This window comes from Pogona vitticeps, chromosome 3 (genome assembly GCF_051106095.1).
Source record: "Pogona vitticeps strain Pit_001003342236 chromosome 3, PviZW2.1, whole genome shotgun sequence".
NCBI classification, from domain to species: domain Eukaryota; kingdom Metazoa; phylum Chordata; class Lepidosauria; order Squamata; family Agamidae; genus Pogona; species Pogona vitticeps.
In genome coordinates, this window is record NC_135785.1 from 9254959 (window position 1) to 9317952 (window position 62994).

A 62994-nucleotide genomic window follows, 5' to 3' on the forward strand; every position below is an offset into this window, starting at 1 on the left:
AAAGGGGCTTTTGTGGGGTAAGCTTTATTTTATTTCCTTCTTCTGTGGAATGAAGGGAGGCTGATTGATTTTGAAATCTCTGCTGCAGATCCTACAATGTTTGCATCATTATTTCCAAGAGCCCGTCACTTTCAAATCTGCAGTGGAGCGGCTCCAGTCATAATAAGAAACACTGCAGAAGTCTTAGTGCCTCTTCAGTCAAGAGAGTCAAGACTTATTTTCCTCTCCTTGAAGCCCATAAGACGCCACCACACAAACACCACCCAAAATGGACTGTAGACCAGATCAGCTGTTACTTGTGGTGTGCTGCTACACCATGGGTGAATGACCAATTTCGTACACCTGTGTGCATGACATGCAAAGGCATACCAGATTGCTATTCTTTTGGGAAGAAACCTTGACTAGAGCCAACATAGTCTGTCTCTACCCTTATGCTCCACAAAAATGAAGACTTAAGTCCTTATTTATTTTGAAGCCTCTGTGTTCCAGTCAAACGAATCAAACCGCAGTTGTGCAAAACATACATTTGCATCAAAGATCACACCATTTTCCTCCCAGTGGACTCATGTGTAAACACAGCCACCCTTTGTACCATCCTGTCGCCCCCCAGTTATTTCACTCTGCTTGCGTGTTATTCTTTTTCTAAACCCCCTCACTCTTTTCGTACTCTTTCCCTAACTGTTTGCTCCGTGAATCATTCATTTTTTGTTTACCTTTATTAACCAAAGATCAAGGCAAACTGGCTTTAATTACACTGATACTGTATTTATAAAAAAAAACATTGCCCTATTCAGCATTAACCTCGGCGTCTCTGGAAAGGCTCTCCACAGACGACAGAAAGGGGGGAAGTGGGAAAGCGCAGAGCCTCCTGCAGCCCAAAATGGAGCTGCTGGCAGCTACTGTGTTTCTTACAGTGTTCCTCTGTTCTAGCGCCCAAAGCCCGCCTGTTGTGGCTTCTGCGGACTGCAAGGATGCAGAAATAGAAAAGGACGCAGGGACGGCCCTCGACTTGATCAATAAGCATCGCAGGGAAGGCTACATTTTCACTCTGTTGCGTGTTGCCGATGCTCATGTACAACATGTGGTAAGTACTATAGGTGCGAGGGGCTCCTTCCGAGGTAAAGGTAAAGGTTCCCCTTGACATTTAGTCCAGTCGTGTCTGACTCTAGGGCGCGGTGCTCATCCCCGTCTCCAAGCCGTAGAGCCAGCATTTCTCCGTAGACAGTTTCCGTGTTCACATGGCCAGCGCGACTAGACACGGAACACCGTTACCTTCCCACCGAGGTGGTCCCTATTTATCGACTCGCATTTTTGCATGCTTTAGAACTGCTAGATTGGCAGGTCTTCCTTTCAAGACCACATGTCAAAAACGATTTATTTTTCATTTCACAGAGTTAACAATAGCTCCACATTGGAATACATACTCCCACAGAACTGAAATTTATTTATTTCTTATTTATTTATGTAACTTATATGCCGCCCACACTACCCGAAGGTCTCTGGGTGGCTTACAGCATTTAAAATACAATAAAATGGCAAAATAAAATGGCAAAATAATTAAAATGCAATTAAAATATATATTCTAAAAATTGCCATCAGACCCACATTTGATATTATTTCAGTTAAAAGCCATTTGGAACAGGAAGGTTTTGACCTGGCGCCAAAATGTCATCAGCGTCAGCACCAGACGAATCTCAGTCGGGAGGGCATTCCATAGTCTAGGGGCAGCTGCCGAAAAGGCCTTTTCTCTACAAGCCCTCCCTCTTATCTCCTTAAGGGACGGCTCTTTCAAAAGGGCCCCCTGGTTAGATCTTAACTGTCGGGTAGGTTCATATGGAAGGTATCCAGGGCCCAGGCCAAATTGATTTGGTGCAGAGATCTAGTCTCAGATGCCTAAATGTTTCTTGTCACAATTACATCATATCTCCCCTTAAGAGCCTGCTTGGATGTTAAGATCATCAGGAGAAGCCTTTCTCTGAGTCCCACCAACCCTCACAGGAGCGCTTGGTGGGACTACAGGAAACTTCTCGGTGGCGGCTCCCAGACTCTGGAACTTCTTGCCAAAGGAGGCCAGCCTGACCCCATCTCTGCTGTCCTTCCATAAGGAGATGAAGATCTTTCCTTTCAGGCAGACTTTTTATTTAAATAGCTGCCTGACCAAGGGGATATTTTAAAAGGAGCATTTGATTCTGTGTTTGTCTTGTGCTTTTAATATTATTTTTATTGTGAATTCTAAAATCTATGATCGTTGTTTAACTTTTTAAAAAAATATTGTAATAATGTATTATTTGGCTTTGATCTTTGTTTCTTATAAATGCTGTGAGCCATCTTTGATCCTTTGGGAGAATGGCAGCATAGAAATATTTAAAATAAACCACAGAAGGCAGTGCAATGAACCTATGCCTCTCAAAATGTTACAGGAGTACATTTCCCATCCTTACAGTTGTCCAGGCTGTTCAGAACTAAGGAAGAACTGGAGTCTAACAACACTGGAAAGGCCACAGGTTTCATACTGCAGGAGAAATGTTTTAACCCCAAAGGAAATCAATACGTTTATTTAAGACGTCTTTAAATCACTTAACTGTAGGCTTCCAGTGGAATTGGCTCAGCTTAATATGCCCTCAGTTATTAAACCCTTCTGATGAATTTCAGAGGAATAAGGCTAATTGTTGGCTTGCAAAATTCAATACTAATTTGTTTCTTTTCCTAATAATCAACAGCAACTCTAGTGGTCACAGGGGTTATAGACAGGAGTTTGCCTTTAGTGGTGCTGTATCTCTGGACCCAAGTACCCCAGGTAGAGATGTTCTCCATGGAACATTTAAAAATAAAGAATGCTTTGTAGGTCAAGTTACCGTATTTTTAGAGTGGTCACAAGACCAGATGGGCGGGGTATAAATAAAATAAAATAAAATAAATAATAAAAATAAGACTATACTTTTGTCTAAAATCTTTAAGCTAAAAATTGAGGGTCGTCTTATACACGGGAGTAAGCTGAGGAGAGAACAAAAACAAATGGAGGGGAAAGCATGGATCAAAGCGATCCTGAAGCGTTTTGATCCCTTTCCCCCTCACCCTTGCTAAGCCCCACTTAGATGTCTTAATTTTGGATTAGAAAAGTGGGGGGGCATCTTATACATGGGGGCATCTTATACGTGGAAAAATACGGTAATTTCATTTTTATTTTGTGTTTCTCTTTATTCCTGCTTTCATCTGTATTTATTAATCCCTCTACTTTCACTGTCCAGGCTATTGAGTACCGCCATAGTTACTTTGCAGTCAAAACTGCATCAACCAACCATCTACAGTAAGTGAGGAAAGTATCAGCAAGCTTGGGTATCTCAGCATTTCCACAAGCAGAAGGAGACTCCACACACATCTATAAGAACAAATCAGTGAAAAAATGAAGATGTCCAGCATCCACAAAAGAACTCAATGGATGTTGTCAGGGGGAATGCATGGCCAAGGGATGGGAGGGTGAATGAAATGGAATGAATGATGTGGCTGGAAGACTGAACAGTCTCATTCCACACTGCAACAATTTGACGTAGTTTCCAGTTTTTCTATCATAAATCCCTTTGAGCATTCTTAACACAAAAAAAGATGATCAGTGCATATGATAAAGAAACAAATACATGTTTGAGTTGATGGGAATGGGATTTTTGTTCAATCAATATTGAAAGAAGGGAATATCTGCACCTTTTCTCCTCTCTGAATTCCTTCCATTTCCTAGACCAGTGGTTCCCAACCTTGGTTCCTCATACATTCTTACACCAGAAATTCTGGCCACACAGCAAAGGTTGAAGCTTCTGGGAGTTTTAGTCCAAGAACATCTTGGGGACTCATGTTTGGGAACCACTGTCCTAGAGGATTGTGAAGAACTACTAGAGACTTAACTTCATGGGAGATACTTTTCCAAGTCCATTTTGTCTCATGAATAGTATTGGCAGGTGAGTCCACCCCCAGAAATGGCCATGAGTCTGTTTTGTTCATGGTGAGCAGCTGCCAGCAAAGCACAAATCGATGCTACTCCAATGTGACTTGCAAAAATATTAATTTGTTAGAAACCTGAAGACAAGTAGTTGGTTCGCTGGTTCAGATCCAAAGCTAGAACATACCTTTCCAAACCCCTTTCACCTTCCCCACCTCTTTAACAGGACCAACTCTACGGAAACCAGTTTAGAGAAGAAACAGACTGGTCAACATCACATTATGATTAAGAGGGCAAGCATTCTGATGTTCACATAAAATAATGGTGTAGATCAGTGGTTCCCAACCTTTGCATCCTCAAGATTATTGGACTAAAATTCCCATAAGCTTTCACCACTAACCGCCCTGGCCATGGTTTCTGGGAGTTGTAGTCCAAGAACATCTGGGAACCCAAGGTAGGGAAGCACTGGTGTAGATAATGGGAGTAGATTAAGCTATTGATAATTTATTTCATTTTCTAATGAGACTAATGTGTCTGTTGTTTGGAGAACCAATAAAACTAGAACTATTATTACCTTTTTCCCCCTCTCCCAATTGGCAATAACAGCTACATGGAAGCATTCTGGTTTCTCAAAAACTCAATAATGATCAGTGATTATATATATTATTATATATATATAATAAGAATGGTCGACCAGTCCAGATGGGCGGGATATAAATAAAATAAATAAATGAAATAAATAAAATAAATAAATATATCGTGCCTTCTAATACTGAACTTTGCTGGTGAGTGTCAACAGGATTAACAGCTAAATGGGGTCATTTGGAACAAAGAGGATGGGCATCAGAATGTCTGAGAAATCCTTAGGGTTGAAGAACCACAACATATTTGCAGCGAAATGAGCTGTCTTGTTCACCATGCAAAATTCAGTGTCAGCTGGTAGTCTGAAACAGAAGAGAGGGAGAATCACAGCGCAGAATCAATGGAATATCCAAATGATGGCATCGTTTACTCTCTCAACATTTACTTGCTCTGGTCTGTTGTACCTCAAAGTTTCATTGCCATTCTTAACTGTCCAATATTAATCACAGAATAACCAAGAAGAGTAACCTATTCTATATTAACTTACCCGAAACTTGTAATCACTATTTTAGATTGGTACCAATGGATGTTTCTCTTTTTATTTGTTCAACTTTGTTGAGGTCATTTTAAAGGGAAAACCATATGAAATAAGATTTAAGCTTCTCTGATCCTTATCCCAATTCCTATTTAAAGTACTGAACTGATCCTCAGCTGGATAGTACATGAATATAGCATAAGTCCCTTGAACGTAACCTTTCCCAACTGGTCCCTTATTGGATTACAGCTCCTATCACTGGTCATGTTGTGTCTGGGGCTCACGAGGGACAAAGTACAGAGGATCTGGAGGGCACCTAATCTGCAAAGAAAGGAATAGGTAATGAGTGAAGGGGACTCATCTTTGTCCTCTGCTTTCTCCTTGAAAAGAAGAGTGGTTAGATAAGGTCAGCGTGTGTAACAGGAAGTCAATTCCTTCTGGAAATGGGTCTGAAAAGCAGGAAAGGGGTTGACATTGAGGGTGGCTACATAAGCATTTAGCCTGTTGTTTAGTCCTCTGCTAGCATCCAATAGTTCAGTCCTAAAGTGCTGACATATTTGATGGAGTGAATCATCCCCTTCCCAAAGGATTCCTATCAGCACTTTTTTGGCCCCTGCCAGGGGTTTCTACCTTTTTCGGTGCAGTGAGCTCGCTCTGTTTTGTTTCATTCCCAGCATCCGGAAACGAACCAAAGCAAGCCTTTCCTTTTGAATTTGCCAATATTGGGAAAAGTGGCATAAGAAGAGAGCCACGTCAGGATCCTGACAAATTAAACACTTCCTCAGGAGTGTGAAGGGGCCAATGATATTTTTTTTAAAAAAAATTAAACGTACTAGAACAGCACAGATGCACAGCATCACTTTGAAAAATAAAAGTGAGATGAAATTGTGATGAGACAGGCAGGGGAATATTTATTTGCTTTTTCACTTAACGGTGGGATTGAGAGCTCGCCTGCTGCCGAATCATTCTAATATGGTGAATGCTTACATGCTATGTGTGCAGAAAAACTTTGCACCATAAAAATGCCATCAGTCTCCCGTCTCCTGCAACTGTCTCCTAAGCAAATGGAACCTTGGGCAAGTGCTTGGAGCCTGTGAAATGTCTCATTGATTGGAAGGGTGCACATTTAACGTTATCAATTAACTAAATCTGCCTATTCCTTCACCACCATTCCCCCACCCCGAAACATGATTAAACCTACTGTATTTCCTTCTGCCTTCACCCCTTCCAGGGCAATGCCTCCATCCTGTACTTCACTCTAGACGTGTTGGACACAGAATGTCCTGTATTATCCAGGAAAAACTGGTCATCTTGCGGGCACAGGATTTTCTACCCAAGCACGGTAAGTGGGAGCATCCTGAGGCTTTCCAGTCACAGGTACTGCTGGCATTTTCCTCCTCTGTTCAGGATGTCAAGTGTTCCTTTCCATCTTTAGCCTCAATTTGGGATCTCCCATCAAAACAAAAGACAAGTTTCAGAACAGAACTTGGACGAGTTGCTTGTCTAGACTGCCATTCCCAGAATATGGCATCTAACATGGTTGGATACAAAAAATCACCCTTAATGCAATTAATGTGATATGTATCTTGACCCTTAGGATGAAGCAGCAGTTAGTAGAGGTTATTGTTTATCTGCAGGATGCTCTTCTCATATTGTCTGAGTGCTCATAAAATCATAGAATAATGAACCTTAAAGGGGTCTATAAGACCACTGAGTCCAACCCCGTGCTCAAGGCAGGAGTACAAATTAAAGGATATCTGCCAGGGGGTTGTCTAGGTTTCTCTTCAATGTCTCCAGTGTTGGAGCACTCACCGCCTCTCGAGGTCATTGATTCCATTGCTGTACTGCTCTAACAGTTAGGAAGTTTTTCCTGATATTCAACCGAAATCTGTCTTCCTATAACTTGAGCCCATTGTTGTGTGTCCTGTACTCCAGGATGATTGGAAACAGATCCTGCCCCTCCTCTGTATGACAGCCTTTCAAATATTTGAAAAGTGCTGTCTATCTCCTCTTAGTCTTTTTTTTCTCAAGGCTAAACATGCCCAGTTCTTTCAGTCCTTCCTCATAGGGCTTCGTTTCCAGCTCCCTGATCATCCTTGTTGCCCTCCTCTGAACTTGTTCCAATTAGTCAGCATCCTTCTTGAGGTACGGTATCCAGAACTGGACACAATACTCAAGGTGAGGCCTAACCAGTGCCGAATAGAGGGGGACTACTATCTCACAAGATTTGGAAACTATACTTCTGTTAATGCAGACTAAAATAGCACTTGCCTTTTTTTGTAGCCACATCACATTTTTCATATTACAGCATCTAACAGCTGGCTACAAAATACACCTGGTTTGGGTTTTGTTTTATTTTTAAAGCAGATTTTACAACCGCTCCAGTGTCCAGTCAAGTCCTTTTCAGGCTGAGTGATTGCTTTAGTGTCTCTTACACTGTGGTCAACAGGGCCTGCAGACCTTCGGTACTGATCAAGGGGACAAAGAGCAGGGTTTGGTCAAAAAGAAGAAGTTGTTTTTTATCTGGTTTGGGCTGTTTGCTATGGTTCAAGCACCGCCTGACTTGTGTATAAATTGTGTTACATGACAGTTTTTAGTAAACAGCTATATATAACCTGTGTAGCTTTTTCTCTAAGAGCAGATATATCTGTTTCCAAATGCATGGGTGTCTTTTCTCCTAACTATACATTTTGTGTCTAGCTGTCCACTTAAAAAAAAGACATGGCTGACCTGGTCTATAGCAATATCCTGATCCAGGGATCTGGGAACAAACGTTGCCTTACTCAGGGTTAGAGATCTCCGCAAAGTGTTGCTTTCCTTATTCATCGGTCTCTTTTTGACCATATTTCCTCCATAAAGCATAACGGATGGGCTGTCACCACTGGCTAATTCTAGTCTAAACACCTTAGTTTGTCCCACTAGGTACTCTTAAGGTCTTATACCAAGAACTGCTCTCCTCAGTTTAATCCAGGGGCGGGGGGGGGGAGATATAAAGAAAAGCGTCTTGAGAATTGTTTGTCTAAAGCACAGGAAGTACAGAATTAAGACAAGCTTGAGAAGTACCCTAAGAATACATGAGGTAGGTTTGTAATGGCCCTAAGCATAAGGAAGGGCTTAGTGAAAAATTACTGTATCCTCTAAAACAATGCAAGAAGATGTCAGATACAGAAAGGGCTATATGAAGGAGAGGAGGAAAAGGAATAGATGAAGAACAAGGAAAGGCCACAGCCGTACACAATACTAAGTAAAATCTATCTAAACATGCTGGTTAAATATTAACCCCTTGGGTAGAACTCTGGGTAACAGAATAAACACAAAAATCACTGTAGAGCAGAGGTACACAGCCCCCGTTCCGTGGCCCGGTGCCATTCCATGGCCTGAGCCGGACTGCGGAGACAGAACGCCCACCCGCCCACCCTTCACGCACTCACCCCTGCACACCTGATTTGCACATGCGCGTGTGCTCCAGCTTGCCCGTGTGAGCACCACACATGCACACGAGCATACATGTGCCTGCACAAACACCATGCCACCGTTTGCACATGTGCACAAGCATGCATGCCTACACAAGCGTCGCGCTGCCGTTTGCGCGTGCACAAATGTGCATGCTCATTTGTGCATGAGAGAGAGTGAGTGCTCATTTGTGCATGCACATGAGCGTGGGGGTGCCCCGCCTTCCCCAGCCAGTCAACGGGGTGAAAAAGGTTGGGGATCCCTGCTGTAAAGGACAGGACCTCTTGATTATTTGTTGCTAGAAAGAGCCAAACTGAGAGCAAAGCCACGCATTTATGGGAAATCTCAGAGCAATGAAAAAGTGTTCTGCTTATACAGTGGTGCCTCGCTTAACGGGCGCCCCGTTTAACGACGAATCCGCATAGCAATGGCTTTTTTGCTATTGCTTTTGCGATTGCATTGCAATGTTGCCTATGGGGAAAATCGCTTTGCCATTTTTCCCCATAGCCCCATTTTCCCCCAGCTGACCGGCGGTGGCTTCGGAAGGACTATGGGAGAGGGTTCCCCCGCAGTCCTTCAGAAGCTCCCGCCGCTCAGCTGGGCGAAAATGCCGGTGGGGGCTTCGGAAGGACCGCGGGGGAGCCCTCCCCCGTGGTCCTTCCAAAGGCCCCATTTTCATACAGCTGATTGGTGGTTCAAAAATGGCCGCCTGCTGTGTTGCCTCTCTTTAGAGGCACCGAAAATGGCCGCCCCTATGGAGGATCTTCGCATAACGGTGAGTTTTCCCCCCATAGGAACACATTAAACAGGGTTTAATGCGTTCCTATGGGGTTTTTTGCCCCGTATAGTGACGAATCCGGATAGCGACGATTTATCCGAAACGGATTATCGCCGCTATGCGGGGCACCACTGTATACTGCCCCATAGTACTTAAAGCACTCTCTGGGTGGTTTGCGATTTAATTATGCAAGCTACACATTGGTACAGTGCCCCACCCCATGACCTCAGGACTCGATTGACTGACGTTGAAAGGATGTAAGGATGAGTCAACCTTGAGCAGGCTTACCTGAACCCATCTGGATCAAATTCAGGTTGTGAGCAGAATCTTGACTGCAGTCCTGCAGTTCAACCCCTGTGCCAGGAGGCTTTTATTGGAAGCTGATGTCGGTGATCTCATGTCTCAATGGTCTAACCAAGAAATTAGCTGGTGCTATCGTCTTAACAACTTTAGATTGATATCTAAAACATTTAGCTGGTTTCAAACAGATGGGCTAGTCTGGGGGGAAAATGTTTGAGCATATTCTGGATGCATATTCAGAGACAAAGCAAAGAGTTTTTCCTGTTTCAGGTTCCTGACAGGGTTCTGAATTACCATAACCTCCAGGGGGCTCTGTTGAGCTAAATCGGAATACAGGGCCTGACCATCATTCCTGCCCGGCTCACCAAACTGAAGCACAACTGAAAGAGTGGTGCCTTTCCCTCCACTTAGCCCGCATGTGGAATTTGGCTTAGTTATATACCTTTATAGGGTTAGGTTATGCAGCCAAAGCGAGTATAAATTAGAAAAAGCTTCTGGCTGACGGAAAGAAATTGTCTTTCTGACTTTTTTATTGTTTATTTCTGAGCAGTCTCTCTTCCCTCCCCCCCCCCAAAATAGCTGTGGGTGAGGGTCGCTTTGTTTGCACCAACCATATTTTCCTGGGAATGTGGCTTAGGGTCCAATAAGACACAGTCACACATTGTTGGCAAAAGAAAACATATTTGGTTTTCAGCCGCACGATCCTCTCCCAGCATTTTGCCTGAAAAATCAACCACCTGAGGCCATGTTTAACTCCAAATATTAAAGCAAAAAACAAAGCTCTTATCTGCAATCTGTGGGTGATTCGAAGATATTGAGATTACAGTCAGAGAGATTTTTAATACTTAAGGAATTGTCCTGCTCTCAGGTAGCAGGACAATTCCTTAAGTATTAAAACTAACTATTAGTTAAATACTTAGTTAAAACTAAGTATTAACTCCACCTTTAGAGTAAGAGCCAGAAGTATTACTTCCCCTTGAACAGGGCCCTCCAGGTGCATTGTCCTGATCACAGAATGTGATGACTGCAGACATATTTGAGCTTCCCAATGCTGCTAGTTTTTGTGGTGGGTTTTTTGTTGTTGTTGTTGCTTTTTTTTCTATGACAAGACCTGGATTGGATCCAGTGTACAGTGATGCCTCTCTTGACGACGTTAATTTGTTCCAGCAAAATCGCTGTAGAGCGAAAATGTCATAAAGCGAAATAAAAAGCCCATTGAAATGCATTGGAAACCGGTCAATGCATTCCAGTGGGCTGAATAACTCACCATCCAGTGAAGATCCTCCATAGGGGCGGCCATTTTCGGTGCCTGTAAAGCGAGGAATCCATCCAAAAACACAGCAGGGCGCCATCTTGAGCAGCCAGTGGCCGTTTTGAAAACCTGACGATCAGCTGTTTTGATCACTGTAATGCGAAGAATCGGTTCCTGAAGCAGGGAACTGATCGTCGCAAAGCAAAAAAAACCCCATAAAAACATCATTTTGCGATCGCAATTGCAATCGCGAAAACATCGTCGTGAAGCGGATTCATCGTTATACGGGGTAATCGTTAAGCGGGGCACGACTGTATGTAGTTTCAAGCAAACCCTTTGCTGCCCTTCCTACAGCTCTTTTAGAAACCAAGCATACTATACGTCCTGGTCTATAGAAACCCAGATTAGGTTAGAAAGTGCAATGTACTTTATTTAAATACTTGAAAACATTTCCCTTATTAAATCTACCTAAATTATCTTTCTTCCAATCCCTCAAAAATAATTTTTTTTAGCGTCAGGGAAGCAAAACATTGGTTTTAACTTCTGCAATCAAATTTCAAATTCTCGCCATATTTTGAATTTATATGAAAATATGTCCTGGGGTATTCAAATCTTAGTTATGTTATCAGTGTTATACTGCTAGTTTCCTTTTGGAAAAGCTTCAACATTGTGGTATTAGGATGCAACATTCACTTTGCCATTAGGCATACGATATGCAAGTTGCTTTTATTTGTGCTATCAGGTTGGAACCAACACGAAGCCACCCTAATAGGGCTTTCAGGGTAAGTAAGATATTTAATGAGTGCCTTTACCAGTTCCACCGCCGTCACCCAGGTGAGGTTCCACCGCCAAAATTGATCACTCTGTCTCTATACTACACTGAATATCGGTATTTAAGCAAAAGGAGAATCATGGGAAGATTAACTTAGATCCATATTGGATTGATTGAATGTTTTAATAAGATTTGGAGACGGTCATAAAGGTGATCATTTGGATGTGATCCTTTGGAGATCATGGAGAATCTGGTAGTGCTTTGTTCTAACACTCGGGTTTAGTCAGGAGAAGATTAATGAAATCAGTAAGACTTCTGGCAATTGTCTTGAAATCTCCCTGGGATATTTTGAAATTTAATGACTAAGACATAATAAATTCACAGTCAAGATCACTGCACACAATAGACTAGCTAACAACACCCATCAGTCACACTGACAGATCATCTCCCCCTTATCACAGCAATACACCCATAATTAAAAAAAAACACCCTGATCACCATAATCACCCAATCTCCTGAAAAGGACAAAAAGCTGATCCCACAGCTACAAATACTCCACTGTCCCACACACTACAGCAGAACACAGAGCTCTAGCTCCTGTCCTCTGAAGAGGCTGGCCACAGAGACTGGCAAAGCCTCCAGAACACGGCCAAACAGCCCAAAAAACCTACAACAACCCTCAGATCCCAGCCGTGAAAGCCTTTGAGAATACACATAACAAATTCTTTCTACGTTCTAAGAATTGCACCTTTGGAATTCTCACCACTTGGAGCAGGGGGACAGATGTTCGTAACAATGTGTTGTTTTGTAATCAACAATATTACCCAAAAGCACCTTTCTGATTTGCCTGTTGAAGCTTTTTTTGAAGAACAGCTAGGAACAGATAAGACACCTCTTTTTGTTTTTCTCTTGTCTTTTCCAGGAATTTGGGCAATGCAAAGCTGTTTTGTACAAAAACCTATTATTCAAAAAAGAGGAACTGTTTGGATACAACTGCACCATAAGCCCAGGTATTTTACACACCTTGTAAATGAAGCCATTATATACTCCAGAAAAGTATAAATACTTTCAAAGACACACTGGAAGCTCACCCACTGCACTGTCATTAGATGTAAAATGTTCTCTCCCAGATCAATCAGGGGAGGGAGAGGGCAGAAATCTCCTAGTGTTCACCAGATGATAAAGACTTCTCAACTAGGTGCCCTACAGATATTTTGATTTACAATTCCCCCTGCAAATTTGCATTATACTCAGCTACCATACGAGATATGTCATAATACAGTAATGGTCTTACTCCGTCTAGAACCAGGAAACACCCTTAGCCCCAGCCTGTGGCTTCCATCCTCATAGATGTTATTTTAACCTTAATTGTAGACCTAGTTGCTTTTCAGAGGAGTAGCCACGTTTGCTGTAGCAAAAACCTGTGGCAGCTCAAAATCTAACAAGATTACTTGGGGATAAGATTTCATGGACTGTAGCTCATTTCTGCAGATGCACCACTTCATGTAGCCCTTGAAAACTTGTTAGCTTTCTACGCCTCTGCAAGACTGCTTGTAATTCTAGCTTTTTCCCTCTCTGCTCCTTTTTTGTCCAAGATTAGTTCTTGCACTGGGATTATACCATGTTTTTCCCCCCAAAAAGACAGGGTCTTTTCTAATTTTCTAATTTTTTATTAGAAAAATAGAGTGTCATAGAATCAGATTATATTGCTCAAGCTTTAGCATAAAGAACATATTCAAAGATCATTATAGTTAAATAAAATAAGTAATCCCAATTAAAATAATAACCACTATTAAGCTGGGCTAAGGCAGGCTAGTCCCAACTCCTTCTTTTTCTCCACTTACATTCTTTCTCCTTCAAGTCACATACTCAAACCATCAAGTTCTTTTTCTCTCCCATCATCATGGAATCTAACTTCTGAACTTCTTCCACAAAACCCATCATCCATTTTCTACATTCTCTAACTCCTCCCTTCTTCTTGACACTTTTTGGTTGTTAACCAATTAGCCTCGAGGGGCTATAACATCCTCCTCCTTCAATTCCTATGAAAATCCAGGTGTTTTATCTCTTCTCCAATTAGCTTGGAATGTTGAGTCTTCCACGGGTCCTTTGTTCCGACTTCCTGCTTTAAAAGAGCGTGTCCCAGGACCGCGTGCCTACTAATGGCACGTGAAATTCTCAAATTGTATCTCTGGCCTTAATACGGTAAATAGGAAAGCCAATTAGATTTGCAAAAGCCTGGGAGTTAGGAAAGTTTTAAGGATCAGATCATACTTTTGCACTATTAAAGAGCCGGCTGGGTAGGTGGGGCTCGTCAGCCCTGGAAGGCAGCCCATCTAGGAGAAGGAAAACTCCGATTTCAAACCTCCACTGCCTTGTGGCTATATCCACTCATGGAAAAGGATTCAGGAGTTAACCTCGAGGCAAAATCCGGAGCTGGAGTCCCGAAGGCAGCATGTGTCGTTCTGCCAACTCCTGCGACGTTGCTGGAACCAGTTGTATTGGCTCTTGCCTTTCCATTGGACCATTTCAGCAATGTGGAGAGGGGGGATCTGCTGCTTGGGTAACAGCCTATCCTCCATATTACCTTACCCGGGCTTCATGCTCTGGAGAGGACACTCCTCGATTCAGAGCATGTTACCATAGTCTCTCGAGACTGAAGGATGCCTACAACAATACTAATTTTTGATCCAAAATACATGTTAGGGCTTATTTTCAGGGGGTGTTTTATTTTACAGTCATGTCATCTTCATCTGGTTGCTGCACAACGGTGGAGGGCGGGGTTTCACTTAACTGGGGCTTATTTGGGGGGGGTAGGGCTTATATTACGAGCAAAAGGGGTGTGGTGGTGCTGCGGGTTAAACTGCAGAAGCCTCTGTGTTGCAAGGTTAGAAGACCAGCAGTCGTAAGATCGAATCTATGTGACGGAGTGAGCTCCCGTCGCTTGTCCCAGCTCCCACCAACCAAGCAGTTGGAAAGCATGCAAATGCAAGTAGATAAATAAGTACCACCATGGTGGCATTCCGTGTCTAGTCATGCTGGCCATGTGACCACGGAAACTGTCTTTGGACAAAACACTGGCTCTATGGCTTGGAAATGGGGATGAGCACCGTAAAGAAAAAAAAATACAAGCAAGCCACAACTAGAGTAGATCCATTTGAATCAAGGCAACTTATGGAGGAGTTGACTCACCAAATTCCCACTGTTTCAATGGGCCTCAGGGAGTGTGATTTACTACACTAAGCAACAGGAGACTGACAAAGTGATAACCTCCAGAACTGTAGATATCCTGCCTCCACTACAAGTGTGAATTCTGCAATACAGAACATCACAAAGTACAACAACAACAACATGGCATCAAGTTGATTCTGATTTAGCAGTAACCCTCTTTCCAGGGTTTTCTTGGTGTAGGGCACCCAGAAGAGGTTTCCCATTCTTTTTTTCTGGGGGCATCCTTGGACTACGCAATTTGCTCAAGGCTACACAGGCTGGTTCTTCTCCCTGGAGGGACAGTAGAGGATTGATGTCTCCGGTTTCGCAGCCAGGCACCCAACTCGCTGAGCTAGCCAACGAGGGCAACCACATTAAACAATGCAGATATAATTTGTTGTTCTTTAGTGTAGTTAAGTCCTGTCCAACTCTTTGTGACCCCATGGACCAGAGCACGCCAGGCCCTCCTGTCTTCCACTGCCTCCTGGGGTTTTGTCAAATTCATGTTGGTAGCCTTGATGACACTGTCTAACCATCTCATCCTCTGTCGTCCCCTTCTCCTCTTGCCCTCACACTTTCCCAACATCAGGGTCTTTCCCAGGGATTCTTCTCTTCTCATGAAATGGCCAAAGTATTGGAGCCTCCGCTTCAGGATCTGTCCTTCCAGGGAACACTCAGAGTTGATTTCCTTCAAAATGGATAGGTTTGTTCTCTTTGCAGTCCAGGGGACTCTCAAGAGCCTCCTCCAGCATCATAATTCAAAAGCATCATTTCTTCAGTGGTCAGCCTTCTTTATGGTCCAGCTCTCACTTCCATACATCACTACAAGAAAAACCATAACTTTGACTATGCGGACCTTTGTCGGCAAGGTGATGTCTCTCTTTTTTAAGATGCTGTCTAGGTTTGTCAACGCAGGGGTCTTTTAATTTTGTGGCTGCTGTCACCATCTGCAGTGATCATGAAGTCCAAGAAAGTAAAATCTGTCATTGCCTCCATATCTTCCCCTTCCCCTTTGCCCTAAAACACGCTGGACATGAAATTCTATTTCAAAATACTGAAATACTGGACAACACCAGCAATCATTAGACTGCACAGGGAAGCCACTGAAATCCACAAGCACCAGCAGAACTTCAACAAAAAAAGAGGAAAGTTTGAAACTCAACAAAACTTGGCTCCCAGCTCTCAAAAATACAGTGTGCAAAAGGTCAACAAACTCTACCCAGCCACAAGGACTGGGGATCACTACACACAAAAGACCAGCTAATGACACCCATCAATCACAGTGACAGATAATCTCTCCTCCTTACCACAGCAATACACACACTTATCACCCATCTCTTGAAAAGGACAAGAGCCTATCGCACAGCCATAAATAAACTCCCAAGCAAACTACACCAGAGCACGGAGTGCTGTCCTCTGAAGATGCCGGCCACAGAGACTGGCGAAATGTTAGGAAGAACAACCTTCAGAACACGGCCAAAGAGCCCGAAAAACCCACAACAACCATCTTCCCCTTCTATTTGCCAGGAGGTGATGGAACCAGTGGTCATGATCTTAATTTTTTTGAATATTGAGCTTCAGACCATTTTTTGCCTAAGATATAATTAGACAACTTAAATCATATGTAAGAGTCCTCATGCAATCCAAAGTTAAAGAACAAAATTGATCTAAACTGTTGTTATACTTTAGAGATGATCACATTATGGACTGAAATCTTTAAAGTGGTGCCAAATTGTGAATATGATTCCTCTAGCTCTTCTGTGTGCAAGTCTAATTAAGAACAACAGTGTTCTAACTCTGATAACTTTGCTTTTTTTTCACAGTTCCACAACATTTGTACAAGTGCAAAGACTGTCCGGTAAGGGTAACCCCCTTGCTAGATGTTGAAAAGTACATAGAAGAAGCCCAGAAGATCTTGGAAAAATATAACCAGGAATCCAATGAGACGCACAACTTCAGGGTGAAGAAAGTCATAAAAGCTTTTAGTGTGGTATGTGTTGCTGTAATGTCAGACTTAACCTATGAGATACCTAGTCATGTAAGCAAGTTTTTGAAGATTTTGAGAGTCATGAAGTGCCTGTGACTCCATTTATATGCTACTACAGTGGTGCCTCGCATTATGATGTTAATTCATTCTAGCGAAATCGCTGTAGAACGAAAACGTCGTAATGTGAAAAGAAAAAACCCATTGAAACGCATTAAAACCCATTTAATGCATTCCAAAGGGCTGTAAACTCACCGTCCAGCGAAGATCCTCCATAGGGCGGCCATTTTCGGTGCCTGTCTAGCGAGGAATCTGTCCCAGAAAACAGCGGGGGGGGCATTTTGTTTAACCGGTGACCATTTTGAAACCACCGATCAGCTGTTGGAAAATTGTCGTTTTGCGAAGAATCGGTTCCCGAAGCAGGGAACCAATCATTGCAAAGCAAAATTCCCCCATAGGAAACAACGTTTTTGCGATCGCAAAAGCAATCGCAAAAAGTTCATCGTAATACGGTTTCGCCGTTAAACGGGGCAATCGTAAAGCGAGGCACCACTGTATGTGTGTGGAATTATTTCAGTTACATCCTGTCGGGCTTCGGGTTGCACAGTGGGAAAATTAATTTTTTTATGGGTTGCCCAGAAATGGTTGGAGTGAAAAACAGGGAAACATCTGTCTGAGCCAAACAGGTTGAATGTTTTGTTTTATTTTATTTTAGGATCATGATTCAAGGGGCTGTAGAAAAAAAAGTAACTTTTTCCATATCTGAGGCAAACATGAGACATTATGGGATGGAATGAGTTGTGAACCCCATCTGAGGATCTGTAGGAGGAAACCCTGAGAGGGGAAGGAGTAACATTTTCACACAGAGTGAAGTTAAAGATTTTGAATGAGCAGCAAGGCTAGTTTCCTTTTTCAGTTTTCTTTCACAGTTTTAAAGCGACACCCCTCTCCAATCCAGGCTGCAATATCACTTGCAAACTAATGAGTTTAGGAGAGGAAAGAAGGTAAAGCTTCCAGTTTCCATACTCTCCTGTGACTTCATGTGGAATTAAAATGGCAGCTGGACTATTTTAAGCACCATGGAGTAGTAAAGCTGGGCTTTTAAAATGTAAAAGAAAAGGGTCAGTGCCTGATGGATCTCATATAAATTGTAATTAACATCACAGCTCAGACCCCAAACGCTTGTGCTTCTCAAAACTGAACAAATTCTTCTCACAACCTTTGCAAAGTATGATGGTCTTGAATTTTCAGTTAACCTGGCTACCTCCTCCACCAGCACAGGGCACTTATAACAGCCACCTAGAGTGGTCGTATGGACCAGATCGGCGGGATACAAATCAAATAAATAAACCCTTTCTTTAGGTAAAGGTTCCTGTTGACATTTAGTCCAGTTGTGTTCGACTTCAGGGCGCGGTGCTCATTTCTGTTTCCAACCCATAGAGCCAGCGTTTGTCCAAGGACCGTTTCCATGGTCACGTGGCCAGCACAACTAGACACGGAACGCCATGACCTTCCCACTCTGGTGGTACCTATTTATCTACTCACATTTACATGATTTCGAATGGCTAGGTTGGCAGGACCTGGGACAAGGAACGGGAGCTCACTAGTTGTGCTGGCCACGTGACCACTGAAACTGTCTACAGAAAAACACTGGCTCTACGGCCTGGAGACGGGGCTGAGCACTGCGCCCTAGAGTCGGACAAGACTGGACTACATGTCAAGGGGAACCATCACCTAAAGAAAGGGTTGTTATAAGTGCCATGTGCTGGTGGAGGAGGTAGCCAGGTTAACTGAAAATTCAACACCATCATACTTTGCAAAGGTTGTGAACCTTTACCTTTACCTAAGTGAGATTAGGATGGTAGTGAATCACTTGCACCCTCTAGTTGATTCTTTGCAAACAACCAGTCTACCATCCTTGGAAAGGCAATGTTTGTGAACCCTCAAGTAGCAGAAAAAGTTTAACCATGTTGAAATGTATTAATATGTTAATGACATGACTATCATTGGAACTATCCCTGGAATGCAAATAATGCCAACCTTTGCATATTTAATTGCAGAGGCACACATGTTGGTAACTTTGATGATACTGTCCAACCATCTTGTCCTCTGTCGTCCCCTTCTCCTCTTGCCTTCACCTTTTCCCAACATCAGGGTCTTTTCCAGGGAGTCTTCTCTTCTCATCAGATGGCCGAAGTCTTGGAGCCTCCGCTTCAGGATCTGTCCTTCCAGTGAGCACTCAGGGTTCATTTTCTTTAGAATGGATAGGTTTGTTCTCTTTGCAGTCCAGGGGACTCTCAAGAGCCTCCTCCAGCACCACATATTTCACGCAGCTTTTCTCAAATTCAGTAAACAAGGTGAGTTTTCGTATTTTGGATGCCTTTATTTTATCTTTATTCTCATATTGTCTCTCCTATTCAGATAGGATCTCGAAAAGGATACTATGTTGAATTTATTATAATGGAAGCTGACAATCCCGAAGCTGGTTTCCCAAAAAATGAGTCAAAATTGAAGTTTCGCTCTAAAAGACATGGGGTAAGCAAAAACCTATAGTCCCTTCAACACAGAACAAAGGACCAATCTAACAGTCAACCAAAGGATGCAAACTCTCATGCAGTTAAATCAAAACTACCTTATAAGGTAGGGGCATGGTGGCGTTGCGGACTAAACTGCAGAAGCCTTTGTGTGCTGCAGGGTCAGAAGACCAGCAGTCATAAGATCAAATCCATGCGATGGAGTGAGCTTCCGTCTCTTTGTACCAGCTCCTCACCAACCTAGCAGTTTGAAAGCATGTACATGCGAGTAGATAAATAGGTACCACCTCGGTGGGAAGGCAAACAGCGTTCCATGTACAGCAGCTGGCCACGTGACAACGGAAACTGTGTTCGGACAAACGCTGGCCCTACAGCTTGGAAACGGGGATGAGCACCGCCCCCTAGAGTCGAACACGATTGACTAAAATGTCAAGGGGAACCTTTACCTTTACCTTACCTTATAATCACCTGGATATGTAATACTCCAGTACATACTGTATAAGTATGCATTCTGTGTGCTAGGGCTACAGAGAGAGGACCTGCTTGTCCTTCTTCTCAAAAACAGAATCACAGAATGGGAAGACGTCTCAGACAGCCTTCAGACCCACTCCTGCTAGGACAATGTACATGCGCAACATGCTGACAGAGAGATGCTCAGCTTCTGCTTAAATGCATCCATCAAAGGAAGGTCTAGAACTCTCAAAGCAGTTGCCAAACAGCTCTTACCATGAGAACGTTCAAGTCTAGCAACTATGACTGGAATCAAGATTCCAAGTTTTCATCTCACTACCAACAGCAGCTAAGAGCTTATTCTCTGGATGGAGCATTTATAGCACTAGTCTACAATGTTTTAGAAGTTGTCTGCTTCAGAAATTAAATATGCTATTTACTACGTAGGATTCCGTGCACATGCTCTTGGTATGTTTCCTGTCATGCCACCTGCATGAGGTTTGCCTTGTCTTAGTTATTCCAGTGACAAAATGTACAATTTTCTGTACTTCCTGAAAACATTTTTCAGGATTTTTCAGAGACAGAGAAACAGAGAGACAGAGAGAGAGAGTCATGTTGAAGAGGGGACAGGTTTGTTTTCCAGGGCTCCAGAGACTAAGACACAGAGCAATGGTTTCAAACTAGAAGAAAAGAGATTCCATCTGAACATTAGGAAGAACTTCCTGACAGTCAGAGCTGTCTGGCAGTGGAAGAGGCTGCCTCGGAGGTGGCGAAGTCTCCTTCTTTGGAGGTTTTTAAGCAGAGGCTGGATGGCCATCTGTTGGGAGTACTTTGATGGATATTCCTGCATGGCGGGAGGTTGGACTAGATGGCGTAAGTGGTCTCTTCCAACTCTATGACTCTTATCAGTTAGTGATTTTACTGCCATTTGACATGATGTGCTTTTTGACCCTTTCCTGCAGGGGTGGGCAGGAGGTGGAAATAAGAAAACAGAAAGGCACTAATCACTGGGCATGGAATAGAAGGGCACTCAGGTGCACAGGGTGGGGAGGAAGCTTTTAATTATTAAGCCCAATGTATTTCATAACATTTTTATTCCTCCGGACACAAAATACAAACAATGTAAAACTTATTGCACAAGTATTTGTGTGAGCTTTGTTAGTGAAACTTAGAAGTTTTCTGTTTCCCTAATTTCCATGGAAAGGGGTCTTTGACAGCCAGTTTAGTGCCACCCGTGGTGGCGCTACGGGCTAAACCGCAGAAGCCTGTGCTGGGTCAGAAGACCAGCAGTCGTAAGATCGAATCCACGCGACGGAGAGAGCACCCGTCGCTTGTCCCAGCTCCCGCCAACCTAGCAGTTCGAAAGCATGCAAATGCAAGTAGATAAATAGGGACCACCTCGGTGGGAAGGTAATAGCGTTCCGTGTCTAAGTCGCACTGGCCATGTGACCATGGAAGATTGTCTTCGGACAAAACGCTGGCTCTATGGCTTGGAAACAGGGATGAGCACCGCCCCCTAGAGTCGAACACGACTGGACAAAAATTGTCAAGGGGAACCTTTACCTTTACCTTACCTTAGTGCCACCCAGTGCAAATGTATAATTATATATTGCTGTTTCCTTTGTATCTACAGCACATGGGATTCTGCACAGGAAGAGTAATTCAAGATCCTGAAGTGGTTGGAGCAGATTCCTGTGTAATTTTTGATATTCCTGTAAGTATCCATGTTCTCCTGTGGTTAGAACAGCATGAATAGAAATCACAACATTTGAGGGTGCAATGGGATGATTTGGTGGGGTCTGAGGTCAGGCTGGTTCTCTCCTTTTCCTGGCAACCACTTGATATATGGGCCATCACAAATCAGTCCATCCCTGATTTTTGCCTACCTGTACCTTTTTTGGCTTCCTGTCAGGGTCTACTGTTTTTGGTACAGACAGGATCACTTCATTTTGGTTCCAGCAGGTGTGATTGCTGGGACTGAATCCAAGCATACAGGCATCACTTTGTTTAAGCCACATTCTTATTAGGAAATTGAAAACCTCCTCCCACTCCCATACAGAGGGGGGAAACAGAATTAGAAGCAAAGAAGATCCGGGGCTGAATTGATTGCTTAACAAATCAATTCAGCACTGTACCACTTGAAAATATATATTATTTTAAATCGAATATTTCTTCCTGCTGCTCCACAGAGGAGGAGACAGGAGTGGAAAAGGAGACTTTTGGCAGTGGCATATAGCAGCATGATCTCTCGTGACCTTTGCAGTGCATGTGTGGGTGCAGAGCAGGGCTGAAGATGTCAGGAGAAGAGCCTCTTTTTTCCACTATTTTTACTAAAAATATATCTTCTTTTCTTTCCCTTTAAAGGGGGGCAATAGACTAAATAGGTTTGCATGGGGTGTGGTGGTGTTTTCTGCCCTAAAACTACACAATCCACATTAAAGAGTTACCCTCATATAGCATATCACACCTAAAGCGACCCTATTTTGCTTGTTATAGCCGCCTAGAGTGGCCTTTTAGGCCAGATGGGCGGGGAATAAATAAATAAATAAATAAATAAATAAATAAATAAATAAATAAATAAATAAATAAATAAATAATAGCCCATCCCATTTGGCCATCTAGTGGCATCCTTGCCGTTTCAAAAGCAGTTTGCTATGTAGAATGGGAAAACATTTTTCAAAAATAAACAAGTGTCAACTCTCTTGCCACTACTAGTTCCATTTGAAGAAATAGAAAGCATACATTAAAATAAAATGGTGTTATAGTAAAAGCCATTGCACAACAATTTCTATTATCCAGCTATAAATAAAGCTGGAACACATACCCCAGCCAACTTGGCCACTAACTATACTGCTTGGTGGTCTTAGCAGTCCAAAACAATGACTTTTCCAAGCTCCACAATGTAGTCTATATTCCAAGCATGTTCTCAACACCTCTAACTGCTGGTTTGTATACATTATTTATCCTTTATTCAATGTAATTGTTAATTGCTTCTCTACCCAGCATTTTCTTTGTGTCTTACTTGTGAAATGTAGTAGCATCCTAGGAAGATATGAAGACCTCTGCCGGTTCAGGTAGAAGACCTTTCTAGGCCAGCAGTACGTTACACAGTGGCCATCCTGTTGTCTATGGGAAACACATGTGGGGCACTGATCCTTGAGAAAATAAGAACCTGTATTCATATATTGAAAGGAAGCTACTGCATTTCACAGCAGTGGCACAAAGAAAATACTGTGGGAGCTCACTTGCAAGAGCTAATTGCAACTAACTGGCAACCTGCTGGGACACATCTCAGCTATGCACATGGTCACCTTATAAATTAGGCACAATTAGCTGTAATATGTTACACAGACGTTACACAAACACCAGTAGGATTCTGGCCCATAGCTGAATGTCTGGAAGCTACTGTCAGCTGCACTGCAACAGCTGAATTTGTTGAATGCATAAATGAATGCAATAAAGATGGATATTCTGTGACGGACTTCTAACTAACTCTGTTTTTCTTTGCTCTCATGTGTATTGTATGTTCACTTCAATGACGGCTGTATTCCTTTTATATACTTACAAAAGCATGGCAAGCATCCCTTCCACCACCATCACCACTGTCACAATGATTCAGAAGAATTCTATCATCGTTGCGATGTGCCTGCGCATGAATGTGACCCTCCACCTCCTGGTCCACCACATAGGGATCATCATCATCACCATCGACCCCACCATCACCATGACCATCACCCCCACCATCACCGTCGCCATCGCCATCGCCATCCTCGTGATGATTCAAGAGAATTCTTTAACCGTTGCAATGTGTCGGGGCAAGAAGGTGGACCTCCACCTCCTGGTCCACCACACAGGGACCATGATCACCATCATCATCACCACCAACATCCTCCTGGCCACTGCCATCATTGTGGGCCTCCTTGCCCTCCTGATGGCCCCTGCGATCACCCACGACCACCTCATTTTCACAGACATGGTCCCCACCGCCGACACCACCATCACGATCACAGGTGTGGCAACAATGCGGACGGACAAGGAGGTTTTTCTTCTGAAGACGGTGGTTCACTGAGGCAACACCACTCTTTCCACCACGGCGATGGTGATTCAGTACACTACATTCCAGTCTTGAGTCAGAATGATGTCCTTCAAACTCCTGGGGCCAGCTTCCTTGACCGTCATCCGTATGGTCCACATAGAGGGCCCAAGGAACGGGTTTCTCCTTGCAGACATGCACATGGAAAGCCCGTTGTTCAGCCTTTCCCAGAAATTCCTTCAGAATCAAAATTATGCCCAGGGAATATCAAATCTGAACCACCAACAGGCTTGTTGTTATTATATCCATCACAATCTAAACACTGAAATTACCTTTGAATGGTGCGTTTATCTTCAGTGAAAGGACTATATCCAATTATTAGTGCCAACCAGAGTAGACCCCTTGGGTGAGCAGGGCTTGTTAACTTTTATGTAAATCCCACTGATCCAGTGGATCTACTATGGGTGGTGCTAACTACTGGATTTAGCCAAACGTGTCTTCAGTTTGATTTAAAGAATCATTTCGTTGGCTTCAACTGCATGGCACACTTCCTGTAAGCTGTAACCTTCTTCCTCTCCTTCCTGTCCTACCAGAGTTTGAGCAGTATTATAATTATTTTGACTTTGGACGCAACAGTTCTAAATAATGATGTTGTTATGTATCAAAACCGTTCTCTTAAGATTTCTCAGCCAAAAGATAGAACTAGGGTGAATCATCTTGGGGTTTGACCAAGGGTGCTAAAATGCAAGGGATACAACATGTGCCACTGGAAGGGTGTAAACTGACCTCTTGACATTTGATACTGGATGGATACAAACCTACCGTCCCTAGGCACAGATGCTGCCTCCAGCCACTTCTTCCTGGGGCAGAAGGAAACGCAAAACAGACGGTGGAACCAACGTAGCTGTCACATGCTCAGACCCAGGTCTTCTTCCCCATTTCTCTATCCAATCCCCACATATGCTTATCTCATGTGATCTCAAGAGGGCACAGATGCCCAAAAGCTAAGATTCTAAGAAAAATAAAATGTCTATATGCACAAATACTACGACTTGTTTTATTTGGGAAGGAAAGAAAATTTACTAAATACTATTCTTTGGAGCTCCACTGACTTTGCTCAGTTTATTTTGTCCCATAATTTCTATTAGGACCAGGCCAGGTTGAGGAGAAGACTAGGACGCATCTCAGCGTGGAGGGTATGCTTTCTGTTTTGGTCCCCCAGAAGTTTGGTCCTCGGCAAAATCCCAAAGCACAGCAGGGGAAAGATGTTTGCTTCAGTAACGAGGCCAGATCACAGCTTGAAAAAATTTACTTTTTCTAGTCTAAAGAGTAACATTCCTAAGCTGGAGGAGCGTCCAGTCCGACAGGTTAAAACAATGTAAAAAATGACAAGAGCTGGTGTAAGTACATAAGGTCTGTAAGAAACACAGCATTATATTGACCTGGCCTCTTGATCAGTCAAGGTCAGCATGGCCCCTAAACCGAATTGGCAGCAAGTCACTAAGGTTTTAGGGAGGACTCTTCCCGGCCTTACATGGAAGTGCTAGGGGAGCCATTTGGCCCTGGAGCCATTCGAATGCACAACAGGTGATTTCTCACAAAGATACAGCTAAATATTACTCAGCCCTTTTCTGCTCTATGTCTGAGAAGGGGCTCCAACACTGTAGTGCAAGATCCTCGGGTCACACTTGTTGTTGTTTAGTCGTTTAGTCATGTCCGACTCTTCATGACCCCATAGACCACAGCACAGCAGGTACTCCTGTCTTCCACTCCCAGAGTTGGGTCAAAGTCATGTTGGTCACTTCAATGACACTGTCCAGCCATCTCATCCTCTGTCGTCCCCTTCTCCTCTTGCCTTCACACTTTCCTAACATCAGGGTCTTTTCCAGGGAGTCTCCTCATGAGATGGCCAAAGTTTCTCCGTTTATAACATATATAGAAAAGGTATGTTCATAGAGGTGGCTGGATAGCTCAGTGGTTTAGGTATCTAGCTGCAGAACCAGAGGTTTGGGAGTTTGCTTCTCCACTATATACTTCCTGTGAGTAGAGCCAACCGGTGTGGCCTTGGGCCAGCTGCACAGCACCGTGGTGTCCCCAGAAGAAAAGAACACTTCTGAGTACTCTCTACCTTGAAAACCCTGAAGCGGGTCACCATAACTCAGAACTGACTTGAGGGTAAATGGTTATGATCATAAATAGCAATACACACATGCAAAACCCGTGGCCTTCCAGACATGTTTGGACTGCAGTTCCTCTCAGTTCTAGCCACCAGAGCCAATGAGGAGGATAAGAGCTGCAACCCAAGAGTGTTCAGGCTACAAGTTGATCAACAAGGGTGGGGACGTGAGGGGGGGAGGCTAATGGTCCAGGTTCGGCCTTCTCTATATTCACCTGCGGGATGAAATTTGAAGTCAACATATTATCTACAAATCCTGTATGTTTGAAACTTTACAAAATCTGACCCAGAAGAAGCAGCCGACGTTCCGACCCTGACATTCTGAGGTTCACCCTGTAACATGAGCAGCAGGTGGACAAACTTGTGTAGGGTTTATTTAAAAAGCAACTGTTTGGATAAACTCAAACTGTTGTTTACACTGTACACGGGATATGAGAAAAGTCCACTGGGCACCCTTGCTTGCTTTCAGTTTTTGCTTGATTACCTGAGAACAGCAGCAGCCTGTTCTGTCTCTGCCTGCAAAGGATATCCTCATTAATCTTGCGAAGATTTTTTTTTACCTGAAATTTTCAACCTCTAGTCCTCAGAAGGAGCTTCACTGGCCGGAGATGGAACTTCTCATCCTCCTACTGCTCAGCCTTTCTGGTTGCCAAGCCGTTCCTCTCGAGGGGGAAGCAGCAGACTGCGATGACCCTGAAGTTTTCCAAGCTGTAGACCTTGCATTGCAGGCGCATAACGGAGATCAGAAACATGGCAATCTCTTTGCTCTCAGTGTTATCCTTGAAGCTAACAGAACAGTAAGTATGCTCTGCAATGCAATGAAAAAGGCACATTTTTTGTACACACAGAGTATGAGTACCTTGGATTTTGTACCTTTTAACACTAGGTACAAGCAACTTCCTATAGAAGAAGTAATTTCAGAGAAATGTTCATAGAATATGGCCTTATTCATTATCATTTTTATTGTATATACTCTCTCGCGCACACGCACTCTCTAATAATTAAGAGATCTGACTAGGACAAAAAAAGAGAGAGAAGGAAATGAATATAATTGTGAAACTATACAGTTAACATTTCCACTGTGCTAAGGATTCTCACTGCATAGAGCTTTAGGCATGCGTGGGCGGATGGGTGTGTGAATATGTATTTACATTCATGAACATGTTTGCCTAGTCATGGAAGACTTGCCATTTTTGCTGAACGTGACTGTCAAAAGTCCATCTAGTTCAAACACTAGCCAGGGCAGGAAATCTGCTGTTGTTGCATCCCTGATACGCAATGGGTATGTTTGTGTATCCGTGTGTGTATCCTGACTCTCCGTGCGGACGAACGTTTTTGTGAAACAGACCCTAACCCCTATCCCTCCCCTGTTTGTTCTTTCTAGATTATTGATAGTCTTCACCTCCATTTGGTGGCCCATAATGTCCATAAAGATCTAGCATTAAAGAGCGAGAGGGATGGTTTTGAGACCCATCCCATTCTTTTGAGATTCCAACTCTCTCAACTTTAATTTTCTTTTGTATACATTTATGTGGGGTATGGAAATTTACCTTTTTAAAAAATAATAACAATATTTTGGCCTGTCGTTCACTGCCCAAAAGACCCAAACTGTAATTTGTTATCTGTAATTCAATAATTTGCTTTTCAAAAACCGTTTGTTTTCTGTTATCTTTCTGTAACTTAACAAAGAATAGCAACAATTTAGGACTGTTCGAAACGCCTCTAAAATACCTCAAAATGTCCTTCAAAATAATTTTTTTCTAGTACTACCAGAAAGTGGTATTAATTAGTCAGAATCCTATTACATAGTAACATATACCAGGGGACGTGGTGGTGCTGTGGGTTAAACCGCAGAAGCCTCTGTGCTGCAAGGTCGTAAGACCAGCCGTCATAAGATCGAATCCACGTGGCGGAGTGAGCTCCCGTCTCTTGTCCCAGCTCCCACCAACCTAGCAGTTCGAAAGCATGTAAAAATGTGAGTCGATAAATAGGTACCACCACGGTAGGAAGGTCTCGGTGTTCCATGTCTAGTCGTGCTGGCCACATGACCACGGAAATGGTCCTTGGACAAACGCTGGCTCTAAGGCTTGGAGACGGGGATGAGCACCGAGCCCTAGAGTCAGACACGACTGGACTAAATGTCAAGGGGAAACTTTACCTTTACCTAACATATACTAGCTTAAGTCAAACGGGGCAAACTACGAGTCTAAGAAAACTGTGGCTTGTATATTGTGCACCAAGTCACGCAACACATGTGTGCCAAGAAATACAAGCCTTGACTTCCTGACGTTGTTGTCGTTTAGGCTATTTGACTTAATACCAGTTTAAATAAGTAATAGGATTCTGGCAGTTTTATCATAAAAGTAATGTCGTTCCCACTTGCTACTTTTTCGGCTATGTTACTACTGAAATATGACTTGGTTATGCCCTCATAGCCCCCGCAAAGTAATGCATTACAGCTAAATATATTGCATTATTGGTTCCTTCCAAACTCTGAACTTACATGCTGTTCAACTCTGTTGGAAATACTGAAAATAATCTAAATGTCTGAGCTGACGTAGATGCTAGCATATAGAAGCCACTGCTGCTGGAGTTCTGTCTTATCCCAGTAGAGATATTCCAGTTATTCATCTAGCAAGCAAGCGAATCTTGATTTATTCTTGAACACAGACCTTACTGCCCTGTTTGCATTACTTAAGATGATCTCTCTGAGTACCATCTATTATTGATAAGCTAATTAAGCGTAAAGTCTTGCTCACAAGAGACCAAAGTCATTCTGCTATCAGGCATGTTGGCTGGACCAATACTGAGCTGAAATTCAAAAGTGGGTATCGAGGGAGCTTTAAAGAGATGTGGTTTATACCAGCTGCTCAGAGGTAGGAAAGATATTGGGTTATAAACCACCACTGAATTTGGATACTGATGGAGCAATGTCTTCAGCTTGTACTGTTCCTGAGACTCTCATTAAAAAGTTATTCATAGCAGTTTAAATATTTGGTGAGTTGTGTTTATAGTAAACATTTGCTCTGTTTTTCATGTTTTGCGAATAAGTTCACAGCTTGTGAATCTGAAAGGGCTGATTCACAGTATATAGCAGAGAAGGCAATACAGTAGAGAGAATTCTGGCCTGGCTTATATTCTGTTGTTTCTAGAAATCCATGTAGTTCAACTAGTATAAGACAGAGGCCTAAATTTATTTTTTAAAAGAAGATGAGGACACAAACTTGTGTCTCGATTGCATTCCTTCAGGCTCACGGTAGGGTTCAAAGGAAGAATCCAAGAATAAAAGGAATGTTCCTCTACTCACAAAACCAGCAAGTCAGACAAAAGACTAGCTAATAGAATTGTGGTGGGTGGAAACATTCAGTTTGCTCTCATTTTCAGGGTGCTGTACATTCATTTTGGGGCCCTTTTGGTTACTTAGTCTTTTTTTTACTGAATCTTTGGATGCTTTTTTCTTGCAATGTTCCTGTTGCAGAGTTTTGCATTTCTAGTAAAAATTCTCTTTTTGCCACACAGCAAAAGTACAGCAATCCGCAGAGAAAAATAGCTACAAGTTCCCCAGAGTCCATATCTTTCTCATTCATTGGTACTTAAAGGCTTAACAACTTACTCTGAGACATTTGCAGGAGAAACAATTAAAAACTGTTTCTTTACTTACAATTGCTCAAAATTACAGACTTGTGTAGACTGCTTTCTTTGCTAGCAGCCAACCAAACAGAAAATCGGCAGCAAAACAACTGCCACCAATTGACCAATGGGATGGATAGCACACTCAGTAGAGAGGCAGAGCTGCCTTTGAATTTCAAAAGATGGAAGGAACAATTGGTTAGTGATGTATAGACAGACAATTATCTAAGCCCATAAGAGTCCTAACCAAACATGCAAGGCAGAAAATAGTAAAAAGCAATTTTGAATTTTAACATGGCAATATGTCTAGAATGGATGTTAGTTTGTCATTGTTTCTCCTCTTCCCCTTAACCTCAATCCCTTTTTCCTTCCCATTACCCTATGTTAAAAATAAAATATTAAAAAAGAGTCCTTCCCAATCATGCAAAGTGATTATGCAGAGTATATCAGGATTAAGTTTCAGTTTATTCACCCTCATCCAGTCTATTACAAACATGCTGCAGTAATTAATGATTTATTGACAATTGGCAAAAATCAGGCCACAGAACAATGGTTTTATTTCACGTCTCTACACTCAAGAGAAGGGGCAGCATCAGTTCCTGGCATCCACAGGGATATGAAAGGTCTTCAATATTGGGGGTGGGGGAGTCCCAGTGACTTCTCCTGTGGATCCCTTGTATGAGGCAGCTGGCCTTGAAAGCCACTCACACCGTTTAAATAACCCACAGTGCCCCATTGTGTCACTTCCGAGTATGCTAAGAAATTGGAATAAATGCTCCCAGTTGTTTAGTACACATTACAGATGAACGAAACCTTCCAAAACATTTCCCTCCGCACTGCATCACTTGCCATGCTCTTCTTCAAGCGACCAAAAGAGAAAAATAGCCACATGGTCTTTGTATATCACCCAAAGACAAGAGTGGGTGACACTTTTAGAATAGTGGCTCCCAACCTTGGATAAGCGAGTTGCTTTTGGACTTCAATTCCCAGAAGCCTTCACCACCAGCGGTGTGGACTAGTGATTCTGGGAGTTGCAATCCAGGAACACTTGGGTTACCCCCACAGATTTTGACCATTAAAACCTCACACAGAGAGGCTGCCTTTCTACTCACCGCAAGCACTCTGTCAGGCTGGGTACCACAGAGCTGGTTATGGTGCAGGGGGTGGGAAGCATCAAAAGTTCCAAAATCAGTGGCCAGGTTCCTTGTTTCCAAGCAGATTCCAAGATGAGGGCTGCAGAATCTGCTCAGAGATGGTGGGTTTCAGAGTCCATCTCTAGCAAGGCGTATTAGAATGCCCAGGACCTCCTGACTGACAGCTCTTTATCTAACAAGCTTGAGGCCTTCTAGTCCACATTGCCAGAGGTGAACTCCCACCATGTGCTTGATATGTAAATAAGGCAGAGAAATCAAGGGAAGTGGGCTGTCCTCATTTTTTAATTAATGTATTTATTTATTAAATTTATACCCCACCCATTTAGAGCCAAGTCTACTCTGGGCGACTAACGATAAAAAATAGCATAAAAGCAATATAATAAAGTAGAGAACAACAATAATAATATCATTCAAGATGGGGAAAAGATAAAAATAATCAAGTGATGACAGGAGGGAAAGCCTGCCTAAAGAGCCAGGTTTTAAGTTGGCTCTTAAAAACACCCAGTGAGGGAGCCAGACAGATCTCTGAGGGGAGATTGTTCCAAAGGCGAGGGGCCACCGCCAAGAAGGCCTGGTTTCTTGTTCTTTCTCTCCACACCTCCCTCGGCGTTAAGCCCCTCAGCCACCCTTCCTGGCTAGAATGAGTGATTCGGGTAGATCTAGGTGGGAGGAGGCGTTCCACCAAATATCTCATTAGGGGCTTAATTCTCAGTCATATGGAGAAAGATGTTGAACATCTGGCAAGAACCCAGCCTAACATCTGTACCTTCAGCAAATCAAAATGTCATGATTGCCTGACTAGGACAGCTGTCAAAGCACAGTGTCCCTAAAGTGTTTGGGGGGGGGGGCTGTTGGTTTTCCTTCCATGCTTTAGCAGAAGAGAGTTTTTCCAACTGCAGATGCTCCCAGGACTTCCATTCGTTTGTGACTGTAGGAACGGACTTCCTTTGAAGCCATGTAACACGCCCTGAAAGGCACCATTAAGAAATCCCTTTGAAAACCGGCTCTTACCTGCTGAAATCAAAACGACTGACACAAATGTCTTTTCCAGGCAGGCCCCGGTAAAAACTTCTTTGTGAAATATAGACTACAGGAAACCGCTTGCGCTGTGGACAGAAGTGTCTCCTGGAAAAACTGCGAGTTTCTTGAAACCTCAGAAGGAGTAAGTATCCGTAGCTCCTATTCTTCAAATTACGTATGTTTGTAGAAACGCATCAAGTGGGCAGAGGGGTTAGTGGTGTGCAAATTGGCACTTTAGGCAGTGACAACATGCATGTGGGAAATCTACGCATCTTGGCATTATCTCCATCAATATCCTTTGAAAGGGTGACAAACATGGAATCACCACAGAAAATCAGATGCACAAAAGGCAAATTTCACTGCATGCGGTGATGTGCCTCCACATAAGACATATTCCTATTTTTCCATGATCTATATATAAACACCCGGAAGTCTCCCTATTCTCAGATCAACTTGCTTGGTACAGTCACCAGATTTTAGGGTGCCTGCTCAGAGACCAGCTACTCAGCCCCAGTTCTTCAGACAGGGAAACCAACCCCAGGGTGAACAGAACCCTGGAGATGGATAAAGTTTGAGTTTTGTTTGTGAAGTGGTATTAAAACCAGACACTAATTTCTACCATTAGACCGTTGGCTTTAGGATGGACTTTGATACCTGGCTGTCAAAACCAAAGAAACAATATATGCTTTTGGGCCTGATTCTAGTTTGCCATCTTATCTGGTCAGCTGAAGTTTTACCTAGATTCTTAGCCTGTTTGTCCAGATTTCCCTTTGTGCCCTTTTCCCATAATCACAAGAGCTGGAAGCTGCCTTGGGTCCTTTTTAAGGAGAAAGGTGGGGTTTCAATCAATCAATCAATCAATCAGTAGATCAATAACCTTCAGTTCTCTCCAGTTCTACCTGTGACCTCAGGTTTCAGCCTTGATGACTCATGGCTAGAGATGGGGGTATTCGTATATGAATAACCCCGCACAGGTGGACATAACGAGGATCCAGACCCCTGGGGTCGGACCGCCCACTCACGTATCTGCTGGCACCATGGGCTCCATGCTCTCTTCCAATCACAACGGAGTTCGCGGTCGACTAGCCACTCTTCGAGATGGCAGGGAGGCTCGTCATCCTGCCTCCTGCCAGGAGTGGCTAGTTGACAGCGAGCTCCGGAGCTATAGGAAGGGAGCATGGAGCCTGCAGCAGCAGCAGACACATAAGTGGACAGTCCAGCCCCAGGGGTCTGGACCTTTGTTGATGTCCACTTATGTGGGGGTATTGATATTCATATACAAATACGAATACCTCTATCACTACTGATGGCATAGGATGGTGCTGCTCTTAGCGACACTACCTGTTTGGATACTAAAGTCTTCCAGACCTGACCCAAGGTATTTTACTGACTGGGGTAGGGCAGCAAGTGGAATCAAACACAGCAGAGGGAACTAGTAGGTCCACTGGTGGCAAACGTATGAAGGGGAGACTGAGTCTCAGGATGTAATAAACATTGGCAATTCAGATTTTATTCTCTAAAATGTTTAGGATGGACACGTTTCAGCTGTGGCCTTCTTCAGGAGCTAAGCATAAAATAGAGACAAACATATACATTAATTTGGAAACAAAATGGGAACAGTAACAATTCTTTTTTCTTATCTACACAGTTCACATTATAAATTATTAATGAATCTTCACATAAAAAGATAAATAAACTCCTAGTGCAGCATAATGACAGCCTATAAGATACCTACCAAGCTTTTAGAATTTGTGCTTGTAGAATATGGTGATATAGCTCACCTGGAGCTGCCCTATTGCTAGATGGGAACTTCCCTTCTACACAGGGAGCTAGGATGGAGGCAGGCTGCAAAGCCTGCTCAGCTAGACCTTTGATCCAGGTGAGTGAAAGGTAGGTGTGGGTCTGTCAGGTGAAACATACAGAACGGGAAATTGTGTGACCTATAGTCACAAAAATCCCCAAATACTGTACTATGCCCACAAGGCATGCAGCCCATACCTTATTCATTAGCTGTAATCTGGTTTTGTAACTTGAATGATTTAATTTACTCCAGAGTAAAAACTCAATTGGAAACAGGCCATTGGTTCTCTGTATGCAACCCAGAATAGTGGGGTGGTATGTATGTGTCAGAAATGAATAAATAAATTACCTTTTATTGCCTTTCTTTGTAGGACACAGGTGAATGTGAAGCTGAGATTCACTTTGATGATACTATAAATTTTTCCAATATTGAACAGAGATGCAAAATTACTCCAGGTATGTACATTTTACATAAAAAATCAGTAAATGTTCTGAATGGGAAAATAGTCTTTTAAGGGTAGGCTTTTTTAAAAAATTGAATTCCCAGATTTCTCCAAGAATTCCAGGAATTGTAACTCCCAAATCGATATCAATGCACCTGTTGCCACCAAGACTCTGTGCCCAAGAAGGCCTTTTAAGTGATTTATCACCACCATTAGGCTTCTCAGGTCTTCTGGTTTCCTGTGGTTTTGTAAAACAGCTCCAGTGCATCCTGTAAGTGGTAGTCTGCTCATTAAGATTTACAGAGGGCAACTCCCAAAGAACTAGAACTCCCAGGAATCATCAGGAAGTCTGGGTACAAGGAATTGTGCCTTTGCAAAAAATTTGCACAGAAATACCCATCCTTAATTTTCTCATTTATTTATTTGTGGCCCTCTCATGGAAACAGAGGCCAGGGACTTGAAGGGCTCTCTCAATCTTTCAATTTATGGGTAGCTTACCATTAGACAACATCGTAACAACACCACCACCAACAACAACAGTACAGTATTGACTCTCAAGGAGGCCCAGTGGAGAATTGAACTTCCAACCCAGCCAGATGCCTAAGTCACTGAGCAGTTCAAGATATTCAGAAAGCTCATCCTGCCCCCACGGCAGGCTGACTTAAATGTTGGGAAGGTCCAGAGGTGAGCAGAGTGCTGTCTCTGGGAGGGGACACGAGGGGGCCCTAGTCTGTTTTGTGCCCCCCCAGCCCCTCCCAATGATCCCAACCCCTGACCAGAAAACAAGTAAAGTTTGGTGGAAAATGCATCCAGGAGTAAAAGAATGTGCTGCCTAAATTAGCAGAGTGGTCAGAAGACTCAGTAGGCACACCGTTGCTTTCCCAACTAGACTAAGATGTGCTACAGTTCTGTTTAAATTATAAAGACCATTTCTAATTCTGCATGTGTACCTATATCTTACCGTAGGCACTGGGGGGAAAAACACAGCAAGACTCATTGGAAACACGATTAATCCATTCCGGCTGGGGGGGGGGACACACCCGGGGGGGAAACACTGCAAGACCTATCACAGCACAGAAACATAAACCCCCCCAGCCCAAACCCACGCTGCAAAACCATGTACTAACTCAGAACAGGCATTTTAAAAAGCAGAAAGCAGTACCAGGCAGTCCAAAACGTCCTCCAAACACACACTCTTACCGTTGGGGTGAAAGAGCTACAGGAAGCAGCCTCTTCACCAACCAATGGTTAGCAGTTTAAATTCCCCGCCTTTTTCCCAGTCGTATCTCAAAGCTCCGGTCACAAGTCAAAGCAAAATTTTGCAGCCAGAGCTGGTCGTAACTTGAATTGGTTGGAAGTTAAATGTTCGTAAGTCAAGGCACCCCTGTAAGTAAGTAAGTAAATATTTTTAAAAAGGCCAGAGCAACATAGAACTTTTACTTCCTGGTAAATAAAGCAAAATACTAACTTTATAAGTGCACCCAGTGGCTGAAAAATAACCATATACAGGCGGTTGGTAAACAAAACATGTACCATCATTTCCAGCCCTGGTGTTTACAAGATTGTAGCCTTAATGGACATTTCCCCTGACCCTGTCTTCTTTGGCTCCATTTGGCATTTCTCCTGGTACTATAAGAATAGATTTGCCTCGTTGGTTGATTTATTTGAGATCTTTAAAACCCATCCTTAAAAATAAAAAAGCACACCCAATTAAAACACAAAAGAACACGTATAATGGTGCTAAAATAAAAATACAGTGGTGCCTCGTTAGACGATGTTAATTTGTTCTGTTAAAATCACTGTCTTGTGAAAACATCGTCTAGCAAAGCACGGTTCCCCATTGGAATGCATTGAAATCCATTTAATGCATTGCAATGGGGAAAAATCGTCATCGTTTTGCAAAGATCGGCCATAGGGAAACCGTTTTGTGAACTGCCGATCAGCTGTTAAAATCAGCGTCTAGCGAACAATGGTCCCTTTAAAAACCGGTTTGCAAAGCACAGATTGAGCTGTCAAAATCGTTGTCTAGCGAGGCATCAGCCCTGGGGAAAAAACTATCTTGCGAAGCGCGGACTGAAACATTGTCCAGCGAAAATTGCCCATAGGGAAAGCTGTTTTGCAAAGCGCTATAGCGCTCGCAAAAGCTCATCGTCTAGCAGATTCGTTGTTTTGTGAGGCCATCATCTAGCGAGACACCACTGTAGCGAAAAGATACTGAAAATGAACTTCCATTAAAATAGCAAAGCAAGAACTACATGGACCAGGAGCATTTCATATTGAGAGCAAATAAAGTGTTTCCAATGCTGTTTAGTAAACTTATTATGGACTGGACTCAGAACTATCATTGGAATTTCAGAGGAGGGCAACAAGGATAATCAGGGGGCTGGAAACCAAGCCTTATGAGGAAAGGCTGAAAGAATTGGGCATGTTTAGCCTTGAGAAAAGAAGACTGAGGGGTGATACGATAGCACTTTTCAAATATTTGAAAGGCTGTCATACAGAGGAGGAGCAAGATCTGTTCTTGATCATCCCAGAGTGCAGGATACGCAACAATAGGCTCAAGTTAATGGAAGCCAGATTTTGGTTGAATATCAGGAAAAATTTATTCACTGTTAGAGCAGTATGACAGCGGAACCAGTTACCTCGGGTGTTGGTGAGTGCACCAACACTGGAGGCATTCAAGAAAAACTTAGATCATCACCTGGCAGATACGCTTTGATTGTATTCCTATCTTGAGCAGGGGATTGGACTTGATGGCTTTGTAGGCCCCTTCCAACTTCACTTTTCTATGGTTCTATGAAATGAATAAATCCTAATTACAGTACCTTGCAGTGTTTCTGTGCAACACCCTCCTAGGTTGCTGAGAATTTGTATCTTAATTAAGCCTCTTTCTGAAATGTCCAGTGTTATGTTATGTTATCTCCCTGCTAACTTGATTTCAGAAGTTTTTATAAAGCAATGGTGACATCTAGTTGTCACTGGCATGAAATGGCCAAGGCTTCAGTGTCATACTTTCTAACTTGCTTTAAAAACTTAAAGTTGAAAATTAGCCATGCAAATCGCAAATAGGCTTCCCAAGTTCAAGTCCTGCCCTAGTGCATTCCCTTACAGCAAGAGTGGGGGACAAGGTGGACTGCAATGCCCAACATGTAGTGCAGCAACTAGAGGTTGGTGAGATGGCCACTGTGCCTTCTGCTTCATCACTCCAGGAACTTCATCCTGTGTTGTTTTTGAACACTTACATCCAGCAGGACTGGAGCAAACAAAACTATGGTGGATGGTAACCTCAGCCACATGATGCTCCCACAAATCCCATTGACCAGTTAAGTCTGGTGGCTCCAGGGTCAGTGGAGCAGCAAATCCATCCCAAGTTTTAGTTCATACTTGTCAGGAGTTATCCACAGCCCTGAACACCATACCCGAAATGGGCTCAGGACTTTAGATAGTTCCCTTAAAGTTAAGACTAAAGTCCAGAGCAAATTCAACACACCCACCCATTGACGCTAGGACTAATGACCTAGTCTGCATAGTCTTTACTCAAGGATGATGGGAGTTGCAGGCTACAGTTGCCCATCCCTGCATTACAGAATTATAGTCGGTTCTATTTTCTCTTTAAATGACTATTAAAAGCATCTTGGGGGGAGGGGATGTTGGTTCTGCACCGGGACTACAGGAAGGAAGAGGAGTTAATGTTTTTCCTACCAGTATCTCACTCTGATGAGCTGCCCAACTACTGTCCCTCCATGTCCTGCTAAATCAGTTCGCTCTTTAATTTTTTTAATTACCTGTTTCCTACCTGTAAGGGTTAAATGAGATGATCAGCTTAGAATATATTCGGAAGAGATGCTCCTCCAAGAGGTCAAAGGCATCTGTTTGTCCTAGCAACCATTTTTCTTTTTCTCCCTATCTTGCATTTAGCATGTCTTGTTTTGTAATTGGTCACTGGAAGGAAAAGGCTGATATAAATTTCGAGCCTGATTGCAGAGCCATATCTCACTTTGGAAAACCCTGCAGTGTGAAGGAAGACAGATTAAATTGCAGAGAATATACATTCCTCTTCCTGATTTTTTTGAGCATTTCTTGTTTGTATATTGGACAAAGAAGCTGAAGCTCCATCGCATGCTGCTTTTCATTGTCTTGTTTTTTAGCCCCTGGGAAGGTGACCCAGTCCTTTTCCGGATGTCTTGGCTGCTGGCACAACATGGACACCCAAAGCACAGAACTGGTGCCTATTGTCAAATACACCGTAGGACAATTTAACAACCAAAGTGAGAAGCAATCCCTTTTTGATATTAGAGAAATAACAAAAGCCCAACGTCAGGTTTGTATATGTTGTAATAATGAACTCTAATTTGTTTTTTCAAAGAGCTCCTTTAGGTATGAAAGGGACGTGGTGGCACTGCGGGTTAAACTGCAGAAGCCTCTGTGCTGCAAGGTCAGAAGACCAACCGTCGTAAGATCGAATCCACACAACGGAGTGAGCTCCCGTCGCTTGTCCCAGCTCCTGCCAACCTAGCAGTTCGAAAGCATGTGAAAATGCAAGTAGATAAATAGGTACTCAGAAGGCAGATGACCTGAAACGTCCATAGAGAAGTGGGCTAAAACCCTCTGTCCTTGCTTGCTTTTTCCACATTGAAAGCCACAACATTAATAAAGCCATCAGAATTCAAAATAATGAACAGCTTTGCTGTTAATGGCAGCAGCAATAGTATTTCATTAAATTTGTTCCTTAACGCCCTAAGAGGACTCATTTGAAACTTCTAAATATTTATTCCAGGTCGTCGCTGGGTGGAACTACAAATTTGAGTATTCTATAAAAGAGACAAATTGTTCCAAGGATCAATTTTCAGATTTGACTCCGGAATGCAAACTGATTCCTGCAGGGGTAAGTCATCCTGTCTGTTGCTTATGTTTCCCACGTGAGAGCAGTCAAATATTTGGGGGTTCCAGTCCTAACCCAGCGTGTCCCAGATCCTTAGGAGGAAATCACTAGAGACATTGTCCATTTGTGGACTCTTGCCATTTTTGTTTGTTTTTTTATTTATACCCATCCTTAGTCCCCATCCTCGAATCTAAGGTGGCTCACAATGTGATTGAGGAGGAGAGTAAAAATACAATGGGTAGAACTTGTTGTTGTTGTTTGGTCGTTAAGTCGTGTCCAACTCTTCGTGACCCTGTGGACCAGAGAATGCCAGGCCCTCCTGTCTTCCACTGCCTCCCGAAGTTGGGTCAAATTCATGTTGGTCGCTTCAATGACACCGTCCAACCATCCCGTCCTCTGGAAAGGGTTGCCCTGAGTCAGAATTGACAGGATGGCACACTATCATAATCATCAACATCATCTAGTTATGAAACAAATGTCAGGTCGAACAGTGCCACAGGTAGGAAAAGTCTGCTTCCTCTGTGCATGGTGTCTATTAAGCCTATACACCCATCTCCACCCCTTTATAGTTGGTGCCCAGGGATCGCTAACTCAAAACTCACAGGTGATTGCAGGAGTGTTAAGCTTGCACCATTTTGGTTCACCAAAAGGCCAGGAATGATGGAAGGGAACAGAAAATAGCACCCGTTCAGGATCCTTGTGTTGTCTGGAGCAAGAAAGGGAATGGAGGAAACAGCGTCTTATGAATCATGAGATTCTTGTTTATCTTATTTACTTACTATTTATAGCCTGCCTTCTTTCCAGGGATGGGGATACAAGATAACTTACAGTGTAGTTTTTTTTTTAAAGTACAGTGAAGAAAAAAAAATACATCTTATTTTTTAAATTTAATCAGTTTTCATATTAAAAATAGAACGCAGCTTGAAAATCATTTAAAACCTCACAGTCAAAAATAAGTACAAAAAGCGCTGTCCTGCATCATCATAAAGCCTTCCTTTGAACTTTTTGAACTCCAACACCCAAAAGTCTGCTGGAAATGCCCCAGCTGGGATTCGAGGGGCCTTAGCATGTACACACACTTTCACTCACTCACTCTCTCTCACGCGCACGCGCACGCACACACACACACACAGAGCCTGATACATAAATAAGGAAAAAATGTTCCATTTCTGAGTTCCAAAGCAGAAAACCTGGCTAGGCAGGGCTAAATGTCTTAGAACTGCCAAGCGTTAAGGGTATTTTAGTTCTCCAGTCCGTCATGCATGCTCTGTGCAGGGTGCCTCTCAGGAAACTACGGTGACCCTAATGATTGCAATGCCTGACAACTTAGCCCTATCTAGACAAATCTTCTGCCCAGGAACTCAGAAATGGAGGGATTTTTCACCCCCCATTTATGCACTACCTGTAAGTTATATCAAACACCTGAAAGGGCTTTGGAAGGGACGGGGAACTAAAGCCCCCAGAATTCCAAGAGCCATCTGGGTCTTGTACTTCAAAAAATACAAACATCTCATCCATACTGAGCATGTTTGCCACCTGTCCAGGTGATCAAAAAGATTTTCCACGGCCTTGTTTCCTGGTTCGGAGAGCTGAAGTCTAAAACATCTCTAGACCCAAGGGGGAAACTGACCTTACTCAGTTGCAATACTTGCTTGGGTGACCTCATAGCAGCCATTTTCTCTCTTCTTCCCAGCCCAGCCTACCTTACAAGGCAGTCGTTAGGATGGAAGACAAGAGATAGTTTTAGAAGGAATGTCAGAATAATATGAAATGGAATATGAAGGCAATAAATAAACCGTATGGTGATAATCAATAATAATAATAATAATAATAATAATAATAATAATAATAATAATAATAATAATAATAATAATAATAATAATAATAATAATAATAATAATAATAATAATAATAATAATATGCAGTCAAGTCAATTTTGACATATGATGACCCTTTTCAGCGTTTTCCAGGTAGAGAATACGCAGAAGTAGTTTACCATTACCTTCCTCTAGGGGCGTCCTGGGACTGCGCATTTGGATTTTTCACAAACACTATCATCCTCTTGCATTAAAGAAGGGGTAGATCACAACCAAATATTGCAAAAAATCACTTGCAAAGTAAGCCCCTCTTATTCCCATTTCATAGAACGGGAATACAGAAGCTGAGAGAGGGAGAGGAATTCGGCCAAGGTTAGAACAACACCAGGTGAGGGACGGGAATTCTGCCCCTGTCTAAGGATGAAAGGGCAGCATCTTCTCCAGGGACCTTTTGGAGTGCAGCCAAGTCCGTTTCAGGAAACAGCAGTCTAAGAAGTCCTGTTTTTCCTCTTGGCTGAAAGGAGCTGGATGGGCACAGTTGCCAAAAGAAATAAAAGGATTAAAACACCCAGCAGTTTTACTTCAGGCAGAGATTTCCATAAAAAGGAAGTTGTTCAATAATCCACAGCATGCATCTGCAATGCAGTTCAGAGGAGGGACATCTCCGAGTGGAAATTTCACAACCCACCAACACAGGCATATTCCAGACAGGTTTACCTCGGATTTACCAGCTGCTGCACTGTGAGAAAAATCTCTGCGTTAAGGGCACAAAGGATTTACTTGTTTTTGCCTTGTGCATTTCATTCCGGCTGTTATGGATCAGAGCCCGATTAAAGGGAGGAGGTGGGTGTGAGGAGGAATCTGGGTCAGTAGCAGGAATTCCTCAGAACACAAAACACGGATTCTGTATCCCAATTCATTATATCCCTAAGAGGAAAAAGACCGTTGATTCTCACACAAACTGGCTTCAACCTGTATTTGGCAAATCGGCTTGTTTTTCCTTTTTATCTGTTCAGTTGAGAAATGACACCATTTTCTTTTCATGTCTGATGTCTCGGGCACGTAGCGCTGGCAAATTTGAATGCCTGGTGGAATACCATTGTAAGAGAAAGAAATAAGCATTTTTTTGTTTGTAAGGTGGCATTAAAGCTACGGCGTGGGCACCCGTCTCAACCCATTTTCAAGAGGCCCCAGGGCTGACTGACTCAACACGAAAGTGTTTGTATATCTGTTATGGTTGCATCTGTTCCAACTCTTGCCCGTCCCACCCATGAGATGTTACAAGAATTCACCGTGAATTCCTTTCCGTGGCGTTGAAATCTCAGGGCATGGATGTCAGAAAAATGAGGAAAAATGCAGGGTGGCCACTTCTGAGATTGTACGTTGGAAATCATTATAAAAAGACCAAAGGGCAGAAACAAAGAACACTTTTCTTGCCGATTAGGACTAATTGGACTGGCATAAAAACAGGAAAAAAAATCTCTTAAAATGCCGTTAAAAGGCCTTTAAAAGCAACTTTGAAATCAACTGAGTGTTACTCAGTAGGCACAAGTAACCTTGGTGTTACTTGTTACACCTGAAAGATAACTAGTGAATAATAGTTACCTCATTTATATTGTAAATAGTAGTTATGGTAATTACAGAGATCTGTATTTCTTGTAACTAGTTATTTCCATGTTCTGTGTGCATAGGGATAGAGGGGGAAGGAAGGGTGGGATGAGCTGATCTGTTTTTGCCTCTGGCCCTGGACTAGCCGCATCCATCATCATCACGTGGCCCCAACAGATTACCTTATGCATATATATCCCATGCCGTTGTATTCTCGTAACTATAATGCTGATTTTTGAGATATTTGTCTTGGTAGAGACCCAGTAGGTGCGTTGGAGGGCAAAGGTAAATAGGTTTTCCCAGGAAGGTTATGTTGAGGTAAACCATCCCTGTTGCCACACGAAGCATTTGAGTTTGGCTTGGCTTTGAATGGGTGAATAAGAGCCATTAGCTTTACCAAAGACCTGCTGCTGATGGGAGGAAGGATTCCTAGAACTCCTCTGTGGACATGGATCAGTCCATGGGTCAGCGTTTTCGGACTCTCCTGGGTTGAGGCTGGTTATGGGGACAATGTCTATGAGAACCTGCAGATCCAAATTTACCTCTGCCCATGTTCATAATGGATTCCTTATCCGAGGGAGAGCAGGAAATACTAAGCATTGGCCTTCTTGAAGAAAGGCCTCAACTGGTGGGGACTGTGAATTGCAACACCACATGGCAATGCTGGATGAGGGATTCTGGGAACTGTAGTCCAAAAAGGGAAATCAACATTTCCAAGTTCTACCATGTCAACATGTAAAACATCAAAAGCTGTATTCACTTTTCGGGTTCAAGATTCAGTGGCTGCTGCTTCTTTGTCCCTGGTTCCCATCCCGCTTCTTGTCTCCCTTCAGGGTGAAGGTACTTGTACAGTTGAGGCCTATGTGGATATTAGAAACACACTTGTGCGTGCCGACCAGAACTGCAAGCTTGCAGGTTCGTGATGACATCTTCTACGACTCCTAAGCACTGGAAATGCACTGGCAATTTCACTCTTCATGCGTTCAGTTCTGGAGTCATACCTGATGTGATGGATCTCTTTCCTATTTCTTGTATCTCAGAAAGTCTTAGACCAAGGCTGGAGAACATGTGGCCTTCCAGATACTGGTGGACAGCAATTCCTATCAGCCCCAGTCATAAGCCCCTTTTCTTGGGGCTGATGGGAGTTAGAACCCCAAAATATCTGTCTAGAAGCCTCTGTGTTTGATTCCCTATGATTAAATATGGATATTCGGGACTATGTTAAGGACTCTATTTTCCTGTAAATATTAATACTGTCAGTTTGAAGAGAATTAATTACTCTTGTCCAGGGTATTACCTAAAGTTAGAGGAGACTACATTGACAAATACTACAGGAAACGCTCCAGAACTGGGATGGTCGGATTTGTATTATTTTCTGTTGACTATACAATGTACAACTCAATGAAAATCAGCCTGGTATCCTCCTTGTAGTTCAAACTTTTTTCTTCCATTCCTGGAGCTTCTACTTTTCCTTCCTTCCTTCCTTCCTTCCTCCCTCCCTCCCTCCCTCCCTCCCTCCCTCCCTCTCTTTTTTTTCTTTTTGGCAATTAAATGCATTAGCATTGGTTCAGGCAGTGTGATCGCTTGAGCCAATGCAACAGTCATGGCTGATTGAGTGCCCAGGAGTTGGCTTTTTCAGCTTCCTCGTTCAAGAAAGAGGGGAAGGAAAGTAGAACCCAGAAAAAGTCGCTTTCCCACAGCAAAACAAACTTATGTTGTTAAGGAGAGTGCCAGCACTGGTACGCTAGAGCAGTGGTCTCCAACGTTGGGCCTCCAGATGTTCTTTGACTCCATCTCCCAGAAGCCTTCACCATCACCTCTGCTGGCCAGGATTTCTGGGAATTGAAGTCCAAGAACATCTGAAGGCCCAAGGTTGGGGACCACTGCGCTAGAGCACCTAGGAGACTAAGACAGAGGAAGAAATTGGTGATTAGCCCTTGTTTAGAAGAAACAAATAGACTTCCAGCTGATGGAAGTCCATTTGCTTTAGCTGAACAGACAAGAGTCGGAGGAGAGAGAAAGAGAAGTTGGTAATCATTCCTTCTTTGCTGCTTGTCAAGGTAGTTCTGCTGTAGCCTTGCCTCCTGCAAATCTGGATACCTATAGCAGAAGCTGCCTTAATGAGCCGCTTTGGGTCCCTTGTTGGGAGAAATGCGGCATAACAACAACAAGAAGATGCAAAAAGGGCTGGTTGCCAGTTTCACCCTCTCTCTGTGCTGACTTCTGTGTGGTCTGGTAAACCGAAACTTCTTTAGTGTGAACTTGCAGCAGATCAATTTGCACTTTTTTCACTGTGTAGTCATAGACTTACTATCCAGCTTTGCTGATACAGGAGGGGGGTGTTACTGTGTTACTTGGTGCTTCTGCTGTAAGCCAGCACACAACGGCCACATGCTTCCACTAAAAGGTAATGGATAGCTTCCTCAGTACCCATAACCCCTGTGTTTATAGAGATGGAGAGAGGCAATGGATTCAGAGGAACTCACACACCTGCCTTTTAATAGTATTTTGATAACCATCTCTGCTTTTTGCTAGCATCGATTTTAATGCAGACACTTAAGTGGAATTCATCTGAGGGACGGGAGGAAGAACTACTTAGCGAATGCAGAGGCTCATGTTGAGTGTCAATTATGCAAATAGATTTTGATAAAAATCCATTTTTTAATTTAATTTTTTTTCTTATAGTAGTTGAGCATAGCATTTGTGCTGGTTGCCCCACATCAATTGCAACGGACAGTGAAATATTGAAGGAACCACTGGATGCAGCTCTGGAAAAATATAATTCAGAAAGCAGCAATGACTTCTATTATAAAGTTGTCAGCGTCACAAAAGCTACCTCCCAGGTTTGAACTCTGTTGTCCTTGCTACATTTTAATCTAGTTAAGAAACTAAAGTTAAAAATAGGGCAAACTTTTCAAACTGAATTTGAGTTTTTTATCCAAATCCATTGGTGTATCTCATAGGTGATGTTTTCCTCATCAGCGTATCTTGCATTTAGCATGCTTTGTTATGTAGTTGGTCATTTGAAGGCAAAGATGGATTTCATGTGCAAGACTGCTGAAAACTGTATCTTTGGGGAAACCCCATTGTGGAAGGGGAAATGGGTTAATCTCAGGGAATATATATTCCCTTTAATGTCTATTTTGTCCCCAGGTTTACAGGACTCAAAGGGTTTCTTTCCAAACTAAGTGATGCACATTTGAGATAATATCTTGCTAGGTTTTACAGTGGGATTCCCAGTGTGGCATAGTGGATAGAGGACTCTGGAGAACAGGGTTCAAATCCCCACTTGGCCATGGAAACTTACTGAGGGAGTGGAACTCCTTAAATATCTTTTGTATTTTGTTTCAGAAATAACAATACTTTGCGTTTAAACAATGCTTTCTGACAGGATGGGCCAAGCACGAGCTGCAATTTACACACTTCTATAAAAGTTTGGATACACATACATGTGTCTGCACTCACCTCTCACAGAGTTGCTATTAATATGAAAGAGAACAATAGATTTTAATTTTACACTGAGGATGTTACTCTGGATCCATTATGATAAAAACGAAAAGCCAACGCTAATCACCTTTCTGATCAAATTTCAGGTCGTGGCTGGAGTAATGTACAGAATAGAGTTCAATATTAAGAAGACTGATTGTTCCAAGGCTGACTTTCCCAAGCTGAGTGATGGCTGTAGTGCTATAGAAGAAAGTGTAAGTTCTTTGGAATCGTTTCTTCCAAGACAAAGACCTTCTTTTGAAGGGCTGAAATGAATTTGAATTTGGATTCTTGAGGATGATAGAGATAGGGGTTGTCTTCCATGATAAAAAATTCATTTCTTATCCATGTGGTCTTGGAATTGAACTTTTTTTTCCCAGCACAGTCCTACACATCTCTTCTCAGGAAGTCCTGCAAGAATTCAATAGGATATGCTGTACGTGGTGGCGCTGCGGGCTAAACCGCAGAAGCCTGTGCTGCAGGGTCAGAAGTCCAAGCAGTCATAAGATCAAATCCACGTGACGGAGTGAGCTCCCGTCACTTGTCCCAGTTCCTCGCCAACCTAGCGGTTCGAAAGCATGCAAATGCAAGTAGATAAATAGGGACCACTTCGGTGGGAAGGTAACAGCATTCCGTGTCTAAGTCGCACTGGCCATGTGACCACGGAAGATTGTCTTCAGACAAGCGCTGGCTCTATGGCTTGGAAACGGGGATGAGCACCGCCCCCTAGAGTCGAACACGACTGGACAAAAATTGTCAGGGGGAACCTTTACCTTTACCTTTTATGGTGTAACAATAAACGTGCATAGCAGAGGAGGGCAAAGTATGGGCCTACAGATGCAACTGTTACTCCCATAATCCCTTGACGTTAGCTATGGCGGCTTGAGCTAATGGGATTTGTAGTCCAACGACATCTGGAGAGCCATAGTCCCAAAAGGCTTGTTGTATCAGATTGTAGCCTTAGTCTCTTGGTTTAACTCTGAGCTCTAATTTTCCAGGGATATTTCTAAGTCATTAAGACAGTTGCTATCTTCTGCTTTAATTTGTGTTCTCTGCTGTAACTTGTTGAATTAATTCATTTCTTCCTTAAATGTTGAGAAAGCACATCTGGTCCAAAAACAAATACAGTAGAGTAAAAAATCTGGCAGGATACATAAAGTGTGATAAGTGATCCTATGGAGCAGATCCTATTGCTAGAGAATCCCTTTCATTGTTTTCCTTTCAGAGTGATTTTTTTTAATTTTGTATATTTATTGATCTTTGCCTTAATATTGCCTGTTAACTGATGTAAGATGCCTCCATTATTCATAATTTTTAAATATCACTTTTTAATTATGCTAACCACCGTTACATACTCATTGTTTTCAAATTTAAATATTGTCTTTCATTGTTATAAGCCACCTTGGGCCCTTTTCAAGAAGAAAGGCAGGGTAAAAAATATTTTAAATAAATAAATAGTCTGGGAAGCCTTTGAAGGTTGCAGGATGGTAGTGGAGAGTCTTTAATTACTGACAATGTGAGTAAGATACTTCAAAGACTATTAAGTGAGAAAAAGAATTGAAAGCAATGCCACTTTTCATTACTTATTTATGGTGTTTGTGTAACCATTGATAATGCTACCCAATGCATTCTGGAATTCAGACTTTCATACTGATGCCTCAGTGTATGTACAGTGGTGCCTCGACTTAGGAACTTAATTGGTTCCGGAACTGCGGTCGTAACTCGAAATGGTTGAAGCACCATTTCCCATAGGAATGCGTTGAAATGCGTTTTGGCCAAAGGAAAAAAAAGCACCAACCCCCCCCCCAAACACTGCAAGACCCATCGGAAGCACGATTAATCCGTTCCAGCCAAGGGACAGGGGAGAAAAGCAAGCGAATTGTGCAAGACCCATTGGAAATGCAAAAAAAGCAAAGCAAAAACCAAGCGAAGCCTGCAAGACCCATCAGAAATGGGGGGGGAACCAAAAAGCAAACAAACCCTCCAAGACCCATCGGAAATGGGGGAAAAACCCAAAAAGCAAAGAAACCTCCCAAGACCCATTGGAAATGGGGGGGAGAGAAACCCAAAAACAAACAAACCCTGTGAGACCCATCACAGCATAGAAACATAATCCCACCACCCAACCCAAAACCAAACTGCAAAACCCACCCAGAACAGTTTTTAAAAAGCAGAGAGCAGCACCTTACCTTACCAGGCAGTCCGAAGCCTCCTCCGATCGCACTCACTCTAACTGCTGGGGCGAAAGAGCTATAAAGAAGCAGCCTCTTCACCTACCAAGGGTTAGCAATTTGAATTCACCACCTTTTTTCCCTGCCTTTTTCTGATTGTAACTGCAAGCTCTGGCCGCAATTCGAAGCAAAATTTTGCAGCCGGATCTGGTTGTAACTCGAAATGTTCGTAAGTCGGGATGTTCGTAAGTCAAGGCACCACTGTATATCGATTTCCCTGCTTGTTGTCCTGATACTTTGCATCTTAATACACCTCTTGATATGTTTCTAAGGGAAGAGTCTCTACACTGGGATGATTTTACCTTCAAAGGAGAAATTGGAAATGTTCTATTTTTGAAAAAATGACCCAGCGTTTATAGTCTTTGTTTCACTGTTTTCACTGGTTGTAACATGCTTTCGTGCATTCATTATTTATGGAATATTGATGCCTCAATATTTGTCATTAATTGTTTCACACACTAGTTTGTTCCTGATTTATTTAACATTCAGTAATTAGCATTAACAGTGACATTAAGGTTAGGGTGCTGACAAGGTGTTACCATTTTAAAGGTTAAGAATTTTGGTGAAATAGAATTTGAATTGCGCTGCGTAGAATTTATGTACGGAATCTATCAAGGAAGCTGTTTTTAAATATAGCTTTCTAAGGAAGGGAGGAGGCAAGAGAAAATCATCTCCTGGTTGTTGTGGGTTTTTCGGGCTCTTTGGCCGTGTTCAGAACATGGCCCAAGAGCCCGAAAAACCACAACAACCATTAGATCCTGGCCGTGAAAGCCTTCGCGAATACAAAATCATCTCCTGTTTGCCTATAGGGAGGTTGCACAGTTCAGAACAAGCACCCCAACAATTATATGCCATATTGTATTTAATTGTTACTAAGTATAGATTTATGCTCAATTTTGTTTTGGGAACAGGTACCGTTGACCTGCACAGCCTCTGTTTATATGAAGGCATGGAAGCATGAAGTTGCTGCCAAAGTGACATGTGAACCACCTAATAGAACGGTATGAAAACTTGCCCCTTCTCTCCTCACCACTAGACATTGTATGTAATTATTGCTCTGTGCCGCCAAATCGGAGCCAACTTATAGTGACCCTAAATGGGCTTTCGAAGTAAGTGAGATATTTAAGGAATGGTTTTACCCGTTCTAATTTCCCAGTCAGTTTCCATGGCTGAGTGGGTATTCGAACTCCATTCTCCAGAGTCCTCAGCTATCACTCTGTCCATTGTACCACACTAGGTACCTGCACATATTTGGCAACATCTGAGGAGCTAGTAATCAAACTCGCTCATATAATTAAATCACATTTTTAAAAAAGTAAAATATTGGTTAGAGCAGAGGAATCGTAAGAAGTGAAAAAGACCACGGGAACTCGGATTTTGGAAGTACCCAGATATTTGATTCCTCCACTCCCCCTTGTTCTACACCCACAGTTAAAAGGAAATATATATAGATGCTTATTCTGCAACTTCCAACTCTCCTGTGAACAAAAGGGAATAAACAGGAATGGTAAACATGCCTCGTCTGGATAAGCCTTGTGTGAGTATGCCAAGAATTCATTATTAGAGATGCTTGGTTTCTCTCACAAAACTTCCCTTGAAGAAGAATATCCAGTTGCATGAAGAGAGGAAAATCACTGTTAGAGCAGTTCAAGTGTGTAATGCAGATGTACCCATGGAGGTCTGAGCGAAGCTTCAGAAGGCTTTTCATTGGCAGCCAGGGTTGGAATTTATGGACTAAGCTGATTGGAGAATTAATTTTCAGCGTGCATCTTATTCTAATAGCTATTTTATGTGGAATTCCTGCATGATATTATGCAGCGATGACTTGCAGGAGTGTTGGAAAATTTCCAAGCAAGTAAGTCGATTTATTATGATTTTGCTTTTCAGATACTTTTAAGGAGACCTCCAGGTTTTACTCCTTTCCGAAAAGCCAACATGAATTTAAAGAGACCTTCGACAGAAAGCGAACACAGAACTGGAGATGAATTAAATCTTGCTTTGGGAGAGCTTCAGGAAGATGTAAAGGAGCAAGAAGATGACATTGCAACAATAAGCCCGAACAAAGATCTCCTTTTGGATCTCCCATCCTCACCAGACAGCAGTCAGAGTTTATTGTCTCTCTTTGATACAGTGCCAGATCTGCCAGAACCGAAGTGTCCAGGAAAACCCTGGAAACCTATCGTAACTCCTGCAGTACCTATTGATGAACCTGGTGACTTTGACCTTAAGGATCTTCTGCCTCTCCCTGGTGAAGAAAGCACCGTTGGGCCCCATGAAACTGTTCCACTTGTGACTGAGAAGACCTCTGAAGATGCTGATCTGGCAGGTGGCCTTTCCTTTGGGGATTTTGATCTTGCACATGCTCTCTCCTAATTCAAAAAAACATTTCTTCAGGAACTCCTAAAAGCCTGCAATAAACCTGGTGGAAAGGTTCTTGGGATTTGGGGGGGCTGTGGCCAAACATAATGTTAACAGGAATAATGGCAGTTTCTTCTCATTGCAGAATGAACCTGGATTCCTCCTGCCTATGCAGTGGAACTGCCAGATGCACAAGTGAAAAAGTTCTAACATGATTTGGCAATTTTATCACTTCTTCCCCATGTTTCAGGCGTTGTTGTTGTTTTTTTTAAAAAAATCCTTTAAAGTGCAGCATTCAACTTTATTTATTTAAACATTCATTAAAACATTTGTCAAAACATTATTTAAACATTTGTTTAAGCATTCGTTACCTTCCCTTTAAAGAAAAACTAAAAATAGTGAACGCATTTTAAAAGCTGACAAAATACTGTATTTTTTCATGTATAAGACACCCCCAATAAAAAGACGCCCCTACTTTTCTAATCCAAAATTAAGTAATCTAAGTGGGGCTTAGCAAGTGTAGGGGGAAAGGGATAAAAGCGCTGCAGAATCGCTTTGATCTCTGCTTTCCCCTCCACTTGTTTTTGCTCTCTCCTCAGCTTACTTCCGTGTATAAGACGGCCCTCAATTTTTAGTCTAAAGATTTTAGACAAAAGTATAGTCTTATACATGGAAAATATGGTAGTTTCTGAGATATGGGAAAGAGATGGGCTGAGGACATCACTGATGCTAGCCAATCCACAATGTGTGTCATTGACCTCTGCAGCAAAACATCTTGCCCCCCCCCCGCACCTTATTAGAAAATTGTTCCTTTGAACAAGATCATAGGGTGGACAAGAAAACTTTTTGGACCATACATTACACAATTATCCAGCCAGCATGGCTAGCGGCTATCCTGACTAGAAGAAGTTTGGGGACCTGTCATTCCAGAAAGTCATATTTCCAAACCTTTGAGAGAACATAGTTGGGCTTCTAGAAGAGCCATATTGATCAAATAATGTTATGTTTGCCTGCAGCCATAAATGGTTATCCATTTATATTCTGAGAAAATATAATGTAGCTTTATCTTGTTCCTTGCATCTGATGGTGATTGTTTTCCTGAAACACTGTAAATAATTTCATTGAAACAGTAAACATGAAAAAAATGTGATGTAACCAAGCCTTCCTCCGCTGTAATGCAGCTGATTTGACTTCACTCTCTCTTCATAGTCTATTGCAAATAAAAGCCGAGCATCAAAGTACAACCGTCGTAAATGTACCTAACTGGAAGTACCAGGAATGGTCACTGACGAGAAGGCCAAAAGCAATTACAGATGTTCCACTCACCTCTTTGCCACTTGGTTCAGAAGGGTCAAGGGACTGCAGATTTACAAGAAACGTCTCAGAATGGTTCCCTGCCTTACGACCCACAAGCCCTGTCAACTTGGATTTTTTTTCAAACATACATGACAGCATGGTGTTCTAGACTCCCAAACTAGAAATCTTTTGCTTCATTTCCTACCACCAAGGTTTGTGATCAATACTATCGGCCAAAACCCTATTAGTGTTCCCATAAGATTTGCTGCAGGCTAATTGACGAGGTGCCAATGAACATCTTGGTCACATGCCTGGGCATTTACCCAATTGCACAACAGAGGTGCACCAATTAGGAACTACTATTGGTGGCAAGTCACACACCACTAGCATCCCAGCAGTTTTTTTCCCTTAATGGGACTCAATATGATACCTCCCGCAATGTGGTGCAGTTGCATCACAACACCTGCTGCTGTTCCTTGGAATTGGATATTTTTTTGGTGTGTGTTTCCACATTAAGCTTTGTATGAAGGGTGCAGGAGACGTGAACCCTCCAAATGTTGTTGGCTAGAACTCTCTGTGGTTTGGAATCATGGAAGGAGATACCCAGCAACATCTGGAGCAGCAAAATGTTCATCTTGAATGTAAAAACATCAGATATTTTGGATGCTGTGGAAGTAGTGAGTTATTACCTTCTATTAACTTCATGAATTCTGCCTTTTACTTAAAAACTCATCTTGCAGCTATAGGTGAATGCACAGAATTCCATGCGGTTTGGGGGCGGGGAGCAGCAGGCAAGATTTGTGAGTTTGTGTTAACGAGGGTCAACATTTTATACATTACGGCTGTGCAAGAGAGACAAGTGTTAATCCTACAGTGGCAGGAGAGAAAATGTTGGGGGGGGGGGAAGCAGGTGGAATCTTTACAGATCCTTCCTCACAAAGACTGCCCCACACTCAATAAAGTTTTCATCCCCCGCCTGCTTCAGGCAGGCTCGTGTTTCTTTAGTTTGACCATTAGATGGCACTACGTTCTCAATTCCTTCTAGTATCTTCTTTTTTATTCCTATTATCACTCCAACCTCCTGTCTGTGCCAGCTTGCAGAAAAGAGCTTACCCAGAGGATAACATGCCACACCTCCATCCTTGCCAAAAGATTATTCTGGTTTGGCCGATGAAATAAAGCTGGCCTCTTTTATCGCTGACAGCCTTAGGGCATTTTTCAAGCCTAACGCTGACAGTCAGCAGCTCATGGGCAGGGTGCGGGAGGGACTTGATCTCATTTTTATTAAACAATGCACCGAAGGGAAGAACAGGGGACAAGAAGCGGGTGCTGGTCCACAGCATTTCACGGCGGGCGAGCTCAATGATGTCTTCAGCTTTCAGACCTGCAAGGTATTTTATTAAGAATAAAGAACCCACACCAGCAACATTAATCTTCGTCGTCGTCGTCGTCGTCATCATCATCAATATATATAATATATATGAATGATGATAATGATAATGATAATGATAATGATGATAATAATGTGAAACCACTTCTGAGACTTCTTTACCTAGCAAACCGTGAAAGGGTTGCCATAAGTCAGAACTGACTTGAGGTCATATGATGATGATGAAGAACAATAGCCAACAAATGTTGAAGAACACCAACTGCCAAACTCTTTCCTAGGGCAGGCCTACCTGTACGGGCTATTGTTGAGGGAATATGTATGGAGATGTAACCCTGTACAATAAAATGGTTTCTCACACACCAAGTTTCATTATATCTCCCTGCTGGATGTAGCTGGAAGTTGCATGATTGATTGTTTTGCCCTCTTGAGTGATCTAGATCAGTGGTTCTTAACCTTTGTTTCTCGGATTCTTTCGAACTGCAACTCCCAGAAACCCCAGTCAGGACAGCTGGTGGTGAAGGCTTCTGGGAGTTGCAGTCCAAAACCCCTGAGTAACCCAAGGTTAAGAACCAGTGATCTAGATGAACAGGTAGGCAAAGGGTAGAAACCAATCTTTCTTTCTTTCTTTCTTGTGATGATTTTGCCAATAACTGTGATACAGCATTTAGAGTGTTGGGCACTAAGGAGGATGGCTGCTTGGTGATGATGAAGCTTACAGGGCAACTGGGGCCAATCAGCCTAACTTATCTTCTTTGAAGTGGGAAGAAGGGAAATCGTAGACATCACCTTGAACTCACTGGAAGAAAAGCAGGACGTAACTGAAGGAATAATTAATTAATTGTGCTCTTTGCAAAGTACATGCTCACAAATCAAGATAGTAAATTGATTCATTCCCACTGCCCCACCCCCAGCCTATCAACTGAATGTAAAAAACTGGGTTTCCGGTGCGCCAGATCAATTCACTCAGAGCACAAAGCTGGGATTTCTGACTGACTAAATGTCAAAGGGAACCTTTACCTTTACCATTTTAACTTGTATTGAAGTTTGGAGTCCGATACAAAACAGTGCTTGCTCTGTGCCCAGCTTCCAACCCACAAATAACACGGATAAAATACAGCATTCTGGACAGAATATAAGCAGTTGCTATAAGGGATGCATAAAACCATCTTACTGTCTCCTCTAATAATGAGTCACTGGCTGACTGCTTGTGTTACTACAGACACCCGAGGAAAAATGTTTATCAAAGACACTCCCCTCTTGAGAAGAAACACAGAAATCTGCAGAAAACAGAGACAGGGAGCTGACAAGGCATTGGAAGGTGAGGACGAAAGGGCACCTTTTTGGCTCATCCAGCCCACACTGAGGACAATTTTTAGATATTTCATTCAAGAACTTTCAGAGGAAGATACTAAACACTTTGCTGAACACATACAGGAAGTGTGAAAACTTTGCACCTTTATATATCCTTCTTTTACAAAGAAATGTGAACATATGACAGAGCCGCAGGGGGTGGGTGCTGGTGGTGGTCCTCTTTATCTTTGAATGAATAAGTACCGATTAGGGAACAGCAAAGAGCTCTGGTTAAGCAAAGGTTCAGCCATTGAGCATCTGGTACGTATCATAAATATGAAAAGAGTGTCTCCTCTGATATTTATTTACATATTTATTTATTTATTTGTTTGTTTGTTTTTTTAAATTTATACCCCACCCATCTAGACACATGTCTACTCTGGGCGGCTAACAATGAACATAGAATAAGAACAATATAATAAAATTAAAAGCAGCAATAATATGTACGGATGCTTTCTTCTCAGCAATGGGTAATCCCATAGGAGACACTGCTTACATCTCAGATTAAGGAGAAAGGCTGCCCCCCTCAATACATTTTAGCCCTCCCCCAGACAACAGGGAGAGGATGGGTGGAGGGAGAGGCAAACGAGAAAATAAATAAAGCCAAATCCTGAATCAGGTGTGAAAAATCACAGCACTGCCAAAAACAGAAGGGAGTGAGGAAGATGATTTTAGGACTAAGGAAAGATGGGTGTTCCCACAAAGGAAAGGCCAAGTTGAAAGAACTGCTAGAATCTTTATTTATTTAATTAAAGTGCTTCCAGGCAAGGTTTTTAGTGCATTGTCATCTTGTCATATTCTCAGGGTCTTCAAGGGGCCCAGCGGACATAATTTTCCACTTATAAAGCTCCCACTTTTTCAATAGCAGTTCTTCTACCCTTTTTTTCCTGAATGTCAAATTAAACTATATCATTTCTAAAATACAACTAGTACTTGGAGCTTCACATCTGGAATTATCTTCTCCTGTAGACAGTGAAGTACTGGATGCCTGCTCCCAGCAGCCCCTCAAATTGATTTCACATACTTGCTCTGTATCATAACACCTTTCATATGATCATTATCCAACAGGTGGGAAATGTTATTTTCCCTTGTGTTTCTCCATATCGCCTCAAAGACAGCTGCTGTGGATGTTACTGAGATGGAAACTGTATTTAAGGAGACCTGTTTCTCCTTAGTTTTCAGGTAAGTGGTCTTGGGAAGGCCAGCATGGCTCGTGACTGAGGATTTTTTTCTTGAAATTTTGTGGCAAGGTGCCTTTGTCCATTCTTAGACCATAAGCCAGCCTTCTGAGAACATCTATTTGGAATTGGTTAAACTTCATTGATTGATTGATTGATTGATTGATTGATTGATTGATTGATTGATTGATTGATTCATTCATTCATTCATTCATTCATTCATTCATTCATTCAATTTTTACCCCATCCGGGCAGCTTACAAAACAACAACACAAACTAAATTCAATAACAATCAACAAAAAAAAATTAAACAAGAGAGCAAACAAACCTCAACCTAAATAAAATCCATACTACGATACAAGATAATGGCAGACCAAACAATCAACTATAACATCATGGGTCATCAAAAATTAGGGGGGAAACAAAACAAAAAAGTAATTAAATTAAACAGAAAGCCTGAGAAAAGAGCCATGTCAGTACTTTTTCCCTGAAGTCCATGGATGTTAGTTAGTTTAGTAATTAAGTTGTGTCCAACTCTTCATGACCCCCATGGACCAGGTCCTCCTTTCTTCCACTGCCTTCCAGAGTTGGGTCAAATTCATGTTGATTGCTTCCATGACCCTGTCCAACCATCTTGTCCTCTGTTGCCACCTTCTCCTCTTGCCTTCACACTTTCTCAACATCAGGGTCTTTTCCAGGGAGTCTTCTCTTCTCATGAGATGGCCAAAGTATTGAAGCCTCAGCTTCAGGATCTGTCCTTCCAGTGAGCACTCAGGGTTGATTTCCTTCAGAATGGATAGGTTTGTTCTTTTTGCAGTCCAGGGGACTCTCAAGAGTCTTCTCCAGCACCACAATTCAAAAGCATCAATTCTTCGGCGGTCAGCCTTCTTTATTGTCCAGCTCTCACTTCCATACATTGCTACTGGAAAAAAACATAGCTTTGACTATGTGGACCTTTGTCAACAAGGTGATGTCTCTGCTTTTTAAGATGCTGTCGAGGTTTGTCAGCATCTTTCCTCCCAAGAAGCAGGTGTCTTTTAATTCCGTGGCTGCTGTCACCATCTGCAGTGACCATGGAGCCCAAGAAAGTAAAATCTTTCACTGCCTCCATATCTTTCCCTTCTATTTGCCAGGAGGTGATGGGACCAGTGGCCAAGATCTTTGTTTTTTTTTTGATGTTGAGCTTCAGACCATTTTTTGCACTCTCCTCTTTCACCCTCATTAAGAGGTTCTTTAATTCCTCCTCACTTTCTGCCATCAGAGTGGTATCCTCTGCATATCAGAGGTTGTTGATATTTCTTCCAGCAATCTTAATTCTGCCTTGGGATTCCTCCAGTCCTGCCTTCCGCATGATGTATTCTGCATATAAATTAAATAATCAGGGAGACAATTTTGAACCAATCAGTTGTTCCATATCCAGTTGTAACTGTTGCTTCCGGTCCCACACATGGATTTCTCAGGAGAGAGATAAGGTGGTCAGGCACTCCCATTTCTTTAAGGACTTGCCATAGTTTGCTGTGATCCACACAATCAAAGGCTTTTGCGTAGTCAATGAAGCAGAAGTAGATGTTTTTCTGGAACTCTCTGGCTTTCTCCATAATCCAGTCTCTAGTTCCTCTGCCCCTTTGAAATCCAGCTTGTACTTCTGGGAGTTCTCGGTCCACATACTGCTGAAACCTACCTTGGAGGATTTTGAGCATAACTTTGTTAGCGTGTGAAATGAGTGAAATTGTATGGTAGTTGGAGCATTCTTTGGCACTGCCGTTCTTTGGGACTGGGATGTAGACTGATCTTTTCCAATCCTCTGGCCACTGCTGAGTTTTCCAAACCTGCTGGCATATTGAATGTAGCACCTTAACAGCGACATCATTTTAGATTTGAAATAGTTCAACTGGAATGCCGTCACCTCCACTGGCCTTGTTGTTAGCCATGCTTTCTAAGGCCCACTTGACTTCACTCTCCAGGATGTCTGGCTCAAGGTCAGCAACCATACTATCTGGGTTGTCAGGAACATCCAGATCTTTCTGGATGTTAGTTTGGGGGATAGCTAATAACATTTATAAATATTTGTTCTGATGTAGATTGTTTTGTTTAATGCTTCCAAAAACTGTAGGTCTGTGGAACTTTAGGGCAGAATAGGTGTGGCGGAAAAGTCAGTTTAACGACTCCGAAAACTTCTGGTTCATCTCAGTCATCCTGAAACTGATTATAAAAAGCAAAACTAAGTTTCCCAAGATCTTAGCAGAACTTCGGATGGTGTTTAACAGGCTATTTTGTCCTGTGGCTGCTTTAGAAAGAACATGTAGGCTTCCGGGCCACTGGTAATAACTCAGGTTACAAAAGGGCTGACAGCACAGAAAGAACCAACATTTGTTATTTTTTTTCCCCTTGTTTGTCTCATTTGTAGGCCACCTTTCTGTCCGTGAGGGAACCCAAGATGAATCACAATGTTAAGATAAGTAATAAATTGGCAGAAGGATAAAGGGGAAGGGACCAACCCAACCTCTAGAAGGAGACCATTCCACAACCTGGAAGCTATCACAGAGAAAGCCCAAAGGTAAAGGTAAAGGTTCCCCTTGACAATTTTTGTCCAGTCGTGTTCGACTCTAGGGGGCGGTGCTCATCCCCGTTTCCAAGCCACAGAGCCAGCGTTTTGTCCGAAGACAATCTTCCGTGGTCACATGGCCAGTGCGACTTAGACACGGAACGCTGTTACCTTCCCACCGAGGTGGTCCCTATTTATCTACTTGCATTTGCATGCTTTCGAACCGCTAGGTTGGCGGGAGCTGGGACAAGTGACGGGCGCTCACTCCGTCGCATGGATTCGATCTTACGACTGCTTGGTCTTCTGACCCTGCAACACAGGTTTCTGCGGTTTAGCCCGCAGCACCACCACGTCCCTCGAGAAAGCCCAAATTCATCTCTTAATTAAACATGCCAGAGAAGGAAGTGGGGCAAGAACAGGGCCTCCTCTGAAAATCTTAAGGACCAAGAAGGCTCACATGGGGAGATATAGTCCTTCAGACAGCCAGAACACATTGCTTTGTCAAGTGTGGTCGTTTTTAACTGTACGGAGAGAATCATGGACATTTACAGTGTTAATAAGAGTAACACAAGTTACTGGAATAATCAGTTCAGTAATGGTAGATGAACTTCCCTGGAAGTTCATCTACCATTTTCCTCACCCTTAATAACCTTGACATTTTCCTCACCCTTAATAACCTTGGCCTGAATCCAACTGGTGGCCCCATCTAGAACAACCCTATTAAATCAACAGAATTCAAATATTCTGACTCAGCATTCAGCAACTGATTCAACGGGTTGGGACTAGTTATTGAATGTAGACCGATGTTGGCAATGTGCGATCATGGAGCCTTGTGTTAGTGGTGTTCTAGAGTGCAATCTCAGCTCACTTGAAGGAACAATAACATGCAATCAACCAGAGAAATGATCTGTGTGGGATAGAAAATGTCCCTTTGTCTAGAATACGTTACAGAATTCTCTGGAAGGCACATGGATCCGATGGCAGTTATGCTGATGTGGAAATAAATTGCCAGGAGTTAGAAAGTTAGGAAAATGCTGCTTTATTGTTTCATTCGTGCCAGCCTGTGTGTCACTGCCAGGGAGCGGCAGATGCAAAACTGAACCAGGACAAAAGATTCTGCAAAAGAAATGGAAGCATGGGAGAAATGCAGTGTGCAACTAGGGACGGGGGGGGGAGTGTTGGTTGCCGGGCAGAAAACCAGCTGTAAATATTTTAGCAGGAGTTAGCAAAACACACTGAAGTTCATATATGTATTTGTGGGTGGAGATGGTTCATTCTTCTGCATAGGATGGGAGTCAAGATATCACAAGCACAGAATCCATATTACCTCTTCCTTCAGTATTAAGCTGCCTTGAGTCCTTTTTTTAAAGGAGAAAGGCGGGATGAACATATTTTAAATAAATTAAATGAAGTAAATAAATATTTCACTCTGATGCTACACTGCTGTGGAGGATATTTTGGGAGGCAATGCTTCAAAAGGTTAAACAAACGAATAAACAAACAAACAAACGAATGAATGAATGAACAAACAATTAAACAGACAGACAGACAGACAGACAGACAGACAGACAGACGATAGATAGATAGATAGATAGATAGATAGATAGATAGATAGATAGATAGATAGATAGATAGATAGATAGATAGATAGATAGATAGATAGATAGATAGATAGATAGATAGATAGATAGATAGATAGATAGATAGATAGATAAGGACTGCTGGTGTTTTGGAACCTTATAGTTTTAGTGTGTATGTCACAGGCTGGCTCCTTAGTGAGTTTTGTTAGTGGGGAAAGCTTCTGGCTGGTCCCTGTAAGGAGGCTGAAGGCTGGTTCAGACAAAGCTTTGGTCTGATCCGGAGAGCTTTCCTTCTGTTCACAGACTGTCCCAGCCGATATCACGTAGCACAAAAACATAGCATGGGCAGGCGTGAACAATTTTTCCCTGATCGTTTTGTGAGTCCTGACATCACCTGTTGAAGTCAGCCCATGTATATTTAGCTTTACTTTCTCGTCTTCCTCATTAGCAGGCCAGCCAAGCTGGACGGAATAGCTTTCCAAGTTTCAAATGCCCCACGAACAGCAGGCGGTTGCATTGGTGCCACAAAACACCTCCTGCAGCAGTGAAGAGCGTCTGGGAAATCATTGCTAAAATGATTCTCCCATCCCAGCGTCGCTTCCGCAGGGCAGAGCGACTGCAAACTTGCTCATTCCCAATTCTCTGCAACCCTGTACAGGCAAAACAAAAATATGTCCATTGTGGGTGCTGCTCATCTTCTCTCTGCCTCTTCCTCTCACAAACATGCCATTTCCTTTTTTAGACAGCAGCAAGTTAATCGATGTTGTTTTCCCTCAGGTGCCTCCCGGCTGCCTCTGTGAGTTTGGGTTCTGCCCTCATCCTACATAGTTTCTTCGGCAGATGAAATCCAGACAGAGACGTGTGTGTTTTTTTCCTTTTCTTTCACAGCAGCGCTATGGCAACAGCACTTCTGGGGCAGCCTTTCCCTCGGTTCCCTCATACTTCTACTCTGCCTTTGCAGGCCAAGGAATGACTTGTTTGCGGGCTGTAGCATTAAACAGATGTCTCGTTCCAATATGTATTTGTTCCACAAATATTTCCCACAAAAAAAAAGGCAGAGTGTTCTCCTGGAATGCTTACTTCCCTCATCCCTAGGAAAACAGGCTTAAGTTAATTTTAGATGAGTTTATTTATTTATTTATTTATTTATTTATTCAATTTATATGCCGCCCAAACTACCCAGAGGTCTCTGGGCGGCTTACAATAATTAAAATTCAATACAGCAAAAGATAAAATAATTAAAATACAATTAAAATACAATTAAAATTGCCATCAGACCCACAGCTAATATTATTTCAGTTAAAAGCCTTCTGGAACAGGAAGGTTTTGACCTGGCGCCGAAATGTCATCAGCGTCGGCGCCAGACGAATCTCAGTCGGGAGGGCATTCCATAGTCTGGGGGCAGCTGCCGAAAAGGCCCTTTGTCTACAAGCCGTCCCTCTTACCTCCTTAAGGGACGGCTCTTTCAAAAGGGCCCCCTGGCTAGATCTTAACTGCCGGGTAGGTTCATATGGAAGGAGGCGGTCCTTCAGGTATCCAGGGCCCAAGCCGTTTAGGGCTTTATATGTCAAAACAAGCACTTTGAATTGGGCCCGGGCAGCAACTGGTAGCCAATGTAACTTATACAGAATCGGCTTGATATGTTCCGTGGCAGCTGCACCACTCACCAGCCGCGCAGCTCGATTCTGGACCAGTTGCAATCGCCGGACCGTCTTCAAAGGCAGCCCCACGTAAAGCGCATTGCAGTAATCTATGCGGGATGTTACCAGTGCATGTGTGACTGTCATGAGACTCCGCTCGTCCAGGTAGGGCCGTAGCTGGTATAATTTCCGCAGCTGAAGGAAGGCGCCCCTGGCCACCGAGTCCACCTGGGCTTCCAGTGTTAGACTGGGGTCCAGGAGCACCCCCAAGCTGCGGACCCTGTCCCTTAGGGGGAGTGTAACCCCATTCAGGGCAGGGAAATGGCCCTCCAGCCTGTCCGGCGAAGCACCCACTAACAGCACTTCCGTCTTGTCTGGATTGAGTTTCAATTTATTAACCCTCATCCAGTCCATTATCAGGTCCAGACACGAGTTCAGCACAGAAACTGCCTCACCTGGATTGGTGGAAAACGAGAGGTAGAGCTGAGTATCGTCAGCATATTGCTGACTCCTCAGCCCAAACCTCCTGATAACCTCTCCCAGCGGTTTCATGTAGATGTTGAACAGCATGGGGGACAGTATTGAGCCCTGAGGAACCCCATGACATAAATGCCATGGGGCAGAGCAACTGTCCCCCAGCACCACCCTCTGGACACGGTCAGCCAGGAAGGAGCGGAACCACTGTAAAACAGTGCCCCCAACTCCCAACCCAGCCAGCCTATCCAGAAGGACACCATGGTCGATGGTGTCGAAAGCCGCTGAGAGGTCCAGGAGTATCAACAGGGTCACACTCCCCCTGTCTCTCTCCCGGCAAAGGTCATCGTACAGGGCGACCAAGGCAGTCTCTGTACCAAAACCCGGCCTGAAACCCGATTGAAATGGATCCAGAAAATCCGTTTCATCCAGCAGCGCCTGGAGTTGCCCGGCCACAACCCGCTCCAACACCTTGCCCAAATAAGGGAGGTTCGCCACTGGTCGGTAGTTGACCACCAGCCTTGGGTCCAGGTTAGGCTTTTTAAGGAGTGGTCGAATCACCGCCTCTTTCAAGGCGGTAGGGACCACTCCCTCTCTCAAAGAGGCATTCACGGCCTCCTGGACCCAGGTGCGAACCCCCCTGGCTGATCTTCCAATTAGCCAGGATGGGCAAGGGTCGAGCGGAGTGGTGGTAGAACGGACAGATCCAAGCACCCTGTCCACATCATCAGGTCTCAACAATTGAAACTCATCCATTAATACTGGACCTAAGCACGGCGCACTGGACACATCCTCTGATTCTGCAGTAACTGTGGAGTCCAACCCACTGCGAATCTGAGTGATTTTTCCCTCAAAATGTATGGCAAACTCATCACAGCGAGCTGATGAGCAGTCCGGGACCTCCACCGGATTTCCCGGTTTGTAATACTAAATCTCTGAAAGTTTTTTTTTTTTAAAGGGATCTTCCAGATAACACTGAAACCATGTTTCTTCATGTCATTTCCCCTCATGTTGTGATGGGAAAAATCACGACAGGGTAGCTTCACAACCCACATCCAGGTTTCCGTATCAGCTTTTCAGACACTTAACAGACACGTCATACCAGATACCATTATTTAGTCT

The 62994-nt window shown here is 42.9% G+C and overlaps 2 protein-coding genes and 1 long non-coding RNA gene across 4 annotated transcripts; 2 read left to right on the top strand and 1 right to left on the bottom strand.

Annotated features, from left to right (window-relative positions):
* The first annotated feature begins 783 nt into the window (after positions 1-783).
* Positions 784-24857, top strand: HRG (histidine rich glycoprotein). The gene is made up of 7 exons (XM_020810564.3): positions 784-1084; positions 6280-6390; positions 12526-12613; positions 16637-16803; positions 19219-19332; positions 21415-21495; positions 23352-24857. The coding sequence occupies exons 1-7, from the start codon at positions 881-883 to the stop codon at positions 24138-24140; spliced, it is 1554 nt and encodes a 517-aa protein (XP_020666223.3). The 5' UTR covers positions 784-880; the 3' UTR covers positions 24141-24857.
* A 509-nt stretch (positions 24858-25366) lies between these two features.
* Positions 25367-51663, top strand: KNG1 (kininogen 1). Of its 2 annotated transcripts, none has more exons than XM_072996258.2 (10): positions 25367-26787; positions 31826-31936; positions 33966-34050; positions 38186-38358; positions 38815-38922; positions 43178-43259; positions 45030-45187; positions 45938-46045; positions 48973-49062; positions 49949-51663. In XM_072996258.2, the coding sequence occupies exons 1-10, from the start codon at positions 26599-26601 to the stop codon at positions 50432-50434; spliced, it is 1590 nt and encodes a 529-aa protein (XP_072852359.2). In that variant the 5' UTR covers positions 25367-26598; the 3' UTR covers positions 50435-51663. The 2 variants fall into 2 exon arrangements, with proteins under 2 accessions (XP_072852359.2, XP_072852360.2); XM_072996259.2 differs by having other exon boundaries at positions 45033-45187; positions 49949-50687.
* Positions 33285-34005, bottom strand: LOC140706078 (uncharacterized). Its single transcript, XR_012085813.2, has 2 exons — positions 33944-34005; positions 33285-33358 (listed from the first exon to the last, which is right to left on the bottom strand). It is a non-coding gene; the product is annotated as an uncharacterized LOC140706078 (long non-coding RNA).
* Positions 51664-62994: the final 11331 nt, after the last annotated feature.

Bases quoted from the DNA above. Each gene is read 5' to 3' on its own strand.
- HRG (XM_020810564.3), top strand. From the start codon at position 881: ATGGAGCTGCTGGCAGCTACTGTGTTTCTTACAGTGTTCCTCTGTTCT. The intron at 6,391-12,525 runs GTAAGTGGGAGC...TGTCTTTTCCAG, and splicing joins GGATTTTCTACCCAAGCACG to GAATTTGGGCAATGCAAAGC. The intron at 16,804-19,218 runs GTATGTGTTGCT...TCTCCTATTCAG, and splicing joins TCATAAAAGCTTTTAGTGTG to ATAGGATCTCGAAAAGGATA.
- KNG1 (XM_072996258.2), top strand. From the start codon at position 26,599: ATGGAACTTCTCATCCTCCTACTGCTCAGCCTTTCTGGTTGCCAAGCC. The intron at 38,359-38,814 runs GTTTGTATATGT...TATTTATTCCAG, and splicing joins TAACAAAAGCCCAACGTCAG to GTCGTCGCTGGGTGGAACTA. The intron at 43,260-45,029 runs GTTCGTGATGAC...TTTTTCTTATAG, and splicing joins CCAGAACTGCAAGCTTGCAG to TAGTTGAGCATAGCATTTGT.